The 72,089-nt window shown below is 45.8% G+C and overlaps 1 protein-coding gene across 1 annotated transcript; it reads right to left on the reverse strand.

Moving 5' to 3' along the window:
- Window positions 1–33,242: 33,242 nt before the first annotated feature.
- On the reverse strand, window positions 33,243–59,889 carry LOC311242130 (dual specificity tyrosine-phosphorylation-regulated kinase 2-like; the record flags this gene model as incomplete). Its single annotated transcript, XM_084331084.1, has 5 exons — window positions 33,243–33,973; window positions 43,573–43,663; window positions 45,403–45,792; window positions 59,450–59,613; window positions 59,880–59,889. 5 exons carry the CDS (start codon window positions 59,887–59,889, stop codon window positions 33,333–33,335), a joined length of 1,296 nt encoding a protein of 431 aa, XP_084187210.1. The 3' UTR covers window positions 33,243–33,332.
- Between the last annotated feature and the right edge of the window lie 12,200 nt (window positions 59,890–72,089).

Genomic DNA, 72,089 nt, shown 5'->3' on the forward strand with positions numbered 1-72,089 from the left:
TGTCTCTCTCTCAGCTAGAAGCATGTGTCTCTCTCTCAGCTAGAAGCATGTGTCTCTCTCTCAGCTAGCAGCATGTGTCTCTCTCTCAGCTAGCAGCATGTGTCTCTCTCTCAGCTAGAAGCATGTGTCTCTCTCTCAGCTAGCAGCACGTGTCTCTATCTCAGCTAGCAGCATGTGTCTCTCTCTCAGCTAGCAGCATGTGTCTCTCTCTCAGCTAGCAGCATGTGTCTCTCTCTCAGCTAGAAGCATGTGTCTCTCTCTCAGCTAGCAGCATGTGTCTCTCTCTCAGCTAGCAGCATGTGTCTCTCTCTCAGCTAGAAGCATGTGTCTCTCTCTCAGCTAGCAGCACGTGTCTCTCTCTCAGCTAGCAGCATGTGTCTCTCTCTCAGCTAGCAGCATGTGTCTCTCTCTCTCAGCTAGAAGCATGTGTCTCTCTCTCAGCTAGCAGCATGTGTCTCTCTCTCAGCTAGCAGCATGTGTCTCTCTCTCAGCTAGCAGCATGTGTCTCTCTCTCAGCTAGCAGCATGTGTCTCTCTCTCAGCTAGCAGCATGTGTCTCTCTCTCAGCTAGCAGCATGTGTCTCTCTCAGCTAGCAGCATGTGTCTCTATCTCAGCTAGCAGCATGTGTCTCTCTCTCAGCTAGCAGCATGTGTCTCTATCTCAGCTAGCAGCATGTCTCTCTCTCTCAGCTAGCAGCATGTGTCTCTCTCTCTCAGCTAGAAGCATGTGTCTCTCTCTCAGCTAGCAGCCGTTGTCTCTCTCTCTCAGCTAGCAGCATGTGTCTCTCTCTCAGCTAGCAGCATGTGTCTCTCTCTCAGCTAGCAGCATGTGTCTCTCTCTCAGCTAGCAGCATGTGTCTCTCTCTCAGCTAGCAGCATGTGTCTCTCTCAGCTAGCAGCATGTGTCTCTCTCAGCTAGCAGCATTTGTCTCTCTCCTACTGTATGTCTTTCTTCCTGTCTCTGTATCTGTCGTTCTCTCTCTGTATATCAGTGGAATGTTATCTAGCATCCATCTCTGTCTCAGTGGAATGTTATCTAGCATATCTCTGTCTCAGTGGAATGTTAGCTAGTATAACTAACTTTTCCTGCGTTGTGTAATTTTAATTAAAAGACAGACAAATCAGACTTGCGGGCGGCTGATTGGCACAGTGGGCAAGGCGCTCACCACTAACGCAGGAGACGCTGGGTTCGAGCCCAGCTCTCGGCGTTGCTACCGGCTGGCCGGTCGTTCATACTAACACAATTGGCAAGTGTTAGAGGGTGGGAAAGCCGGTGGGTAGGGATTGGACGTTGTGGACAGCGACTCCTACAGGTCGGTTTGGTGACACCGGTGCGGGGCAGCGTGAGCCTCCCACGCGTTACTCCTCGCCACTGAGAGTTCGAGCTGTTGCGGTGAAAAGATGCGACAGGCTGCCTCCTCGTGTACCGGAGGGGACACGTGATGCAAGGCTTCTGTCCTCACTACAGCCGACCAGTGGGAGGCATAGTCTAGCAACGTTCAAGACAGGGGAGGGAAGAATTGGATACTACGAAATTGGGATGGGAGAAAAATAGAAAAATGGGGAGAAAAAGTGGATCAAAAAAAATATATATATCAAATGCAGGGCGGCTAAGTGCCGCAGTGGGCAAGGCGCTCGCCACTAATGCAGGAGATGCTGGGTTCGAGCCCAGCTCTCTGTGTTGCTACCGGCTTGGCTGGTCGTTCATACTAACACAATTGGCAGTGTTAGGGGTGGGAAAGCCGGTGGGTGGCGATTGGACGTTGTGGACAGCGACTCCTACAGGTCGGTTGGTGCGCCTGTACAGCAGAATCAGGAAGCATCGGGGGCAGCGTGAGCCTCCCACGCGTTACTCCTCGCCACTGAGAGATTGCGCTGTTCAGGTGAAAAGATGCGACAGCTGCCTCCTCGTGTCCTGGAGGGGACACATGATGCAAGGCTTGGTCCTCACTGCAGCCGACCAGTGGGAGGCATAGTCTAGCAACGTTCGAGACAGGGGAGGGGAGAAATGAAGGGAGAATTGGCGGGGCGAAATTGGGATGGGAGAAAAATAGAAAAATAAGGAGAAAAAGTGGATAAAAAAAAATATATATATCAAATGCAAAGTAGATTTTTCTGGGGGGGATTATTACAGCCTAGCATATGTCAATGATTAGCAACAGCACTGATTTCGATTAATCTTTCTTTTTTTTGTGATGTCAGATTGAAAAAATACTCACTCTTACCATTAGGGAACTAATTGTCCTCTTCAAAAACGCCATACAAATATTATATGCTGAACATTTCTTGCACTTTTTCTTTCATACATCTTTTATTCTATTTTTTTTTATTGTACTGTTGTACAATTGTGAAGAACTTTGAACTGCAACTTCTGTATGCAAAGTGCTATACAAATAAAGTGTATTATTATTATTTAATATTCAACTTCAGCCCTGATCATAACCACCACATATATCCAGCCAGAACCTCCCCCTCTCACCTGTAATAACTAACCTGGGCATAAAAATGGACCCCCATCTGACCTTTGACTCCCACATTAAGCACCTGTGCAAAACCTCATTCTTCCACCTTAGAAACATAACAAGACTCCGTCCCACACTCACCCTGCCAGATGCGGAAAAGCTCGTTCACGCCTTTGTCTCCTCAAGGCTTGACTACTGCAACGCACTGATCATCGGGATCCCTAGCAAGAGCATCCAGAAGCTCCAACACATTCAGAACTGTGCTGCTAGGATCCTGATGAGAGTGCGGAAATATGATCACATCACATCACACCCATACTCCATTCCCTACACTGGCTCCCTGTCTCCTCCAGGTTTGAATACAAGGTCTCCCTCCTCACCCATCAGTGCATCCACAGCAACGCCCCCTCCTATCTAAAGGAGCTCATCGCTCCCCCGACCTCCACCCGCTCCCTCCGCTCTGGACACTCAAACACACTCCAACCCATACACAGGACACACCTCTGCACCATGGGTGACCGGGCCTTCTGCTCAGCTGCTCCTCGGCTGTGGAATGCCCTCCCCGACCATCTGAGAGCACCACAGTCCGTTGAGGTTTTTAAAAGGGGCCTAAAATTTTTTTTTTTTAACAAGGCATTTGCCTGAATTATTCTTTTGCTTTTATTTTTACTTCTATTCATTTTATTATTATTATTATTTTATTTTAAATTTTTATTTTCTTCCATTTCATTGGTTGTTTTATTCATTTTAATTGTTTTTATTCATTGAACTTTTTATCTTTATCTCTTGTAGCACTTTGAGATTTTCACAAATATAAAGTGCGGTACAAATTTAATTTATTATTATTATTATTATTATTATTATTATTATTATTATTATTATTATTATTATTATTATTATTATTATTATTATTATTATTATTATTATTATTATTATTATTATTATTATTATATATTCAATAATTATTTTTATTGTAACCCTTTAACACTAGCACAGCCGACAAGGGGTCAAATGACCCCTAGGCATTTTCAATAAATGTATCCTCGTCACTCGGTTGAGCTCCAGCTCTGTCACTCAATGACTTTTCCTAAAAGTACCCGTTTTATCTGGCACGGTTTCTGAAATTTCAAAATGACTTCAGGAAAATGTAATTAGATGGGCGGCTAAGTGGCGCAGTGGCGTGAGCCTCCCACGCGTTACTCCTCGCCACTGAGAGTTCGAGCTGTTGCGGTGAAAAGATGCGACAGGCTGCCTCCTCGTGTACCGGAGGGGACACGTGATGCAAGGCTTCTGTCCTCACTACAGCCGACCAGTGGGAGGCATAGTCTAGCAACGTTCAAGACAGGGGAGGGAAGAATTGGATACTACGAAATTGGGATGGGAGAAAAATAGAAAAATGGGGAGAAAAAGTGAATAAAAAAAAAAATATATATATCAAATGCAGGGCGGCTAAGTGCCGCAGTGGGCAAGGCGCTCGCCACTAATGCAGGAGATGCTTGGTTCGAGCCCAGCTCTCGGCATTGCTACCAGCTTGGCTGGTCGTTCATACTAATACAATTGGCAGTGTTAGGGGGTGGGAAGCTGGTGGGTGTGGATCGGACGTTGTGGACAGCGACTCCTACAGGTCGGTTGGTGCGCCTGCGCAGCAGAATCAGGAAGCAACGAGGGCGGCGTGTCCCTCCCACGCAGACCCTCGCCGCTGAGAGATCGCGCTGTACAGGTGAAAAGATGTGACGGCTGCCTCCTCGAGTACCGGAGGGGACACGTGATGCAAGGCTTGGTCCACATTGCAGCCGGCTTGTGGGAGGCATGGCCTAACAGCGTTCGAGACAGGGGAGGGTAGAATTGGACAATACGAAATTGGGATGGGAGACAAATAGACAATGGGAGGAAAAGTTGATAATCTTTTTTTTTAAATGTAATTAGAACGTTATTCCACATAATGGGACGTTGGAACAGACGAAAGTCACAGCACTTTGTGAGCATCTAGCGCAGGGGTGGCCAACCCATGGCTCGCGAGCTGCATGTGGCTCTTTGCCCGTCAATGTGTGGCTCTTCCATAAAAAAAAAAGAAGAACAAAAAGTATAATTTTTTTTTATATTAATTTTTTTTTTTTTTTTTATGTCACTCAAACCTACATTTCATTGTGGTAAACCTCATATTTTTATATTCAGAGGTAATTATATAGTTTACAGTGTTTATTTTTCTCATATTTCTCATATAAGCTGTCGGGTCATCTGACCCGTTCCCGGCGGGAATCAGTGACATTTTCTCCATGGCTGTGTTAGTGGTAAATGCCAGTGTGGCATCACAAATTATTGTTACATATTTTTTTTATATTTTCTATATATCAAATGCAAAGTAGATTTTTCTGGGGGGAATTATTACGGGATAGTATCAATGATTAGCAACAACACTGATTTTGATGGATTTTTTGTTTTTTGTAATGTCTGATTTAACAACTCTTTTCAGAAAAGTGGGAGTATTTCATTGTTAATCTGACATTACAAAAAACATAAAAATCTAAAAATAAAAATGGTTATGATCAGGGCTGAAGTTGAATAAAAGATGTATGACTGTTTAGACTGCCTTACAGTCACAGTGATCTCCTGGTTGTTCCCCACCTAGGTTATCTAACTATCGCGCCGCCGCAACTAGAAACACTGGAACACTGGTAAAATGTATAATTAAAAATATATATATATTTTATCTACAGGCCAGGCCACCAGGAAAACTCCCGGTGCTCCCGATGGCCAGTCCGGGCCTGCGCCCAGCTCTAGTGTAAACTGCTAATGAGTCGCAGTCAACCAGAACCTGCTAACGGGTCTGACCCTATGTGGCAGCCTGTGGTCCCAGGTTCAAATCCACGCTGTTAGATTGTTGACAGCATGGGATCTCACTGCCCTGTGAATCTGTATCCAGAATCACATAGCATTGGGGGTCGGATCTCAGTGCCTGAACCCTGGGAAAGTGCATGAAAGAACGTGCAAGGATGCACTTCTCGGGGAGAGGACGACTGTAAACTACTAATGAGTCGGTCGCAGTCAACCACCTGCTAACGGGTTTGACACTTTAGCTCAGCTGGTGCGGCCGCCTGTGGATCCACTCGGTTACACTTGTATGTCTCTCTCTATGTCTTAGTGGAATGTTAGCTAGTATCTCTCTCGCTGTCTAAGTGGAATGTTAGCTAGCATCTCTCTCTGTCTCAGTGGAATATTAATTAGCCTCTCTACTCTCAGTGGAATATTAGCTAGCATCTCTCTGTGTCTCATTGGAACGTTAGCTAGCATCTCTGTCTGTCTCAGTGGGATGTTAGCTAGTATCTCTGTCTCATTGGAATGTTAGCTAGCAGCTGTCTCATTGTACAGCTTGTTCTAGAAATACCAGCTCTGTTAGCACCATGTCACAGCATGTGTCTTTCTCTCTCCCGCTCTCTCTATGTAACTCAAGACTACTACAGTCCATCGCTCTCTGCAAAGTCAGTTCACTGCAGATAACTACAGCTAGCACTAGCACTCAACACTTTGATGAACATTGTTACTCAGCTGATAAGAGTTGTACCCTTCCTGCTGTCTTGTTGTACAAAACTTGTAAGTCACTTTGGATAAAAGTGTCAGCTAAATGACCAAATGTAAATGTACAGCGATTTCTATCATAGAACATAGTGTACTATTACCAGAGACTATCTATATAATGAAGATGGATCACTGTGGGAGTTTTACCAGAAACTGTCTATATTTGTCCGGATGGTGGCACGTGCGTGTCTGTCCTTAGCGGATCTCAAGAATCGCTCCTCCACATGTATTGGGACTGCCCACCAGTTAAGGCATTCTGGAAAGATGTGACCCATCAATTATCAAAACTCGTATCTTGGAATATACCAGTACACCCCTCTGTACTACTATTGAATGATGTTTTTGAGTTTGCAGTAAATCCACAGCTAAAGAGATTGGTTTTATCGGGTATCACAGTAGCTAAAAAACTGATCGCATCACGCTGGTTTCAACCGGAAAAAATGTGCCGGAAGGTTTGGTTTCTTACATATCTCGATGTGATTTATCAAGAAATATCTACAGCAAGAATTCTGGGTCTCAACGAATCCAAAATGTCAATGTGGTTAGAAGTGGTGGAGAGAATAAAAGCTAGCTTATAATGGTAGTGTCTGGTTAGGAGTGAGGGATAATGGAGGTACTATCCAAGGAGGGGTCCGGGAGGGGGGGGTTCGAGCTGGAGCATATGTGTGTAGGGTTTTAGATAATAGGTATTAGGGGTATATCCTGTATAAGACATTGGTATAATTGGTAATTTCGTTGGATATACACTGTATACGGTAAAATATTATTATATACTTTTTTTTGTTTTCTGTTTCTGTACTTGCATGTCATTTTAGCCACCTTAATTGTTATTCATTATGCATTGTGTGTTGAGTACTGACTGTTAATAATTTTGTTTTGCAATAATAAAAAAAAAAAAAAAAAAAAAAAAATCGCTCCTCCGATGGACTTCACACTTGGCAGGTGTACTGCCGAGGTCCCAGTGGAGTGCAGTGTCGAATGTGGTGCCATGTGACCAGATGGTGGTGCTATAGCACATGTCTGTCCTTCGGATATCTTGAGAACCATTCATCCGATCAGTTTCATTCTCAGCGGGTGTATTGCTGTGGACCAGATGGTGGTGCCATAACAATGAACTGTACGCATATTTCGAGAACCGGTCATTCAATCGACTTCTGCACTAGTAATACCAAATAAATGGAGAGTGATATGTATATTCTATTGTATATTGTTTGATGTACATAGTACTAAATGTATGGAGAATGAGTTTAGGGTATTTAAGGGTTAAAATAAACATGTGCAGGGGCGCCCTCGTGGCGCACCACGTTAGTGCATCGCACACCCACGCGGCCGTCCCGGGTTCGCTTCCCGCTCCCGGTGACATTTGTCGCATGTCTTCCCCACCTCTTCTCCCGTTCATCCTCTCCTCATCTGTCGGTCATGTCTGACCATGAAAAGCAATAAATGCTCAAAAATAAATCTTAAAAAAAAAAAAAAACATGTGCGAATCATGATCATCTGATTTGTGCAAATGTGTGCGACATTGTCATGAGATCTTGTGTTGCCGCTTCCTATTATGGTCGTCATGGAGCTGTCACATCCTCAGTGGCAGCGCTGCATGCATTAAAGGGGAACTATCTTATAAATGGCCTTTTTCAGTGTTTAGCATGGTTTCCTAGCTATGTGGACTTATATTAATAGGATCTATGTCTCTAATTCTCATATTGGCGCATTCTTCCAATTCTCCTCTCACAATATTCACCCTCACTGAACTGAGTCATCTGAAAATGTGCATATCTGTGATGTCAGAGGTTTTCTCTGGTCTGCATTCCCTTAACAATTGTGTGTATTGAGCCGTACTGTATTGTACCCATTCTGCAATCTGTTAAATAAAGTTTTCATTCATTCATTCTCAGCTGCATAATAATGTGGCAGTTGGCACCAGGCCACACAGTGGTTGGAGCCGATCTTGAGGTCGAAAAAAATGCTGTTTTTGAGTACTTGATTAGAAATACAAAACAATGAATTTTTGGGGGAAAAAACCTTACAGAGGTGTTCCATAGACTCACAGGAATTGTGTAAAAGTGCCCAAATAGTGAAAGAAATAGTAAAATAGTTACCCTTTAACCCTTTCACTGCCGCACTACCAAAACCGTTAACCCCTTCACAGCGACAATTCACAGGTTAACCCTATCACTGCCACACGACAGCCGGTTATGTGACCGTCGGTTGTGTGATAGTAAAGGGTTAACCTTCTGTCGTGTGGCAGTGAAAGGGTTAACAACCTAGCCTGTGTCCGAGATGTCTGGAAATGAAGAGTAGCTCCCATGGCTTGTACGTCACCAGCTCCAAACAGATCTGTAATGTTTAGGGTCGGATGCGATTTGACAGCAAGGGTATTTAGCTATAGCATCAAAATGAGACGATTTTGTATTTACAACATTGAAATAAATTTTTAAGCAGTGGATTGTGCCACATAATATGACAGTTTGGTGAATGACGTGGTGTTTAATTCTCAGGGAGGACGTTTGCCTGCCATTCATTTTCACAGCTGATTTCCCCTCTACATTCTAACCTCTTTGCCTGCGTTGTCATAGCAACTGGTGCTTACCCAGTTCTATTTCGTTATGGATCTCGCTCAGCATCATACTGCACTGTACTTCACTTCGTGCACGAGCACTGAATAAAAAATTCCACCATGTACCTTTACATCCCAACATTCGTCTGGCCACACCCCCATCCGCTTACCTTCATAAGCAGGTGTGTGGTCACCTACTCGCCTCCTTCTTCACTTTCACCACAAGGAAGTGCCTTCGGTAGATCCCCACTTGACGAGGTTGTTAGTAGAAGAAAGTTGGAAAACAAAAGAACGGGAAGATACGTTGACATCATATCTTTATTTTCTCTCTCACTATTTCGAGAAAATACGGCGATATTGTCTTCGTTACTGGAGTGTCTGGAAGATGATGATCATTCTGACCTTCAACGTTTTTTTCGTATTAGGAGCTCACGCCGCTGACATGCTCCCCAGCTACAGTCCTCCTTGCTGCGGCTGGATGGGGTTGCCCTCCGGCCACACAGCTGGACTGTGGGAAACACCGACTGTTGTGAGAAGCGGTTGTTTCCAGGATGGGGTACGTACTGTTTTGCTTGCAAGCTCTGGTTGTTGTTGATGCTGTGGGGGTTAGCTGACAATTTACGAAACGCCGACTCCAGGCTGGGGTCCTCTGCTCGGCTTAAACGGCGGTCGGAGGATCTTGGTCTGACGCCCATGATGGTCAATCTAGTGGGCCGCGACCAGGTCCTGATGAACCCAGGATTCTCGAGCGGATGCTTCTCTGTCCCGTGCAGGCCCCACCTTTCACATAAAAATGAAAGTACACCCTAACGAGGAAATGTGGGCATAGGATCTTCTTTATCGGGAGTTCCATGCTCAAAGTCGGCTGCAGCCCGAAATGGGAATTGTGCTGGCCCCGCTGTATGTCTGGATCACCGTTGAAAACTGTGTTTGACATTCTTTTTCTTTTCCCTCTTAGGGGAGGGACTTGGACTTGGCCTGTCTGAAGTGTGGCTTGTTATGTCGTTGTGTACAGTTCAGGTGATAGCTGCTTAGCTGGCGTGCTAGTTGTGGCCTACTGTGTTAGCCAGTCAGCTGTTAGCTGCGGCGCTAGCTCGCTGTGTTTACCAGGCTAGTAAACGTTAGCTTGTTGCTATCAGTCGGACGGCTGTTAGCTTAATGCTACACTGTTGAACGTTTTCTATGACTATAACATGCCTTAAACACTCTGACTACGACGTCATCTTTGACAGAAGATGTTAGTCGAACCTACACCGGGAGCCCTGCCAGCGAGGACTGCGTCAACATGGAGAAACGTAGCGGCTGGGTGGGGCAGCGACGTTACCCTCGTCGCCAACACAGGAGATGCTGTGTTCAACTTCGGTTTCCCGTTAGCCAGATTGCAGTTCTCTTGGCCTGCGCTCAGGGTAGGAAGGTCCCGACCGGACTTTAAACACTTCTTCTTTCCTTCCCTTCTAAATGTTTTGTAATAACGATGTTTTCCAAAACGTGTGTTGCTGCAATACATTGAGGATACGACGCGTGTTGTGTGTGAATTGTCTTGTCACTGTGTGTTCATGTAACGTGAACTCACAACTAAGGGGGTTAATTAACCTATGAAGCTATGCTTAGTGACATGTGATTGAGGAATGAATTCTTTTCTCAGCCTGTAATGACAATGAACAGTGTGTTCACATATTAACAGGGTTACCTGTTCAACTTGGTCGTATCAAGAGTAAGGAAGGAGGGGTGGTCCCCCCGGTTTCCCTGGGGCTTCCCCACCCTCCTCTCAGACATGTTGTTTACAATATATTGTGTCAGTGTTTGTGGGGATACGATGTAACCCTCTGCTTAATTGCTGGGGTTGTGCTTTCCGCTTGAGAAACAATTTTTTCCTAAAGAAAAGATTGTTTGGTCACTTATCATGTGTGCTTAGCAAGGCTGTGGCCAATACATAATCGAGGATTCTGTATTCTCTCGTTATCAAAAACGGCGTTCCTCTGTAGCAAGAGTGTACTTTTGCCATTTTTTGTTGTGATGAAGGGTTGTGTGTGTCTTGTGATCTACAACTGGGTTAGGTTTGGCCCACAGAAGCACATATGTAAGTCTGGTACCGGGGCTCTTAAAGGGGGCCCTCTCTGTTCTGTGTTTTTTCCTTAGTAAAAATCAGATAGCAGGTTAGCACATGAGCTATGTGAGGCTGTTCAATGCTTCATGTAGCGGGCTATGACTGTGTCATGCTCTACTTGTCATTACATCGTATCATGGGTGTGGGGTCGTAAGGGGTGAACTGGTAATCCTTTCCTCCCCTTTTTCTGATTGGTCAGGGGTTAAAACCTCCTGTCCTTCAAGGTTCCTGTCACGTTGCTGTTCGGCACGTTACAGGGTAAGAGGGGGGGGAGGGAGTTTCCTGGTCCCATGCCCTGGAAGATTGGGCGTGTGCACCGTGGAAATTCCCCCGCCATAGAGTACGTCACTGAGCGCGTCTCTGTTGGTAAGACTTCCGTGGGTTGTTCAGGTCCATGTTATGGATCTGTTTCAGGGAGTTGTCAGAGCTCCTCCTCACGAAGCTCCTCCTCGGGGAGAAGTGCCTTCTGTGAGTTCGGACTCTCCTTCCCTGTGAGGGAGCCTCCTCAGAGTTTCAGAGCCTCCTCCTTAGATAAGGTGAGTAGAACTTCAAAAAGGAGTTCTGCTCTATTGTGTGTGTATTCGATTCAATTCGATTGTTGAGTGTGTATTGGTTTAGTGCCTCCTCCTCGGAGAGCCCTAAACCAAGTGTTACATAGCTCAATGTTGCAATATATTCTTTTCAATCTATACAGCTCGCGTGGGAAGTCTCTCTGGGGATTTCCGTCTCCTCCCTGTGGCGAGGGTGGTGGGATGTAAAAATGTAAAAGAAAATTACCCTCAGCTGCGTCACGTGGGATTCATGTCAGTCTGTGTTTCTTTCTTTTTTGAATAAAAAGAGGAAGGAACATGAAGCACGACGGCTCCTTGTCGTTCTCCCAGGCGACTTGGAGGAACAATGTTTGGTGTCTTGCTAGACTATCCATTGATGTGTTTGGGTCTCGACGCGTATGTAAGTGCTGGCTCTGGGTGTTTCTGATGGGAATCACGCAGCGGCTAAGTGCGCCTTGGTTGCTTGTTATTAAAACAGCGTTTTTATAGGGCAACTGGGATGGAGTTTTGTCTCTTCCGAGCGCCAGTTTACTAGGTAGTCTCGATGAATTCTCGTTCATATCTGGGGGATGTTAACGGAATAGATCAGAACATAGGTAGAGGGGTCTCACGCCCTTGGGGTGGGCCACCGAGCACGGTTCAAACCGGCCCGTCTGGGTGGCGCCCTCTTTTCATGTTTTAGATCAACACGCATATCTGCCCCTTCTCCTGGAGTAGGCATGTCGGCGTGGTTAGGGCACGGGACTGGTTCTGGTCACGCTGGTCCAGGTCAGTTAACCCGTTGTCCGCCGGGGATGCTGATCTGCTGTTCTGGTACCCTGAGGGACTTGGGCTTTTTTCAGGGGGAAAAATGCCGGGTCGGCCCAGGTGTCACAGGGTTAAGCGTTATGGAGACCCTTGTTGGGTACTCTTTTGTACCTGGCACTATCATAAGGGGCTGGTTCTCCTTTCTTCGCTCCTCTCTCACGCATGGCGAAGAGGGGGCTGTTGGGGTGGTCTTCTGGACCTCCTCTGGTAACCCTGTGTGCTTCCCGAGCCGCCGGGCCCGGTCCGAAGTAAAGTTTCGTTGATACCGTAGGCCTGGGATAACCCTTTTTTCTTGAGGGGTTATAGGAACAACCACCGTCTGTACCGAGAGGGTAGTTGATTCCCTGGTATGTTGGAGCAGTGTCAACTCCTGGGTTGCCCGGTTGAGTGTGCCCCTGCACGTTCATGACGTCTGCCAATCATGTCAGCCTTCTCTGCCTCGACCCCTCTGGGCTTTGTCATGGTGATCAACAACGCCAGCATTTTGAGTGCTTACGGCCATGCTGACTGCCTGTTCTGCAGGGTCAGGGTGCCAGGCGGTGTGCTATTGGGGGGAAAGGGCCCGCTCTTGGAGGGGCCTTATCCGAATACGCTGGCGATGTGGGGGGCGGTGTCACTGGGTGACCGCCTGGTGGGGTCTTGATGCCTGGCGTCATTGACCTCTCTGGGCCTCCTTTTTTCCGGGGGATCCAGATCATCCAGTCCCATCGGTGGGTCTGGGTCTTCCTTCGCGCTCCGCTGTTACTGCCTTGCCACAGGGTTGGGTTTGCTCTTGACCCCGTGATTTTGGGGGCAGTAACAAGGTTGTTCCTTCCATTCGTTCCCTGGTGGCATGCGGGTTGTGCGTGTGTGTAGTCGTGGGGTCAAGCCACGGTCTGCTCACCCTGTGCGTTGGGTTGCTTGAGTTCCTCTTCGCACGGTCGGATCCATCTCCCTCCCGTAAGCCTCCAATAGGGGGGGTATCCTCCATTAGGGAGGGTCGGGGGGGCTCAGTCCTCCCCGGTCTGATGGTTGTGGGGGGCCTCAGCGGGGTACATTTGTCGGGCTATGGCTCTCGCTCAGCCTCCCTTGTGCAGTATGATGCTGAGCGAGATCCATAACGAAATAGAACGTAAGGTTATGTATATAACCAAGTTCTATGAGTTATGGTGACGCTCAGCATCAGACGCCGCTGCGGCCCTTGATCTCGCCTTGTGGTGAAAGTTTGGGAAGGAGGCGAGTAGGTGAACACACACCTGCTTATGTAGGTAAGCGGATAGGGGTGTGGCCAGACGAATGTTGGGATGTAAAGGTACATGGTGGAATTTTTTATTCAGTGCTCGTGCACGAAGTGAAGTATAGTGCAGTATGATGCTGAGCGTCACCATAACTCATAGAACTTGGTTATATACATAACCTTACGTTAGTCTGCCCTTCAAATCAAAGCAACATGTTACATAATTAATAATCAATAGATGCCAGAAGAATAACCAGACTGAATATCCTCACTTTTAAAGAAGAAACAATTCACTTGGAAGATGAACAATAAAACTGTTTTATTAATAATAATAATAATTATTATAATAATAATCATGTTTTGTCAGCCACAACAATAAAAGTTTAACAAATGATCACTAGAAAAGTTTTGAGTTCATGTTTTTCTCTGTACAGTACTGTGGGAGTAAAACTGGCCGAGGGTTCAATTCCCGCTATGACCGCCGTAGCCTGGCACAGCAGCAGATTTAACAACAAAGACAAAAATGTATTAAAACATTATTCAACAATATGTACAAGTAACATACACAAATAAACCTCAAACAGCAGGTCCAGTATGTACAGTTCCTCTCTGAAGTGAGACACTTGTGACACCCCAGAATAAAGTTAAAAGTCTAATTAATTAACTAACTAAGTCGCTAACTAAATAATAGCTAACAAACTTAACTAGCTAGCTAACTAGCTTCCATCAGCTGAGATAAACACTGAAACAGGAATACTGATCTAACACTTTGCAGGATAGATATCAGAAAGCAGGATTCAGTTCCGTCTGATAAGAATGTGTGTAATTCTAAGAGTTGAATATAATAATAATAAGTCAAATTGACCTTGGGTAATGGCAGAGGTGGGACCATGCCATTGTTTTGAAAGTCACAAGTAAGTCTCAAGTCTTTCCACTCAAGCCCTGAGTCAAGATAGGCAAGTCAACTTTGGGTTTAAGTCCTAAACATGTCCTAATGTGTTCTTTACAAATGCCATTTCAAAATGTTTAAGCCAACTGAGTAATAGTTAGTAGTCCCTTCTCTCTGCTCACGCAGCTTGATTGGCGGCTGGCGGATTGGTCCAAAGTGGAACTGTAATCAGGGAAATTAAGTTGATTAATTTACAACTTTTATGGCATCATTGACATTTTGGGCTTGGGGAGGGTAGCAAGTCTTTAAAGTCATACAGTCTGAGTGAAGTCACAAGTTATATTAGGATTTTAATCGAATCAGCGTTAAAGTTGATTTTTGAAAGTTGATTAAATTCCACGCCTCTGAGTAATTGTTGTTATTTTGTGGTCATGTTAAGAGTTCTCTGTCCCCAGAGCCTCATGTCTGTTTGTGTTCTCTGTTCAGCAGGTCTAGAACTAGAACACATAAGAGTTTAATGATCAGGTCTCCTGTTCCGGTGCAGACCCAGTCTGAGGCTTCCGTTTCTACAGCAGCAACAGGACAGATGACTGATGCTGGGAAGCTTCTGGGAGACAGGATGCGAGGAAGCTGCCATCACCACATTGTCCACCTCCCAGTTCATCCTCTCTTGACATCAGTCCTCTCCAACATTTTGACACCTCTTAGAGAGGTCTTCATCTGTAGAGAGGTCTGTCTGTCTGTAGGAGCAGAATCTCTCTCTCTCCTTTTTACTCTTTCCCTGGTGAGGCCAGGCTGTCTCTTTTTGTCCACTGTCTTTATTCTTCGCTTTCCTTCCGTCTGTCTGTGTGTCGATCTGATTGACCATAGGTAGCTTCTCGCCAGCCTTGTATATAAAGGAATGCACTTTGGTAGAACCAACCAAATACCCTGGGTTGATACAAACAATGATTAATAATAATAATAATAATAATAATAATAATAGTCAGCACAGTCTTGAGGTAATGTAGTAAATTCCCACAGACTTCCTACAATAATTTGAGGTTATTGTAGTACAATACAATGAGATTGATTATCTGGAAGGAGGAGGAAAGATTCATACTTGATAGAATGGTTGGTCTCCTCATCTGGCTTAATGCAGATGAAGAATAAAACGTGTACGCCAGACAAACCAGAATTGTAGTTCAACTCAGCTGATTTATTTGATCAGAGCCAGGAGTCCAAGGTGAATAGAAGGTTGACTTCTACATACAACAGATGATCAGAGAATATTTAACAGCTGTCTGTTGTACAGAAATATCACAATCAGGTTTGCATCTCAAACCTAAATACTGCACATCAAACAGTCACTTGGTTAACATAATTTGAACATACATGGTTTACTGTACACATTATACATGAGTAAATCTGGTTTACAGATCAGGGATCTGTACAACATTACTCTAATCTATAAACAACCATTTGGTGTTTCCCATGATTTTACTCACGTAAAATGCAATCAGCTCACAGTTGTTTCTGGGTGTTTTAGCGGTGGGGGAGCCCCCAGACCCCTGGTTGGTTCCGGCCTGAGAGCTCCCGAATTATCATTTAGGGCCCTCCTATATACTATAATTTCTAGCCAATAATAGATATGGCTGGTCCAATCCAGCGTCTTCTTGTGGGGGTTGTCCGGTGGGCGCTGGCAGCCCCTCCCTCTGGGTTTCTCTGGGGGGAGGCCGGCTGCCCCCCCCCTTTGATCTCCTGTGTGGATCTTGACTCAATACCCAGAGGGGGACGCTAGTGGCCCCCGTCAGTGTCTTCCTGATTGGGTCTGTCCCAACAGAAATCTCCTCTTAAATGAATAATATATAACTTTAACATTCCTTCTATATGGCTATAGATGTCTAATATCATCCAAGTACAGTCAGTGCTTTCTAAGACTGATACCAGACATCATATGATACCTTTTGATACTAAACAGTTGATTAATAGATTGCTTTGTTTGTGAGTTAGTGTCCATGCTTCAACAAGTCTAAACTGGTCTGCCCTGTGGTCAACCCAGCTGTCTCTGATCAGCATTTACATACAGTCAGTTCGAGAAGGTGTCGTTTGTTCTCTAATTTAGTCATTGCTTGAGTGGGGGTTGAAATAACTGTTGCAGCTGTTATCTGATGCAGCTGTCTCAACTGACAGTTGAGACTGTTTAGCCACTGAGTCCACTCTGCTATTGAAAGGTACATCTGGCTTTACATTTATGGTTCTCTAATTTATTCACACATATTAATTATGAAATTCAACGTCAATATTTACCACATTTCCCCACTTTGACAATTCTCATTGTCACATACTGTATATTGACTTGATTTTCTATACATACTAACCATACAATATAGTAATAAAAATCATTTTTTTTTTTTTTTTTTCAAATCTCTCAATTTTTTCTTTTTTCTCACATTTCTTTTTCCATTATTCTTTGGTACATATCATCAATTAGTTTCTTCTTGTCTTCTTCTTTTCTCCCCCACATTCCCCCGACTATGGCCCCCTCCCGGGGAATCCTGGTGACCCCTTCATCCAGATCCCCAATTAACCTATGCTGCCTTAATGAAACAGTGTTTACCACCTACTATCATCAGGCTTTGTTCCTCTGGGCTCACAGCCAGAGGCTTATTTGTTGAAAACAATTAAAACAATGTAATCTAAACATTACACATTAAAGTAAAACACAGTTTTTTTAAAATTATGGTATCCGTTGACATGATCTGTGGAGACACAGAGATTATTCTTCATTCTTTCATACATTTTGCTTCTCCTCTCCTGTTAATTCCTTTTCCAAGTCAGCCCAATCACATTTTGCATAATCAACCCAGTTGGTCTTCTCACCTCTCCCCCCTTTTATGAACATCCCTATGGACATAAACCTTACCACCTCTGCGCACAGACGGACAGGGAGGGAGGAGCATCACGCAAGGAAAAAAAAATTTTTTCACCATGTCGGCCATAACCTACACCTTACTTTTTACTCTACCTATGTGTATGTGTTTAGTTTAGTACTCTCGCGTTGTGTCATAATCTATATCAGTCGTTACCGTTCAGTCACTTCCCGTCTAACATACCAACCAATCACACAGAGGCCCTTGTTCAACGCTTTGGTTGCACAGTCTCCGACCGTTTTCGCCCCCCCCCCCTTCACCCCATGTCGGCCAGCCTCAGCTGAAGCCAACGTTTGTAGGCCTGGACCTCGTCATATTCTGTCCCATGACTGTATTTCCATGGATCTACAGACGAACGACTCCGTCAGTCTGGAGGTTTGTCTCAACCTCCGGCCTTCGTATTCGGGGCTATATTGAAGGAGGGGTAGAGTCCCAAGCGACCTCTCTTCATAATCCAACAATCTCCCACAGGAACTGACTGAACGGGTCACACCATCGTGTCATAATCTAATGAAATGTATTCCTACACATTTTCCCCATGATCCCCCCACTTGTGATGGTCCATCCTCCCTCTCCGACTGAACTGCAAGGGAACAAAAACACAGAACAAATTTTCCTTATACAATACGTCAAATATTTCTCAAGAGACGCCAAATGGTTAATCATTATGCAAAACGTAATGGGACCACTTAACTGTCATCGATCTGATCCAATGTATCCTCACGCTTCAACCGTCCTCTCACCAGATCATAGAGAAACAACAAACAAAACGCAAATAATCAAAAAAACATTCCAACAGATGTGAAAATCAAATGAAATTAACCAGCTCCAACCGCAGACCACCTTAATGGTTATTTAGAAAGAAAAGAAAAGAAATCAAAACTCTAAATTCAAAGATTAAAAAATAGAAAATAACTCTAAAAATCTAATCCAATTCCTCATCCAATTGATTACATAAACACAGATATATCACACTTAAACCCATTTTGTTATTCTTAAGACCAGTTTCACCTTAAGTGAAAGCTAAGTTGCGTGTGTGCATGCATGTGTGACCAAATTGTGTGAATGTGTGTCTGTGTGTGTCTGTGTGTGTGTGTGTGTGTGAATGGGTAGACAAAGCCTCCTTGCCCCCATCCCCCGCTCAATCATTCACTGAAGGACATCTCAATCTCACACATACATACAAAAATTAAATTTAAATAAAAAATACCATCTGTACCAGCTCAACCAAAATTACGAGCTCCAGTAATCATTCATATTATAAACATATATTTCTCTCATACACTCGTTAATCAACCACAGACCGACAATGGGTTAGTTCCCCTGCGCTCATCTCTTCTACTCTCTCATCTTGCTACACTCATCTCTGGCTAATACAACACACACTTTCTCACCATACAGTTCTCACTGTATCTTCTACTCCTCACATCCAGAGGAAGTCTGGGAACCCCCTCAGCGATAGACCCCAAAACATACCCAGTGTCCTGAGAGCCAAAGCTAATCCTTCTAATCAAACAGGTAGCCCCCCAATGTAATTAACCTCATCTGAGCTGGCTATCCTAATTCAATTACTGTGCTCACTCCTCCATCAGCTGTGTCCTGTATTAGCACGCTTCCTGTCTCAACATTTCCCCTGTCATAAAAATAACTGCCAACTGTTCTCTCACTCTACAACTGTCTCCTGCATCTTCACCTCTGACCTCTCTCTCCTGCTGCATCTAATCTCACTCCATCCTGTCATAAAAGAACAAACAGCCATTGTAAACAACCGCTGTATGCACGACCCCCCTTTGGCATATTGGCCCGCCTCAAAAGGATTCCTACCCCCCTGGGTAATATAACCTCCTCACTTCTGTCTCTCCATGCATACAGTCTCCCCTGAGCATAAAGGCTTTTGACACAAAGACCCTATCTCCTCACTTCATGAAATAACCTTCATCTGTAAATCATTAAACGGTTAATCACACTTCTCATCTTCCCAGAGGCAAGCGCCCCCAGGTTTTTGAATTAATCACACATTCCCAGGGAGAAGGCCAACCCCCTCCCCAGCGTATAAAATTATTAAGGATTAATAAAACACTCATGTCAAAATTTGTCATCTCCAGCAAGCCTCCATCAATAAATTATCCTACAAGTCGGAGGCTTGTGTCAACACTTTAACACTATATCAAAGATTTTAACAATCTAAAACAAGCATAAACACATGTCCTAACCATATCAACAGTGTATTAAAGATTTAGCAATCCAAAACAAGCATCAGTAAATTATCCTGCTTCACAACCGGGCTTGTATCAAATTTCACTATAAAAACATTTGGCAAATAATATAAACATTATCCTATTTAAATCAACAGTGTCATTAAAGCTATAACAAGTATCAACTATAGAACATTTTACATGTAAGCATGTTTCATCTCAGCATAACATTTATAGTGGTTAGTCCTAAATTGATTTTACTGCAAGCAACATGTAACTTTAGTGTAGAGCCATTTTCCAAATTCAGCCCATAGCTACTCTCAATTTCAACACGGGTGACTGAATTTGCAAATCTGGTATGTAGTTGTAGCAGTACTGACTGACTATCTGATGAATTGAAACTGGGGGACCCTGATGTAAACAAGACAAAAGTCTTCCTCTGGTCTGCATCCCCTCAACAATTGTGTGTATTGAGCTGTACATATTTCTAATCAATCCCTATACATGTTACACCTCTTCCCCTGCTTACACAAAAATACAATGCACAATATACAAACACCGCCATATTACATAATGCAGAATATCCTCTTACCCGTTTCTATCCCCTGAGCGAACTATTCCGAATGCACGAGACCCCATCCACGTTGTACCGCGCATGCGCAGTGGCAACCGAAGCGGCTGTTAACGTTGCTATGACAACCAAGGTCTGCCACGACAACATAATAACATGCCCCGATATTCATAATCTGCCACGACATTTATCACGTTTCTCTACCCCTTCCCCAACATCTTTCTCAAAACTCGAAACGTAACATATGCCGCCCCCCAAACGCCACAAAACAACGGCATGCAAGCTAACTAGCTTTAGCCAGCTCTAATGCGACGTTCAAGGCCCTCACGGGAGCCGTGCCTTTCAAGATCCGTTCATCCACGCAATTCGCTCAGTACCATCCAAAGCATAAACAATTCACACAAGCTTCAAATAGCCAACCACTCTAATAGAAAATAATTTTTAAAACATTTACACCAACCAACGCCGCACACATAGTTCAACACGAACCCTTTCTCCTACCTTCTCCGCCTCACTTCATAGCACCGCGAACGTTACATACTCTCCACAACACCATGACGTCACCAAGCAGCGAATCCTTAATATCATTTACCACGTTACCGCATTAATAATAACCCTCAAAACGGCCACAATTTTGCCACCCTGCGTCTCAACCGCCTCTTACTTGTAATCGCCGCCACAGTGTTTAATCAATTCTCTCATAACGCCTCGTAACGTCCCCAGCTTCACCGCGGACTTTTCCACAGAGCTAGCCAGCTAGCCCCAACCAACAGCAGGGACTCGCCTCAAACATAATATGTCCGTTGGTCATTAAAATATCATAACATAACCATTAAGTACTTATCAGTCAGTTCGACCGAATTGTTTTTGTATCACAGCGAACGTAATTAATCAACAGGCCGGTTTCGCTCAAGCTTAAAAAGGATACTATGCCTAAGGACGGCATGTATATCTACATTTAATTTGTGCTATAATCCTACCATAGAACGTACAACGCACCCTGAACACGCCGGCACCCTACATTTCCATTAATTACTACGTTTTAATCCTGCAATCGCACAGACCCCTGCGCTGATCATGCCAGGGCCTAACAATCTTTCACCATACTTGACTTTACATGTTCTGAAATAGTAACAGAACCCTTAGCCCGATGCATTTATGCCCATACTGACCCACTCACGGTCCCCGTCCCGCCTATTCTGTAGCTACAAGCAGGGACACAATGCACCTTGGACCCAGCTCCCCTTCCATTTCAGAACAGTCAAATCTCCTCGTCTTACCTGCGCCCTCTTCCTGAGAATAATTTTAGGGCAATTACATACTCAGAACGCGCCCCTGTCGTACACAACAGAATAACCGTGCTTCCTAGCAAGAAAAGCCTTTTACCTGCCGTCATGCGACGCTATCTTCCTTTACAACATGACCAGATAGTCTGTGCGCCACCACCCTTCTTGGCGCAACTCCCCCGTATAGTTCATAAAGCATATTCCATACGAGTTAACTAACCCCCGTGGCCCGCTGGGCCGAGACCGGCCTCCTGTGTCTGAATGAACACACAAACCCAAAAAGCCTACGTTTGCATGTTCACTGCACAACAAGCGCGATCGTCATACCTCCGGACACACAAGCTATGACACCGCAACCCCAACCCTGCATGCAGAAAGCCATATTCACTGTGGGCCCCAACAGTGGCGTACACAACCAACCTCCATCCTGCTCCTCTCCCTCCTCCATTCAGACAACAAGCCCATCGTTAATCACTTCAAACGCAGCAACACCCCAGCTCTTCGCCCCGTGTCCCCAACACACAGCAAGATCCAGATATGATACATATTACAAGACCCTACCGCACCTTTCCAGGGGGAGACACAAAGGGTAGGGCAGCACGGCACCATTTCTGTAGTAAATTCCCACAGACTTCCTACAATAATTTGAGGTTATTGTAGTACAATACAATGAGATTGATTATCTGGAAGGAGGAGGAAAGATTCATACTTGATAGAATGGTTGGTCTCCTCATCTGGCTTAATGCAGATGAAGAATAAAACGTGTACGCCAGACAAACCAGAATTGTAGTTCAACTCAGCTGATTTATTTGATCAGAGCCAGGAGTCCAAGGTGAATAGAAGGTTGACTTCTACATACAACAGATGATCAGAGAATATTTAACAGCTGTCTGTTGTACAGAAATATCACAATCAGGTTTGCATCTCAAACCTAAATACTGCACATCAAACAGTCACTTGGTTAACATAATTTGAACATACATGGTTTACTGTACACATTATACATGAGTAAATCTGGTTTACAGATCAGGGATCTGTACAACATTACTCTAATCTATAAACAACCATTTGGTGTTTCCCATGATTTTACTCACGTAAAATGCAATCAGCTCACAGTTGTTTCTGGGTGGTTCAGCGGTGGGGGAGCCCCCAGACCCCTGGTTGGGTGGGTCCGGCCTGAGAGCTCCCGAATTATCATTTAGGGCCCTCCTATATACTATAATTTCTAGCCAATAATAGATATGGCTGGTCCAATCCAGCGTCTTCTTGTGGGGGTTGTCCGGTGGGCGCTGGCAGCCCCTCCCTCTGGGTTTCTCTGGGGGGAGGCCGGCTGCCCCCCCCCTTTGATCTCCTGTGTGGATCTTGACTCAATACCCAGAGGGGGACGCTAGTGGCCCCCGTCAGTGTCTTCCTGATTGGGTCTGTCCCAACAGAAATCTCCTCTTAAATGAATAATATATAACTTTAACATTCCTTCTATATGGCTATAGATGTCTAATATCATCCAAGTACAGTCAGTGCTTTCTAAGACTGATACCAGACATCATATGATACCTTTTGATACTAAACAGTTGATTAATAGATTGCTTTGTTTGTGAGTTAGTGTCCATGCTTCAACAAGTCTAAACTGGTCTGCCCTGTGGTCAACCCAGCTGTCTCTGATCAGCATTTACATACAGTCAGTTCGAGAAGGTGTCGTTTGTTCTCTAATTTAGTCATTGCTTGAGTGGGGGTTGAAATAACTGTTGCAGCTGTTATCTGATGCAGCTGTCTCAACTGACAGTTGAGACTGTTTAGCCACTGAGTCCACTCTGCTATTGAAAGGTACATCTGGCTTTACATTTATGGTTCTCTAATTTATTCACACATATTAATTATGAAATTCAACGTCAATATTTACCACAGTAACAACATGAAAAACCCTGCTGACTTCAGGAGCATCAAAACCAATGCTTAATGCCAATGGCTAGTGTTAGCGTCACCATAGAGAGAACTCACTGTGGCTAGCTACATGCTAGCAGTTAGCGGCTAGTGTTTGCTCCATATAGGAACATCAGTGCAGCTAGCTGTACGCTAGCATTGGTGGGCTAGTGTTAGCTTAGCCCTGTTGGCAGGCTGGGTACTCGATGTGAGGGATTATCTCTAGGCACCACCTAGCAACACTCAGTCTCTCTAGGCAACGCCTAACAACACTCACAGTCTCTAGGTAACACCTAACAACACTCACAGTCTCTAGGTAACACCTAACAACACTCACAGTCTCTAGGCCTAGACCTGTAAGTCTCTAGGGATCATGTAGCAACAGTTGGACGATATGTCTGTATGTTGGGCAGCAACATGAGTCACACCCCCCACCCCAAACCCACACACGCACACACACACCCACCCACTCCTAAGTGGAATCTAAGTCTGGATACATGGAGACAAACCTGACTGAACCTCACAGATTCAGTGACTTCGGGACTAAATTGCACTTGTTTACTCTGCTACTTGGCATAAATACTGACTTTAACTAGTGTAGCACTGATGGCAAGTCGCTCTAGATAAGAGTGTAGCTAAATGACTTGATTTAAAAGTTAATTAGTTGAAGTTGATTGAGGATGTTGGTTGTCCAGTCTGTGTCGAGACCTCCTGCTGACTGGAGCCAGAGACAGACATCACGAATCTGACCATTAAACACTCCCCCTTCATTTTGAGTGACACTATTAGAAGAGTTAGCACTTGATGTGGGGCGGCGTGGCTCAGGGCGTTAGTGGGGCGGCGTGGCTCAGGGGTAGAGCGGGTCGTCCAATGATCGAAGGGTTGGTGGTTCGAATCCCGCTCAAGCCCATGTCCATCCCACTGCCGTTGTGTCCTTGGGCAAGACACTTAACCTACTTGCCTCGTATGAATGTGTATGCATGTGAATGAATGTTGGTGGTAATCAGAGGGGCCGTAGGCGATGATTATTCGCCACAATTTTGCAATTGTAGCTTACCACCACCGGTATGACTGTGTATGAACGAATAATGGACTCTGTAAGCGCTCTGGGGTGTCACGAAGAGCGCTATATAAATCCAATCCATTATTATTATTATTATTATTATCAGAAAGGGCCACTCATCTCCGTTTCTCAAATCAGATCTTTAACTGTCAGCGGTTATTTGTGTGTCCAGACATCACTTGTATGGGTTGCTGTGGTAACGTTAGCTACCATTAGTAGTTGACATCCATATATTGATAGCTAACTGTTAGCCAACACTATGTAACATTAGCTAACTTGCTACAGAGTTGGTCAAGTTAGGCAATGAGAGTGTATCGTTACATTAATGTAACTTTTTTTTGCTGTTAGACAAATTGATTAGCTAAGCTAACTAAATGGATTAGCTTAGCTAGCTATCACCTAATGTTGCCACTCTGATGCACTTCCGTCACTCTGGATTTGATGTTGTAAAAAAAAAAAAAAAAAAAAAGGCACAGAGTATTAGACATCACTACACCTCCTCAATTACAAAGAACTCACATAAAAAAAGACAATAGAAACTCAATAAAACAATAAATTCAGATTATTAAAAAACATTGATATAGACTCTATAGAGGATCCACCCCCTCCCTTCCTGTCCGGGGGGGTGGGATTTCCCCTGAGCTGGGTAGATCAGGTAGTGTTCCTGTGTGTGTGTGTTTTGTCATAGTTTTCTGTGTGTTACATAATCACCCTTGTGTTGGTGTACGCTACATCACACTGTGAAGAAATTATTAATAATTAGTAGATTAAAATCCATGTTGATCCTCCTGTCAGGCCCAGTGGGCTGGTCCATGCAGTCTCCATACCCTCGGACAGAACGCCTGGGTTTAGACACGGAAGCACAGCAGTCAAAATGTACATAAACTGGACACTTTTAAAATGTAACCCCTCCTATGTATAATAATGAGCTACAGAGCATTCATACCAGTCTAAGCCATATTTAAGAACATTATTGTGATGAGTTTGACAACATTTTCTTTTCCGTGACTAATTTATGGCTCAAATTTAAACATTTTAACTCCAGCGGACACCTCGCCATTAAACACCATTCCTCTCGCTCTAAGCCTACCCCAGAACCCTTTTAACTTCAGCGAACGCCTCCTCCTTCAACACGATTCCTCTTGCTCCCATCGGCTCCTTCCATTGACTTTAGCTTCACATTGACTCCGAGCTTCACATGGCGTTCTGTCTGGCGGTTAGAATCCTGATCCTACATCCAGCCATGTTTTACCTACATCTCTTCATCAGTCAGTAGTCCGTCAGTCAGTCATACATCCTCCACAATCCATCACCACATGTAATCCTCTCCAGGTTTTCCATTTGTCCCTCCTCCTCCAAAACAACATTAAATCCATCAAATACAGCATCCTGATGTCTCTTCATGTTGGGTCCAGCCCACCAAGGGGTCCCGTCTTGACACCTGGTAAGCCCAATCGTCTGTTTTCGAGAGGGATAGTGTGTGTGTGTGTGTGCACGTGTGTGTGTGTGTGTGTGTGTGTGTGTGTATGCGTGTGTTAAGGGCAGTAGTAGTAGCAGCAGTAGTAGTCCAGTCATGGTAGCAACAGGGAACAAGCCTTTATGGTCTATAGCTCTACTAATATTCTCTACATATTCTATATCTATATACGCATCTATATGGTTAGGGTCTGGATCAGAGCTTCTCAGACCTGTGCAGACGAGCCCTAATCAGACACCAGCTGGTTTACTCAGCCGAGCTCACTGCCACACTACGTACACAGGTCTGTACATGGCCTAAGCAGGGTTACCATGGTAACTAATTTGTTTAAGATGTGTTGCCATGGTAACTAATTTCCCAAAGCAGCACATGGAACTCCAGAACAGATTAATTGATAATAAATTGAAGAAACATAGGAACAGAGAACCTAATCTGTAAAGTCTATGTATCCCTTCTTCTATTTTACATAGATAACTTGTTTATTTTAGGAGCATATTTTTCTAGAATGTTCAACTGAAATGAGATGTAGAGAACCAATATTCTTCTTTTTTAAATATCCGAAGTAGCTTGTCTTATAGTCAATACTATATCAGAGATCACTGAATATTGATGTCAACATGGCCTGGCAGTGATTTCATTGGCTGTTGACTTTTACTGTTGAGAATTAACTGGCTGAATTCAAATGATATCACACAGTGTGGTGTCAGCCTCAGTGACTAAACCTAACCTAACCCATCATTAAGAACTAACAGCTGTTTCTCTGGTCCTTATCGTAACAACCAGACCATTGTGTTAACAACCAGACATTACCTTAACAATTACAAACTGTATCTTAACAACAACATACTCAACCAGACCTTATCTCAACAATTACACCTTATCTTAACAACCAGACCTTATCTTAACAATTACAAACCTTATCTTAACAACCAGACCTTATCTTAACAATTACAAACCTTATCTTAACAACCAGACCTTATCTTAACAACCACTGAACCAGACCAGTTGATGAAGTCTGAAGTTCTAGAAATAGTCTAGAAGCACCATTACCCCCCACTCCCCCGACCCAAGCTACACAAAAACTGCTACCCTGAATTTAGACACACACACACACACACTTTAAAGTTCAAGTATATAATGAGTAAATAACGTTAATATTAAATATGTGTAAATTAAATTATTTACATAATTCACTAAATAATGAACTTATATCAACTTCTCAGATTCAGATAAAAAGCACCATTATAAAGATTCAATAATATCCACAGCTGTTGTAAGTTATTACGGCACTAACCCTAACTCTACACACACACACACGCAAACAAACAAACAAACAAACAAACAAACAAACACACAAACACCTTGCCTGGTGACTGCTGTCCTATCCACCAAAATATCTTTGGTAAATATCTTAACGTAGGAAAACACATTTAAGATAGAGAGACAGAGAGATAGATAGAAAGAGAGATGGGGAGATATAGAGTGAGAGACAGATAGACAGGGAGATAGATAGATAGATAGATAGATAGATAGATAGATAGATAGATAGATAGATAGATAGATAGATAGATAGATAGATAGATAGATAGATAGATAGATAGATAGATAGATAGATAGATAGATAGATAGATAGATAGATAGATAGATAGATAGATAGATAGATAGATAGATAGATAGATAGATAGATAGATAGATAGATAGATAGATAGATAGATAGATAGATAGATAGATAGATAGATAGATAGATAGATAGATAGATAGATAGATAGATAGATAGATAGATAGATAGATAGATAGATAGATAGATAGATAGATAGATAGATAGATAGATGGATATCATTCTGACACAGAGAGAGCAAGAGACAATGGCAGTGTTGTCCTGTATGTCTTCCATAGGGAATGTATAAAGCTGATGTTTTAGGCACTGTGCGGTCATACTGTCACCTTAGGATAAAGCTACACTACAGGATTTCAAGCCAAATAAGCCTCAATATTACTTATCCAATCCTGACCAAACTGTTCATTATTATTATATTATATTAAAGCTTTAAAGACGACCATTAAACATGTTGACACTGTAAATGTGGGTGCTAGTGGCCTTAGTGGGGCTTCAAATGGCCTCAGTGGAGCAATAATCTGATGAAAGTCCTGTAGTGTGAAAGTAGCCTCAGCCTGACATAACCTGAGTGAAGACTTCTGCTTTACTTTGACTCCCTCTACAATTACACAGCCTTCACCGTCCAATCGGATGCCATTCTGTGTCCCTCCCAGAAACCTACACTTTCAGTCGGGCCTCTCTGGGCGCTTTAGGAACAGTTCTGTCCCTGAGAGCTCTCCTGAGAACTACATACCTTCAGGGCTTTTTTCTGTTTGCATTCAACTAATAGGAATGCTGAAGTGACTTTAGTGTTTACATTCAGCCAATAGGAACACTGAAGTGACGCAAAAGGAAAGTGGCGTGTAGCGAGAAAGCGTGGCTGCGTTCCAGTTTGGTCAAATAGTTACTTCACCTATAAACACAACAACACTGCTAAACTTATACAATCTTGTTGTAACTAAGAGCTCCGCTGAAAAAGGTAATTGTTTCCGTTCATAGATCACACTAACAACTAAGCATTTCCTGGTTGATAACAAGATGAGATGCTAAAATGGCCAACAGCGAACTTTAAATACTAAGCCTACAAATATGAGACTGTTCTGACAGCACAATATTGATGTAACTAAGAGATTTGCTGGGGGAAATGTTTTTAATGCATAGATATTTCAACTACAACATGAGGTTGACTAGGGCATTGGCATGTCTGTCTCTCCGGCCCCACGTCCAGCGGAGACCAGCTGAGCACACTTAGGTCTGAGACCATGAACTTGACGTCTGAACCCAATCACAGTACACTTACAGTACATCACTTGTGGTTCCTCTCTGCAGGGAATACCTATCCTGAAGTAGGAGCTCAAAAGTTCCTCAAAACAGCGTTCTAAGAACTATGATCGTTTTCAGTTCCTGCAGAACACCACAAAGGGGGTAGTTCCTCAGATAGTTATTAGAACTATGAAAAATGTCCCCTGGTCAGAAAATGCCTTCCGTCTCTGTTTCTTGATAAAGAACCACCATCACACATTCTATTCACACTTCTAGAAACCTTTAAAATCACCTTTAATACTCAAACTCTGATATGTTGTTATGAACATTATGTCACTGTGAGCCCTGTGCTTCATAAGGCTGGGCAATGAAGAGCTAGCAGGCCAATAGCCTTCAGTGAAGAGCGCTACAGCTAGCAGGCTAATAGCCTTCAGTAAGAGCTAGCTAGCAGGCTAATAGCCTTCAGTGGAGAGCTAGGCTACAGCTGATTGATTGATTTCTTTGTTTTTACTATGTCCCTAACTACTGTCAGCGACTTCGGGTCATTGAGAAGCGCTCTATAAATAAAATGAATTATTATTATTATTATTGATTGATTGAAAATTGTATTAACAGATTGCAGAATGGGTACAATACAGTACAGCTCAATACACACAATTGTTAAGGGGATGCAGACCAGAGAAAGACTTTCGTCTTGTTTACATCAGGCTCCCCCATTTTCAATTCAGGCCAATTAGCCTTCAGTAAGAGCTAGGCTACAGCTAGCAGGCTAATAGCCTTCAGTGAAGAACTAGGCTACAGCTAGCAGGCTAATAGCCTTCAGTGAAGAGCTAGGCTACAGCTAGCAGGCTAATAGCCTTCAGTGAAGAGCTAGGCTACAGCTAGCAGGCCAATAGCCTTCAGTAGGAGCTAGGCTACAGCTAGCAGGCTAATAGCCTTCAGTGAAGAGCTAGGCTACAGCTAGCAGGCGAATAGCCTTCAATGAAGAACTAGGCTACAGCTAGCAGGCTAATAGCCTTCAGTGAAACACTGGTACCATGCCATAGCAGGTCTGACAGCCCATTATTCAGAAAGCCCAATAGTCTTATTGAACCAAAAGCCTATAATTCTGACAGCCCATCATCCCGAAAACAAAACCCATTGCTCTTAAGTCCCTTTGCTCCAAATAGTTAGAAAGGAAGACCATTAGTCTGATTAGTCTTTACTGTGAAAATACACCTAGAGTTTTGTTTTTACTGTACCTCAGTTGGTGAGTGATGACTAGGGATGCCCCCCGGACCCCGGTTTTAAACGGGAACCGGTACTATATTAGAAAATACCGGAGTATTTATAAGCTCTGACGTCCTCGGTACTGCTATCGATACTCTAGAGAAATTATTATTATTATTATTATTATTATTTAAAAGTTGCGAACGATCCTCTCTCTGTCTCTGCACGAGAAGCGAGCCGCAGCCAGCGAGTCAATTATTACACACACTCCTCGCGAGTCGCTCGCTAGTGCTACACATAGACATACGGGTACTACATACGGGTACTCCTTAATGAAAGTGCTCCCCGACGCCCCGTGCTATAGCGCGCGGCACACAGACAGCAGCTCTGCATGCACTGAGTCGTGATCATGGCGGATAGAGCGAAGCGTTCTAAAGTATGGATATACTTTACAAGGGTCAATGCCGACAATGCACGTTGCCACAAGTGCAACAAAACATTTGCCAGTAAGGGTGGCAATACGAGCAAATCAATTTATCAAAACATCTGTTGGCAAAACATGATATTAGTGTGCAGAAATGCGCGTATTCGACTGCCTTGCGCGCAGTGTTCCATCTGCATACTGCAGCCGTAACCCAAGATACGGAGTTGCCTAGGCTAATAACGAATTATTACAAATAGGCTAATAAACAAAACAATTGTTTAGCTACAAATACTACAATCTAAACTTTTTATAGATCGTCAAGCTGAGGCGTCAGCCACTATGTCCCAGCCCAGTGAGCCCAGGGCCACCACACATCCTCCCTCTACCTCCCTCCACCACCCAAAGTCCTTTCTCCCTAGCAGCTAGAGGAAGGATGACAGAGGATAGGGTGAACGAGTGTCACAGTTCTGTTAGCCTTTTGCATTTGTTGTTTATTATAAAAAGTCTATAATTCAGAGTCAGACACATTTAAAACATTGTTGCTGCTGTTGCTGAAGAAATTATATTAATTTATTATATTTATTTATAAAGTTATATAAAAGAACATTGCTGCTGCTGTTGCTGAAGAAATTATATTTATTTATAATACTTATTTATAAAGTTGTATTTATAAATAATAAAGCAATGTTGATTCTGTTCTTAATTAATTGTCTTTTTTTCTTGCAAAAAAATAACCAAAAAGAACCGATAAGAGTATCGATAAAGTACCGAACCGTTAAGCAGTATCGATAAGAGTAGTAGTATCGATAAAATCCTAACGATACCCATCCCTAGTGATGACGATCAAAAGCTCAGTGGGAGGAGTTTGTCTTAACTTAATACAGTATTTTTGTCATCTTGGCTATGTTCTGTCTACATCCAACAGAGATGTTTTCAACTATGGAGGAGGAGAATATGGTTGAGGCGTGTTGTGGTCATATCATGTAGCCTCGGCCTACAGCTGCTCTCCATGGTGGATTTGACAAGACCACCACCCTTTTCTCCACTGCACCTCTATTGCTATGATGCAAGTCCTACTACTGATGTGCCACACCTCGCTTCCTGTCCTGTAAGTGTAGCCGGTTCAACACTGAACATGCCACTACTTCGACCATGCCTTGAGTGGGAGTCGAACCCCGGGCGCCCGCACCGCGGGCGACATCACAGACCACTGTGCCAAGAAAGGAATTCCTCCCTAAGCGCTCAGTCTGGATGCCTCTGGGGAGTGAGTTTTACTTCCTGGTACCGCTACCGCGCCTCAGCCACTTCTCAACTCACGACCGAAGTGCTTCGTGACTGGGCTTCGCGGTACCATCCGTTACATTCACCCCCCCTAAACTCACACCACTCAGGCATCCGGGTCACAGCACCACTGTAGCCGGTTCAACACTGAACCGGCCACTACTTCGACCATGCCTTGAGTGGGAGTCGAACCCCGGGCGTCCGCACCGTGGGCGACATCAGACCACTGTGCCAAGAAAGGAATTCCTCTCTAAGCGCTCAGTCTGGATGCCTCTGGGGAGTGAGTTTTACTTCCTGGTACCGCTACCGCGCCTCAGCCACTTCTCAACTCACGACCGAAGTGCTTCATGACTGGGCTTCGCGGTACCATCCGTTACATAAGTATCACGTTGAATATTGTATTTTAATTTCATTAATCTACTTTTAAAGCCCTGACATTTCTAGCCAATGGGCACACTTAAAAGCAAGCGTTTTGCAAACAGTATCTTCATGTTTGCACGTAAAAATACATATATTGCATCTTGTTAATTTAAATGTAATTAATCTATTGCATTTTTTGCCAATGGGCACACTTAAAAGCAAGCATTTTGCAAACAGTATCTTCATGTTTGCATGTCAAAATACATAGAGATATTAAGGGCAGAGAAATCCAGGGAGAGTGTGTATTTTCGGAGCAAAAGGCTGACAGACTAATGACCTTCCTAACTAGACTTTGGGATAACGGGCTGCCGGACTAATGGTCTTTCAGTCCAATGGGACATTTTTCGGAAAAATGGGCTGTTGAACCTATGGGCAGTCCCTGAAGAGACTAGGTAGCTAAAAGCTACCTTTTTACCAGATAATATTAGATGGCTCGTAGTTTATTTTATTGCAGCTAACCAGCAAACAACTTGACAGCTACAGTTAGTAGGTCAACAGCTTTTAAAGAGTTACCATGCTAACAGCTAGCAGGTCAAATCGTTTTTAAAGTATCTACCATGCTAACAGCTAGCAGGTCAAATCGTTTTTAAAGTATCTACCATGCTAACAGCTAGCAGGTCAATCGTTTTTAAAGTATCTACCATGCTAACAGCTAGCAGGTCAATAGTTTTTAAAGTATCTACCATGCTAACAGCTAGCAGGTCAATCGTATTAAAGAGTTACCATGCTAACAGCTAGCAGCTCAATAGCTTTTAAAATCAGCTAGCTTATCAGTCTGAGCTTAAAAGCATTGTTCCCTTCATCAGAACCATGTTTATCTGTAAGAGTCAGTGAACCTGTGTGTGTGTGTGTGTGTGTGTGTGTGTGTGTGTGTGTGTGTGTGTGTGTGTGTGTGTGTGTGTGTGTGTGTGTGTGTGTGTGTGTGTGTGTGTACTGTATGTGTGTGTGGAGGGGGGGAGGGTCCATCAGCCAGTTCTAAGGTCAGTCAGAAGCGGGGCTAGGAGCTGACCTCGGTACAGCTTCCGGTTCGTTTTGTTTGACCAGAGTCAGGTCGACTGCTGAGAGGTCAGTTCAGTTCCCGACTGGCCAGTGTAGGTTTTTCTTAACAACCTCAATGGGTTAAATTACACGTTCTACAGACCTCTGCTGTAGGTTTGCCCTATACCTTGGCTAACCAGTCCAGGTTGTCTGAACGCTGTGCCGAGGTCTGTTCAGTCTGTAGCTGGCCAGTCAGGTTGTCTGAACGTACCTCAAACAGATAGAAACCCACTTACAGTCGTCTGAATAAAACCCACAGCTGTTAAAAGTGAAAGGCCAGTTTGGGTCGTCTAAACTCGGCCCCTCATAGTTAAAAAATAAAACATTTCAGGGTTTCTTCAACCACAAACACACCCACACATTATCAAACCAGGTTGTTCCAGTCCCTGGGTTTTACCTAAAACACACCCTGAACCTTGTAAACCACTAATGGGTGTTCTCAGCCCCTGGCTAGCCAGTTAAGGTGTCTGAATGCAGCCCCAGTTTCCCCACAGCAGGGGATATATTCACGCTCAGCTGACCAGTTTGGGCAGAACCGTTCTGGGCTGTATGTTCCCGTTAGCGTCAGTGATAGCCGCTAGGTTAGTCCTGCTCTTGGAGGAGGAGGTGGAAGGGGGGGGTAACTTGGAGATGGAGGTGAGAGCTCCCTCGGTGGTGCTCCTCTTGGAAGCGGGGGAGGTCTTGTCGCCCCCCACGGAGGAGGAGCCGGTGGGCGGTTTAGGGAGACGTCTCCGGAGCCAGGGGTGTCTGAGGGCCTGGCTGGGGGTCATCCTGAGGGCCGGGTCCCACTCCAGACACTGCCTCAGGAAGTCCAGGAACAACGGGTCGTCGCAGCCCTTCAGCGCCGTGGTCCAGTCCTTACTAGCTGGCGTGCCGCGAACTTTACCGCGGCGCGACCGGCCGGCGTTCAGCACCGCCGACCCGTCGGGCAGTGTCGTCACCGTGCAGTAGCGAGGATATCCCTTGGATGAAACAAAATTCTTCGCTCTTTTAGAGGCATCCAGCAGCTTCTGACTGGGCATGCCTAGTAGCTCGATGATGCAGGCGAGCTGATCCGCCTCGTCTTCTCCCGGTAGCAGAGGATAGCCGGTCAACAGCTCCGCTAGGATACAACCTAACGACCACATGTCGATAGGCATACCATACCGAGAACCTAGAGAGGAGAGGAGAGAGAAAGAGGGAGGAGAGGAGATGGGGAGAGGAGAGAGGGAGAAGAGGATGGCAGAGAGGATGAGAGGAGAAGAGACAAGAAGAGAGGAGAGGAGAGAGAAAGAGGGAGGAGAGGAGATGGGGAGAGGAGAGAGGGAGAAGAGGATGGCAGAGAGGATGAGAGGAGAAGAGTGGGGAAGAGGAGACGAGAAGGAGAAGAGACAAGAAGAGAGAAGGAGAGAGGAGAGGAAGAGAAATGTTACAAATGTATTATTACAGTATGACTTTTTTGTATCTCTGTGATATCCATGTTCCCTAAATGGACCAGACTGATCCCAGATCTGATACGAACAGGTAATAAAGTGATAATACCGGCAGTGTCTTAACCCTAACTGATCCTTGACCCTTGAACAATCCTTCCACAGTTCCCTGGTGATTCATTGGTGATGATCCGTGAGCAACAATTTGAGGCAATTTCAATGTAGATGTATAATTATATAGTAGTGTAACCGGATTTGAACCCGGGACCATAGGATCCACAGGCAGCCGCACTAACCATCTGAGCTAAAGGGTCCGACGAGTCGACGACCCGTTAGCAGGTGCTGGTTGACTGAAACCGACGGATCATTTCATTCTTTCGTCCACGGATGCACTTTCCCGGGGTTAAGGCACTGAGATCCCACCCCCATTGCTACGTAAACCTGGATGTTTAGCATTTAGCATCTTAGCATCTAGAATGCTTAGATTATATATTAGATTAGATATAGACTATTGGATTATCAGATTATATATTGCATATATTTAGCATTTCGCATTATTATTTTTTTGATCCACTTTTTCTCCTCCTTTTCAATTTTTTCTCCCATCCCAATTACCCGCTGTGCCAATTCTCCCCTCCCCTGTCTTGAACGTTGCTCGCATATGCCCCCCACTGGTCGGTTCTAGGGAGGATAGAAGCCTTGCATCTCCTGTCCCCTCCGATACATGTGGAGGCAGCCTGTCACATCTTTTCACCTGCCAGCGCGGACTCTCATTGGCGAGGTGTAACGTGTGGGAGGCTCACACTACCCCCGCTACTTCCTGTCTCTGCTGTGCAGGCGTCCCCCAACCGACCTGTAGGAGTCGCTGTCCACAACGTCCAGATTACCACCCATCGACTTCCACCCGCTAACTCTGCCAATTGAGCCAGTATGACGTCCGGCGCAAGCCGGAGGCAACGCCGACACCGGTGTCTCTTGCGTTGGTGACGAGCGCAATGTCCGCTGCGGCACCCAGCCGCCCTGCATTTTAGCATTTTTTTTTATTATATATTAGATTAGATTTAGATGATTAGACTATATATTATAACCATATTTATTGTAGGGCAAAACAACTGAGGGCATACATACCCTCATCTCGCACCTTGTGGCCCATATGCGCATGTCCAGAGTTAACTATATTGCATATTGTTTACACTGCCTTTTTATTCTATTTTTGTTTTTACTTCTCCACTGTACTATAATTCTGTGACCTGTATGTCTTCTACTACCTGTACCTCCCCTCCCTCCCCCCTCCCCCATGCTGCCTGAATTTCCCCCAAGGGGACCAATAAAGGAATATTGTTGTGAAGGGCCAGATTAAACCGAATATATATATTTATTTATATATATATATTTAATTGTATTTGTATATTCTCTAATATTCCCTGATATCCCTTGTATATTCCTTGTACAATATGCATTGAATATCCATTCTAGCCTACTGAACATCCCATAATAGTCTCCATTCTACTATTGGTCGAGACCTTGGTGCCAGGCTGCCATACCCCTCAGACCCAGTTCAAACGTACCGCTCCACATGTACGAACAAGTCCTAGTTCCGCGTAGGAATCTGACTACCGCACCACTAATGGGACTATTTGTTCATAGTGCGTATATATACTGCGCTACTAAAGTAGGACTTTCTTTTTCAGTCCAGTTTCTTACCCTCCAATAGAGTCACAGACGTAAAGCCTCCCCGCGACGCCACGTGTGGGAGTAAGGCCAAGTTCGCCTACCATCGGTATTGAGACATTGTGTATATTAATATTTGAATAGTCATATTTGGCACTATATCGTCGAGTTGGACGTAGTCTATTAAGCTAATAATAGTCTGTTAATATATAGTGCTTTGTGCGGTAAGAATACTACCGTGGTCAGTACCCCATCGTTTCGGGCAGAGAACTGGCTGCTTATCCAGGGTGGTTGACCCCACGTGAAGCTGCACCCGAGGAGCCCCAGAGCCGACGAGCGAGTGGACCTGTATACCGGATTATTCTACCGACGACAGCCCGCCTTCCCAGGCACGGATTATGCTTTGTATACTTTGATTATTCCATGGATAAAGACCCCCGACACTGCCGTGTGTTGGAAACCCCCCCCCTGGAGAGGACGCAAGGTGAGGAGACGCTCTGCAAGACGAGGTCGCTTCACGTCTCTCCTCCGTGGACCGGAGGAAGCCGGCCCACAAAGAGTCCACCTGCTTTCATCTGTGGTCCAAGGATCGCCGGCGCATTGAACGGCACTACAGTGGGTTCACCTGGGATACCCTTGGCCGGATGAGGCAGACGGATTCTACCCCCCCCCCCTTCCTACTCCTGTCGGCTTACAAGCGACCGGATTAACCCCCCCTAGCGTATCCAGTATATAATCATTAAAGTATCATTGCTGTTATTCCTTAAACTATTCCAGGTCGTATATGTACCACCTGCGCCTTCAGAGATTGGACATTCTCTATTGATATACCGACGAGTACTCTTGCCATAAAAGTGCATACTAATTCCATTCATAAATGTGATTGATTTGATTAAGTGCTTGCTCTACACACCATCGCTGTGTAGAAATAAAGACCTATTTCTAATTCGTACATTTGTGTTGGATCCGTTTCATCTACGTGACAGTGTTCATCATAATATATTTATGCCGTGTACTGGGTGGCCGAATATTAAGTACAAAGGTAGTGGTAGTAAGTATCATATCTAGTAATACAGTCAGGGAATTGTACCCCTCAGTTACAATTGGTCCTTCGAGCCGGATGGTAATTAGTGTAATATTAATATAGTGTTATTAATATTGAAATGGCCTATGATGAACACTCCACGAAACGATCCTCCTAACCAACGCCCGCAGCGCGAACGACGGCTCCCTCAGTACTTAGAGGCCTACGCTGTCAGTCAACAACCTAGTCTTCTACTAACAGTAAACGCGGTAAAACTAGAAAGTAAAAGTATGTCTAACCCCAACGCCCAGACTACCCCGACCATAGAGGCCCCTACGGGCTCTAATGTAACTGACCAAGTTCACGGTGGGGACCAGTGGGAACCAGACATGACTTCACACCCCGCCAGTACTGAAGAAGTAGTCCCCGATGAGTCCCGGGAGGAATACAACGCTACCGAGAGAGAACTCGGCACGGAAGAAGACGGGGAGAGCACCGTGGAGATAGAGCTCCAAGGCTCCGCAAGGAGTACCCCGAGGGAAGGCTCCCCTATACAACCGCCTTCTCCCAGCGAGGCAGAGAGGACCCTACAGCAGGCCTTCCTCATCAGCCTGAACGCCGCTGCTGAACGCGACCGACTGCAGATCCAGCAGCGGAGCGAAGAAGAGCATATACGTCTAGAACTAAGACGCATTCAGAGAGAAGAGAATGTGGCCCGAGACCGAGCAGACAGCCAGCGAGCAGCTGCTGGTGCTCTACGGGACGCAGAGCGCGACAGACAGCAAGCGCAACTAATAGAACAGCTGATCAAACGGACAACACCCTCTCCCTCCGCCAGAGGCTCCAGGAACTCGTCTAGACACACCTCCAGGGCGGCATCCCCTAGCCGAGTAAACAACCCTGAACTTGACCAACAGACGAGGTCTATACCCCCCACAGACCACCTCCCCCCACCGGTCCAAGCGAGACCTAGCAACCGGGAAGGAGCAGCATATCCTGTGGAGAGGCTAAACCAGAGACTACAAGCACTGGATGACCTAACTGAAGACGAAGAGGAAGAGGAGGAGAACCACGCCCGACGACAGCACAGTACTCTACCGGACCAGGAGGTCCGGTACAGCCCAGGCTATACTCCCGCGGAGCTGCGCTACAGACCCCCGACTCTATACACGGGTGAGCACGACGCACGACCCGCACCGAGGAACAGCACCTGGACAAGCGGGCCATGATACACTGCCGGTACCAGCCCATACCAAGGAGCGGGAGGAGACTCGCCTAGGAGGCCTCTCCCCCAACGCTCGCCGATGTATCCACAGTCAGCGTCATACATTGGCCCGCCTATGGTACCCGACTTCACCCAAGAGAACCGGGCCCAGTATACGGAACTCCGCATGTGTCTGGAGACCATGTTGGTGGATGTATTGGATGAACGCCATAAATACGCCATCCTACTGAAGCACTTAAAGGTACCCCGCGCACATAATATAGCGCTCGCCTACGCGACTTCCACCACCCCATACACAGCAGCGCTGGTAGCATTGGACCAGAGGTATGGGCGCATATGGGATTACGTGATCCAGGAGATCCGACACATCGACCGCTTACCCCCAGCAATAGACAATCGAGCACTGGACGACCTGTCCATCAGAGTGCAGTCCCTGGTAGGGATGTTGGGAGCGCAGAGAGAGAAGGGGAGGCATGAACTTTACGCCAACTCAAATGTGGAAAGGATCTTGGAGAAGCTGCCGCCCGCTCGACAGGAGCGTTTTAGGCGACAGAGGGACCACCGAGACCCGAATGGCCCCGAACCGAACCTCCTCGATCTAGCAGACTTCCTGGCGAGAGAAGTCAGCAGCCTACGGCTAGATACATTCGGACGGAGCACCCCTGGCTCCAGAGAAGGAACCAGACGACTAAATGATGGAAGAAGATCGGTGACTGTGATGCACCAATCGGAGTCAGTACCGAGCAGCAGGAGCCACAGTACCCCCTCCAGAACAGAGAAGTGGAAGATAGTGTGCCCCTACTGTGAGAAAGAACACTGGCTAGCGCAATGTGACTCCTTCCCCAAGCTGAACGCGGAGGAAGCAAGTCAATGGATAAAGTCCAACAAGCGCTGTTTTCGCTGTGCGCGCTCACACATGGCAGCCGAATGCCGCTTAAAGAAAAGGTGCACCAAGTGCGATGGAGCCCATCTGGACATACTTCACGACAGTAACAGACGGCGCCCTTCACCCGCACCATCCAGCAGCAAAGCGAGCGTCATGTACATCGATCCCGCCAGCAGCAGTGGAGCCCGAGTACTCCTAAAAGTAGTGCGTGTGACACTAAGCTACCAGAATAAAGTCCTGGACACTTACGCCGTCTTCGATGACGGGTCAGAGAAGACCCTTCTGCTCGCCTCCGCTGCGGCCCAGCTAGGGCTGCGGGGAAGCGAAACCCAAATGACAATTCGGACAATAAGACGAGATTTGAAGACGATAAAGGGCGAGAATGTCTCATTCTCTATCGCAGCAAGCGGCCAGCCTGAGCGACGGTACCAGATTACAGACGCTTTCACCAGCCAAGAAATAGGACTGTCGCGGTACACATACCCCGTCGCCAAGCTGATGGAGAAATATGCACATCTGCGCAAGTTACCGATCCCGCTCATAGACAATGCTATGCCGACCCTGTTGATAGGCTCCGACCATGCAGACCTCATTGTCCCGATAGACCGGGTTCATACCGGACCCCGAGGCTGTCCTGCAGCAGTCGAGACCCGTTTGGGATGGACTCTCCAAGGCCCGCTCGCCAAATCTCTCAACCGAAGTACAGCCACTAGATGTCTCCACTCCCGAGTCACGGAGGGAGAAACCGCACTCCTGCAACACGTAGAGCGGCTATGGACCTTGGAACAAATGCCCTTTAAGAACGGAAAGAAAGACATTCGCTCTAAAGATGACATTTACGCCATTCACCTCCTCGAGACAGGGACCAAGAGAGTCCCGGTCAACGGCGTGTTGAGATACGCCACGCCACTCCTGCGGCGAGAAGGAATGCCTACTTTCCACGCCAAGACAGACGCCACAGAACGGTACCTGCTGAACACGGAGCGGCGCTTAGCCAAGAACCCCGCCCAAGAGAGTGTATACCGCGCTGAGATTGAGAAGCTCATCACAGCGGGACACGTCACAAAGATGGACATTAAAGAGGCTGACCAGACCACTGAATCGTGGTACGTGCCTCACCACAAGGTCCATCACAACGGTAAAGACCGCATAGTATTTAACTGCAGCTACCAGATCGGATCCCAAAATCTGAATAAAGAGTTACTGCCCGGTCCCACACTCGGCCCCTCCCTACTCGGCGTTCTACTCCGCTTCCGCCAGGAAAAGGTGGCCATCAGCGGGGACATTAAAGGAATGTTCCTGCAGGTGAGATTAGTAGAGGCGGACAAGCCCCTGTTACGGTTCCTATGGAGAGAGAAGCCAGGAGATGAGCACCCAGCCATCTACCAATGGGAAGTCCTCCCCTTCGGAACGACGTGCAGCCCCTGCTGTGCTACATTTGCACTACAGAAACATGTAGCAGAGGACCCAGCAGCGGACGAAGAGGTCCGACACAGCGTAAAGAACAGCTTCTACGTAGACAACTGTCTACAAAGCCTTTCAACCCAGGAAGAAGCCGAGGCTCTCCTGATTAAACTCCGCGCCTCATTGATCAAAGGCGGCTTTGATCTCAGGCAGTGGGCCAGCAGCGATCCGCAAGTACTGTGCAGCCTCTCCTCCGAGGACAAGGCAGCCAGCAGCGAGACCTGGATGGCTACAATCCCGGGAGAAGCCCAGGAGATGACCCTGGGATTGGTGTGGCGATTGCATCCACCTGGAGAGAGTGGGAGATGGAGCTCCACTCACTCCCAGGCGTTAATATGCGCCGAAGCTACTTCCCACCCACGGTGAGGCCAGAGACATGTAAAATGGACTTACACGTCTTCAGTGACGCCTCAGAGGTCGCATACGGATCAGTAGCCTACTTGCGGGCCCAAGAGAAGGGGGGAGAGATCTACACAGCATTTGTCCTCGCCCGCTCGAGAATAGCCCCACGCAAGCAACAATCTATCCCACGTCTAGAGCTCTGCGCAGCCCTAGCCGGAGCGCACCTAGCCACGCTCATCCAACGTGAGCTCACCATACCGGTGTCTAGAACAATCCTGTGGTCAGATTCCACGACGGTACTCGCCTGGATCAAATCGGACTCATGCAAGTACAAAGTTTTCGTGGGAGTCAGAGTCACCGAGATTCAAGACTTAACCGAAGAGTTAACCGGAGAAACAGAGTGGCGCTACGTTGATACAAAACAGAACCCAGCTGACGTCATCACCCGGGGGATGCCCCTGGATGACCTCACCCGTCGCAATGTCTACAGTGACGGCCCCGCATTCCTAAGACTCCCGGAAGGACAGTGGCCCATGCCTATCCCGAGGGAAGCAAGTCCAGCGGAGGTGGAAAATAAGAAGTCTGTGTTCTGTGGATTGAGCACCGTAGCCTCCACCGACCCTAACATAGACGATTGCACGTCCATAGAGAGTGCACAACAAAGAACATTCCTGCGGTACCACCCGGAGTGCAAGTCCCCCGCTGATATGTCAGCAGCTAACTACGAGGAAGCAGAATTGCTTCTACTGCAGCGAGCCCAGAGAGACAATTTGACAGAAGGAACAGTCGTCATGATTATTGATCAATCACTGCCCAGAGCTATGTGGCCGGCCGGCCGCGTAAGCAAAGTGATCACCGGTGCCGACGGCAAGGTCCGAGCAGCTGAAGTGCTCGTCCAGGGTCGCACTTACACCCGTCCCGTGGCGAGGCTCATAGAACTGCCCCGACTCCCAGACACAATCGATGATGACCATGACCCTATAACCCTATGACTTTGTGAAGTTGACTGACCCCTACAGCAAACCCTTATGTGTAAATAGACAACGCGATTAATCTGTCTCTGTTTAACTGATTAGGTCTGGGACCAATCAGGGGGTGGCTGTTGTGAAGGGCCAGATTAAACCGAATATATATATTTATTTATATATATATATTTAATTGTATTTGTATATTCTCTAATATTCCCTGATATCCCTTGTATATTCCTTGTACAATATGCATTGAATATCCATTCTAGCCTACTGAACATCCCATAATAGTCTCCATTCTACTATTGGTCGAGACCTTGGTGCCAGGCTGCCATACCCCTCAGACCCAGTTCAAACGTACCGCTCCACATGTACGAACAAGTCCTAGTTCCGCGTAGGAATCTGACTACCGCACGACTAATGGGACTATTTGTTCATAGTGCGTATATATACTGCGCTACTAAAGTAGGACTTTCTTTTTCAGTCCAGTTTCTTACCCTCCAATAGAGTCACAGACGTAAAGCCTCCCCGCGACGCCACGTGTGGGAGTAAGGCCAAGTTCGCCTACCATCGGTATTGAGACATCGTGTATATTAATATTTGAATAGTCATATTTGGCACTATATCGTCGAGTTGGACGTAGTCTATTAAGCTAATAATAGTCTGTTAATATATAGTGCTTCGTGCGGTGAGAATACTACCGTGGTCAGTACCCCATCGTTTCGGGCAGAGAACTGGCTGCTTATCCAGGGTGGTTGACCCCACGTGAAGCTGCACCCGAGGAGCCCCAGAGCCGACGAGCGAGTGGACCTGTATACCGGATTATTCTACCGACGACAGCCCGCCTTCCCAGGCACGGATTATGCTTTGTATACTTTGATTATTCCATGGATAAAGACCCCCGACACTGCCGTGTGTTGGAAACCCCCCCCCTGGAGAGGACGCAAGGTGAGGAGACGCTCTGCAAGACGAGGTCGCTTCACGTCTCTCCTCCGTGGACCGGAGGAAGCCGGCCCACAAAGAGTCCACCTGCTTTCATCTGTGGTCCAAGGATCGCCGGCGCATTGAACGGCACTACAGTGGGTTCACCTGGGATACCCTTGGCCGGATGAGGCAGACGGATTCTACCCCCCCCCCCTTCCTACTCCTGTCAACTTACAAGCGACCGGATTAACCCCCCCTAGCGTATCCAGTATATAATCATTAAAGTATCATTGCTGTTATTCCTTAAACTATTCCAGGTCGTATATGTACCACCTGCGCCTTCAGAGATTGGACATTCTCTATTGATATACCGACGAGTACTCTTGCCATAAAAGTGCATACTAATTCCATTCATAAATGTGATTGATTTGATTAAGTGCTTGCTCTACACACCATCGCTGTGTAGAAATAAAGACCTATTTCTAATTCGTACATTTGTGTTGGATCCGTTTCATCTACGTGACAGTGTTCATCATAATATATTTATGCCGTGTACTGGGTGGCCGAATATTAAGTACAAAGGTAGTGGTAGTAAGTATCATATCTAGTAATACAGTCAGGGAATTGTACCCCTCAGTTACAAATATCTTATCTTATTTTATCTTATACAGATTCACAGGGCAGTGAGATCCCACACGCTGTCACCAATGTAACCGAGTGGATTTGAACCTGGGACCATAGGAACCACAGGTGGCCGCACCGCGACCCATTAGCAGGTGCTGGTTGAGCGTTTACTTTACAGTTTTATCAGAGCAGCGTCCCTCCTGCTTTGTTCTTACCCAGGATGACCTCCGGCGCTCGGTAGAATCTGGACTGGATGTACGTGTAGACTCTCTGGTGCTCATAACAACTGGAGCCAAAATCGATCACCTAAAGAGAGAGACAGAGATAGTTAGGGGAGACCATCCGGCAACCAGGTTCTAACCGGCAACAAAAGCAATATGCCCTTGAGCAAGTCAATGAACCCCCTACCTGGTCCAGGGGCGCGGCAAATGTCTGACCCTGACCTCTGAATCCCCTGATGATGTCCACATGTATGTGTATCTCAGAGATATTAATGTCTACATGTATGTGTATCTCAGAGATATTAATGTCTACATGTATGTCTCAGAGAGAGTATATTGACTGAACATTCCTTTACTTACTTTTTACTTACTTCTTAATTAATTACTTTTTTTTTTTTACTGTATGTAGCACACTCTCAGGCCGGGGCTCATACAGAAACAAGCATTTCAACACAAAGTATTCTGTATTTTGTTGTGACAAATAATAAACAAACTTGAAACTTGAACTTGAGAGATAGTAATGTCTACGTGTGTCTCAGAGGGAGATAGTAATGTCTACATGTACGTGTGTCTCAGAGGGAGATAGTAATGTCTACATGTACGTGTGTCTCAGAGGGAGATAGTAATGTCTACATGTACGTGTGTCTCAGAGGGAGATAGTAATGTCTACATGTGTCTCAGAGGGAGATAGTAATGTCTACATGTACGTGTGTCTCAGAGGGAGATAGTAATGTCTACATGTACGTGTGTCTCAGAGGGAGATATTAATGTCTACATGTACGTGTGTCTCAGAGGGAGATAGTAATGTCTACATGTGTCTCAGAGGGAGATAGTAATGTCTACATGTACGTGTGTCTCAGAGGGAGATAGTAATGTCTACATGTACGTTTGTCTCAGAGGGAGATAGTAATGTCATTGTCTACATGTACGTGTGTCTCAGAGGGAGATAGTAATGTCTACATGTACGTGTGTCTCAGAGGGAGATAGTAATGTCTACATGTACGTGTGTCTCAGAGGGAGATACCGTAATTCCTCTAATAGTAACCCCGGCTTGTATTTGTTTCAACTGTAGCTGATACCAGGCTTGTATTAGGAGGAGGCATGTATAAGAGAGAGGCCTATATTTCTAATTTTCAAACAGATCATAATGAATAAATCAACATTTTGTGTCAGTTTGAACCCAGTAAAATGTACTGGGTTCATTTATTGAAACCAAGTACTGTATGAAATACGGTAGTAAACAGTGCAATTACAGGTGGTCAAAAAAAGTTAAATAAAGTAAAATAGTGCAATCACAATACTGGTATAATAATAATAATAATAATAATAATAATAATAATAATAATAATAATAATAATAATAATAATAATAATAATAATAATAATAATAATAATAATAATAATAATAATAATAATAATAATAATAATAATAATAATAATAATAATAATAATAATAATAATAATAATAATAATAATAATAATAATAATAATAATAATAATAATAATAATAATAATAATAATAATAATAATAACTTCGTTTTATACAATTCTGAGGTAGGCTTACTCTCTTGGTAAACATTAACACCATACCATTATATGGTATTTACTGCACAGCCAGGCCAGCATATACATGAAACTCGGCTTGTATTAGGAGGCCGGCTTATAATTGCTTAGCTCAACAGCGCACCCGTCATTAATAGAGACCTGGTTTTTAATTGAATACCGGTTACTATTAGAGGAATTACGGTAGTAATGTCTACATGTACGTGTGTCTCAGAGGGAGATATTAATGTGTCTCAGATAGGGGGGGATCCGAATCGTTTACCTTAATCCCACTGCGTCCTTGCTGTTTCAGCAGTATATTCTCAGGCTTCAGGTCACAGTGGATGATTCTGTTCTTGTGCAGGGAGTCCAGACACTGCAGGATGGAGTGAGAGAACTTCCTGACCAGCGGCAAACTGAAGCCCTGGAACTTGTTCTTCTTGATGAGCTCATACAGGTTCATACTGAGGAGTTCAAAGGTCATGCAGATGTGGTTCCGGAAGGTGAAGTTCTCCAGCATGTGGATGACGTTCATGGTGGCGTCGGTGTCCTGCTTCTTCAGATGCTCCAGGATACGGATCTCCTCGGCGGCCTGCCGGTGGAACCTCTTCTCGTTCCTCACCATCTTCAGAGCCACGTGGCCGTGGGCTTTATGGTCGTAGGCCTTCACCACCTGGTAACGAGAAGGTACACGTCAGACTGGTGTAGGCGAAGGCCTTCAACGCGCAGAGGACAAACTACATGTCAGACTGCTCTGATAAAACTGTAATGTAAAAGTGTTATAATCACCAGTCTGACGCTTCTCTGTAATGTAAAGTGTTATAATCACCTATAAAAGAAAGGTTGAGATCCAAGGCAGCTCTACAATTTTTTTTAAAAAGCCTTTATTTATTGGCTTACATTATTGCAAGCCACAAAAACATGTCGGTTTTTTTAAAAAGATTTTTCAAAATAATGTAAGCCAATAAATAAAGGCTTTTTAAATTTTTTTTAGAGCTGCCTTGGATCTCAACCTTTCTTTTATAAGCGAATCCTACCCCGGATTTAATCCAAAGAGCACCTACCTGAAACAAAATAAGAACGCTGAAGCCCTCTCCATATCCTCTGTTTTGTTATAATCACCTGTTTAAAGCTTCTCTTTAATGTAAAGTGTTATAATCACCTGTTTAAAGCTTCTCTTTAATGTAAAGTGTTATAATCACCAGTCTGACGCTTCTCTGTAATGTAAAGTGTTATAATCACCTGTTTAAAGCTTCTCTTTAATGTAAAGTGTTATAATCACCAGTCTGACGCTTCTCTTTAATGTAAGTAAGGGATAATGTATAGCTACGAGGTCATTGTCGCAAAATAATTGACCGACACGGAGTTTAGAACACCGAGGCGCCTCACCGAGGTGTTTTAAACGTCAGTGAAGGGCAATTATTTTGCGACAATGACCGAGTATAGGCTATACATTATCCCGCTTATTACATGGCTAACTTACTAACAATATACCTAATTCATTTTACACCATCGACAAGACGAGATCAAATGCAGACGCAGTTGTTCTGTGGCTCTGTCAGCCCAAATAAAGTGATTATTATTATCGCCGGCAGCCGGCAGGTGTGTCTGATTGGCTGCACTGAAACAGTGTGTGTCAGTGGGCTTGATTACTCCAGCTGCGAAAAACAATAATCACCGGTTGTTGTGAAGGGCCAGATTAAACCGAATATATATATTTATTTATATATATATATTTAATTGTATTTGTATATTCTCTAATATTCCCTGATATCCCTTGTATATTCCTTGTACAATATGCATTGAATATCCATTCTAGCCTACTGAACATCCCATAATAGTCTCCATTCTACTATTGGTCGAGACCTTGGTGCCAGGCTGCCATACCCCTCAGACCCAGTTCAAACGTACCGCTCGACATGTACGAACAAGTCCTAGTTCCGCGTAGGAATTTGGCTACCGCACCACTAATGGGACTATTTGTTCATAGTGCGTATATATACTGCGCTACTAAAGTAGGACTTTCTTTTCAGTCCAGTTTCTTACCCTCCAATAGAGTCACAGACGTAAAGCCTCCCCGCGATGCCACGTGTGGGAGTAAGGCCAAGTTCGGCCTACCATCGGTATTGAGACATCGTGTATATTAATATTTGAATAGTCATATTTGGCACTATATCGTCGAGTTGGACGTAGTCTATTAAGCTAATAATAGTCTGTTAATATATAGTGCTTCGTGCGGTGAGAATACTACCGTAGTCAGTACCCCATCGTTTCGGGCAGAGAACTGGCTGCTTACCCAGGGTGGTTGACCCTATGTGAAGCTGCACCCGAGGAGCCCCAGAGCCGACGAGCGAGTGGACCTGTATACCGGATTATTCTACCGACGACAGCCCGCCTTCCCAGGCACGGATTATGCTTTGGATACTTTGATTATTCTATGGATAAAGACCCCCGACACTACCGTGTGTTGGAACCCCCCCCCCTGGAGAGGACGCAAGGTGAGGAGACGCTCTGCAAGACGAGGTCTCTCCACATCTCTCCCCCGTGGACCGGAGAGAGCCGGCCCACAAAGAGTCCACCTGCTTTCATCTGTGGTCCAAGGATCGCCGGCGCATTGAACGGCACTACAGTGGGTTCTCCTGGGATACCCTTGGCCGGACGAGGCAGCTGGATTCTACCCCCCCCCCCCTCCTACTCCTGTCGGCTTACAAGCGACCGGATTAACCCCCTCTAGTGTATCCAGCCTATAATCATTAAAGTATCATTGCTGTTATTCCTTAACTATTCCAGGTCGTATATTTACCACCTGCGCCTTCAGAGATTGGACATTATCTATTGATATACCGACGAATACTCCTTGCCATAAAAGTGCATACTATTTCAATTCATAAATGTAATTAAGTGATTAAGTGCTTATTCTACACACCATCGCTGTGTAGGAAATAAAGACCTGTTTCTAATTCGTACATTTGTGTTGGATCCGTTTCATCTACGTGAGAGTGTTCATGATAATATATTTATGCCGTGTACTGGGTGGCCGAATATTAAGTACAAAGGTAGTGGTAGTAAGTATCATATCTAGTAATACAGTCAGGGAATTGTACCCCTCAGTTACAATTGGTCCTTCGAGCCGGAGGGTAATTAGTGTAATATTAATATAGTGTTATTAATATTGAAATGGCCTATGATGAACACTCCACGAAACGATCCTCCTAACCAACGCCCGCAGCGCGAACGACGGCTCCCTCAGTACTTAGAGGCTTACGCTGTCAGTCAACAACCTAGTCTTCTACTAACAGTAAACGCGGTAAAACTAGAAAGTAAAAGTATGTCTAACCCCAACGCCCAGACTACCCCGACCATAGAGGCCCCTACGTGACGAAGGCCGGGAGATTGCGACCCCCTCTGCGTGCCCCCCTGTCTTCGGAGGTCTCGTAGTGGTGACCGGAGTGCCGGATGTCCCGCAATGATGTCGGGGAGTTCGCGACCCTCTCTGCGCCACCCCCCTTCCCCCTGTCTCCGGCTGTCCCTGAGCAACGACCGGAGTGTTGAATGTCCCGTGACTAAGACGGGGAGGACGTGACCCTCTTGCGCCGCCCCTGTGCCTCAAATAGCTCCGCTATCAACTCTATCTTTAATCGTTCAAAATGTTCAGTTGCTATCGCTATTAGCTCTATCTTTAATTTTTCAAAATGTACAGTTGCTATTGCATGCACTCATCTGTGTTTCACCACACACATGAGTGCATGCTTACCAACTGTCCGTCTGCAACACTACTATCACCGACATCTAAGAAGGGAGATCCCCCCTTGAACGGCCCTTCTAAGGTTTCTCTCCTCCACATTGCCTGTGGAGCTTTTTTTCCCTATTGTTAGGTTTTAGTGAGTTTTTCCTTACCTTCGCGTGGGGTATGTCTGGGAGTGCTTGCATTCTTTCATTTATTTGCATTCATCTAAAAAATGTTTGGACCCTATGGTGTTCTTGTTCTGTTCTTGACTTATTGTTATGTTGTCTTCTTGACTTGTTTAAAGAAGACCTGTACGGCCCATGGGGACATTAACGTGTGTTGTCGGGCCCTATAAATAAATTTGATTTGATTTGATTTGATTTACGAGCTCTAATGTAACTGACCAAGTTCACGGTGGGGACCAGTGGGAACCAGACATGACTTCACACCCCGCCAGTACTGAAGAAGTAGTCCCCGATGAGTCCCGGGAGGAATACAACGCTACCGAGAGAGAACTCGGCACGGAAGAAGACGGGGAGAGCACCGTGGAGATAGATCTCCAAGGCTCCGCAAGGAGTACCCCGAGGGAAGGCTCCCCTATACAACCGCCTTCTCCCAGCGAGGCAGAGAGGACCCTACAGCAGGCATTCCTCGTCAGCCTGAAAGCCTCTACTGAACGCGATAGACTCCAGGGTGAACGCGATCGATTGCAGATACAGCAACGGAGCGAAGAAGAGCACATACGCCTGGAAATAAGACGCATTCAGATGGAAGAGAATGTGGCCCGAGACCGAGCAGACAGCCAGCGAGCAGCTGCTGGTGCTCTACGGGACGCAGAGCGCGACAGACAGCAAGCGCAACTAATAGAACAGCTGATCAGACGGACAACACCCTCTCCCTCCGCCAGAGGCTCCAGGAACTCGTCTAGACACACCTCCAGGGCGGCATCCCCTAGCCGAGTAAACAACCCTGAACTTGACCAACAGACGAGGTCTATACCCCCCACAGACCACCTCCCCCCACCGGTCCAAGCGAGACCTAGCAACCGGGAAGGAGCAGCATATCCTGTGGAGAGGCTAAACCAGAGACTACAAGCACTGGATGACCTAACTGAAGACGAAGAGGACGAGGAGGAGAACCACGCCCGAAGACAGCACAGTACTCTACCGGACCAGGAGGTCCGGTACAGCCCAGGCTATACTCCCGCGGAGCTGCGCTACAGACCCCCGACTCTATACACGGGTGAGCACGACGCACGACCCGCACCGAGGAACAGCACCTGGACAAGCGGGCCATGGTACACTGCCGGTACCAGCCCATACCAAGGAGCGGGAGGAGACTCGCCTAGGAGGCCTCCCCCCCAACGCTCGCCGATGTATCCACAGTCAGCGTCATACATTGGCACGCCTATGGTACCCGACTTCACCCAAGAGAACCGGGCCCAGTATACAGAACTCTGCATGTGTCTGGAGACCATGTTGGTGGATGTATTGGATGAACGCCACAAATACGCCATCCTACTGCAGCACTTAAAGGTGCCCCGCGCACATAATATAGCGCTCGCCTACGCGACTTCCACCACCCCATACACAGCAGCGCTGGTAGCATTGGACCAGAGGTATGGGCGCATATGGGATTACGTGATCCAGGAGATCCGACACATCGACCGCTTACCCCCAGCAATAGACAATCGAGCACTGGACGACCTGTCCATCAGAGTGCAGTCCCTGGTAGGGATGTTGGGAGCGCAAAGAGAGAAGGGGAAGTATGAACTTTACGCCAACTCAAATGTGGAAAGGATTCTGGAGAAGCTGCCGCCCGCTCGTCAGGAGCGCTTTAGGCGGCAGAGGGACCACAGAGACCCGAATGGCCCCGAACCGAATCTCCTCGATCTAGCAGACTTCCTGGCGAGAGAAGTCAGCAGCCTACGGCTAGATACATTCGGACGGAGCACCCCTGGCTCCAGAGAAGGAACCAGACGACTAAATGATGGAAGAAGATCGGTGACTGTGATGCACCAATCGGAGTCAGTACCGAGCAGCAGGAGCCACAGTACCCCCTCCAGAACGGAGAAGTGGAAGATAGTGTGCCCCTACTGTGAGAAAGAACACTGGCTAGCGCAATGTGACTCCTTCCCCAAGCTGAACGCGGAGGAGGCAGGTCAATGGATAAAGTCCAACAAGCGCTGTTTTCGCTGTGCGCGCTCACACATGGCAGCCGAATGCCGCTTAAAGAAAAGGTGCACCAAGTGCGATGGAGCCCATCTGGACATACTTCACGACAGTAACAGACGGCGCCCTTCACCTGCACCATCCAGCCGCAAAGCGAGCGTCATGTACATCGATCCCGCCAGCAGCAGTGGAGCCCGAGTACTCCTAAAAGTAGTGCGTGTGACACTAAGCTACCAGAATAAAGTCCTGGACACTTACGCCGTCCTCGATGACGGGTCAGAGAAGACCCTGCTGCTCGCCTCCGCTGCGGCCCAGCTAGGGCTGCGGGGAAGCGAAACCCAAATGACAATTCGGACAATAAGACGAGATTTGAAGACGATAAAGGGCGAGAATGTCTCATTCTCTATCGCAGCAAGCGGCCAGCCTGAGCGACGGTACCAGATTGCAGACGCTTTCACCAGCCAAGAAATAGGACTGTCGCGGTACACATACCCCGTCGCCAAGCTGATGGAGAAATATGCACATCTGCGCAAGTTACCGATCCCGCTCATAGACAATGCTGTGCCGACCCTGTTGATAGGCTCCGACCATGCAGACCTCATTGTCCCGATGGACCGGGTTCATACCGGACCCCGAGGCTGTCCTGCAGCAGTCGAGACCCGTTTGGGATGGACTCTCCAAGGCCCGCTCGCCAAATCTCTCAACCGAAGTACAGCCACTAGATGTCTCCACTCCCGAGTCACAGAGGGAGAAACCGCACTCCTGCAACACGTAGAGCGGCTATGGAGCTTGGAACAAATGCCCTTTAAGAATGGAAAGAAAGACATTCGCTCTAAAGATGACATTTACGCAATTCACCTCCTCGAGACAGGGACCAAGAGAGTCCCGGTCAACGGCGTGTTGAGATACGCCACGCCACTCCTGCGGCGAGAAGGAATGCCTACTTTCCACGCCAAGACAGACGCCATAGAACGGTACCTGCTGAACACGGAGCGGCGCTTAGCCAAGAACCCCGCCCAAGAGAGTGTATACCGCGCTGAGATTGAGAAGCTCATCACAGCGGGACACGCCACAAAGATGGACATTAAAGAGGCTGACCAGACCACTGAATCGTGGTACGTGCCCCACCACAAGGTCCATCACAACGGTAAAGACTGCATAGTATTTAACTGCAGCTACCAGATCGGATCCCAAAATCTGAATAAAGAGTTACTGCCCGGTCCCACACTCGGCCCCTCCCTACTCGGCGTTCTACTCCGCTTCCGCCAGGAAAAGGTGGCCATCAGCGGGGACATTAAAGGAATGTTCCTGCAGGTGAGATTAGTAGAGGCGGACAAGCCCCTGTTACGGTTCCTATGGAGAGAGAAGCCAGGAGATGAGCACCCAGCCATCTACCAATGGGAAGTCCTCCCCTTCGGAACGACGTGCAGCCCCTGCTGTGCGACATTTGCACTACAGAAACATGTAGCAGAGGACCCAGCAGCGGACGAAGAGGTCCGACACAGCGTAAAGAACAGCTTCTACGTAGACAACTGTCTACAAAGCCTTTCAACCCAGGAAGAAGCCGAGGCTCTCCTGATTAAACTCCGCGCCTCATTGATCAAAGGCGGCTTTGATCTCAGGCAGTGGGCCGGCAGCGATCCGCAAGTACTGCGCAGCCTCTCCTCCGAGGACAAGGCAGCCAGCAGCGAGACCTGGATGGCTACAATCCCGGGAGAAGCCCAGGAGATGACCCTGGGATTGGTGTGGCGATTCAAAACAGATTCGCTTCACTACAGACACAAGCCCCTGACTACGGAGCAGGGAAGGCCGGCGGCCGCGCCGACCACCAGACGGAGTGTGTACACAACACTCGCCCGACAATATGACCCGCTAGGATGTATTCTACCGTACACCACCAGGGCAAAAATGATTGTACGAGCATTGTGGGACAAGGACCAGGGCTGGGACGACCCCATTCCCGCACACCTTGCATCCACCTGGAGAGAGTGGGAGATGGAGCTCCACTCACTCCCAGGCGTTAATATGCGCCGAAGCTACTTCCCACCCACGGTGAGGCCAGAGACATGTAAAATGGACTTACACGTCTTCAGTGACGCCTCAGAGGTCGCATACGGATCAGTAGCCTACTTGCGGGCCCAAGACCAGGGGGGAGAGATCTACACAGCATTTGTCCTCGCCCGCTCGAGAATAGCCCCACGCAAGCAACAATCTATCCCACGTCTAGAGCTCTGCGCAGCCCTAGCCGGAGCGCACCTAGCCACGCTCATCCAACGTGAGCTCACCATACCGGTGTCTAGAACAATCCTGTGGTCAGATTCCACGACGGTACTCGCCTGGATCAAATCGGACTCATGCAAGTACAAAGTCTTCGTGGGAGTCAGAGTCACCGAGATTCAAGACTTAACCGAAGAGTTAACCAGAGAAACAGAGTGGCGCTACGTTGATACAAAACAGAACCCAGCTGACGTCATCACCCGGGGGATGCCCCTGGATGACCTCACCCGTCGCAATGTCTACAGTGACGGCCCCGCATTCCTAAGACTCCCGGAAGGACAGTGGCCCATGCCTATCCCGAGGGAAGCAAGTCCAGAGGAGGTGGAAATTAAGAAGTCTGTGTTCTGTGGATTGAGCACCGTAGCCTCCACCGACCCTAACATAAACGATTGCACGTCCATAGAGAGTGCACAACAAAGAACATTCCTGCGGTACCACCCGGAGTGCAAGTCCCCCGCTGATATGTCAGCAGCTAACTACGAGGAAGCAGAATTGCTTCTACTGCAGCGAGCCCAGAGAGACTCGTTCCCCGATGAATTGGCCTGTCTACAGGGAGGAAAGCCCGTCCCATCCGACAGCAGATTAATTCACCTGGCCCCCGAGAGCGACGCTCATACCCTCATCAGAGTGGGTGGTCGCCTACGCAGAGCCCCCAATCTACCGAATGACATTAAATACCCGATAGTATTGAACAGCCGACACAAGGTCACAGAGCTGATTATAAAGAAATACGATGAGGATGTACATCACGCAGGAGCAGAAAGAGTCTTCGCGGAAATCAGACGTCGTTACTGGATCCTACAAGGAAGAGAGGCGGTACGACGCTTCCAACGAACATGTCTAGACTGCCGCAAGTGGCGCGCGCAGCCCAGCATACCAAGGATGGCTGACCTTCCTCCATGTCGCCTCCGAATCGGTGACAAGCCATTCCACTCAACGGGTATGGACTGCTTTGGCCCGCTGCACATAAAGAAAGGAAGAGGAACCGAGAAGCGGTGGGGTATTGTATTCAAATGCATGACCACCAGAGCGATACACATCGAGCTTCTCCCGACCATGAGCGCAGACTCATTCCTTATGGCCTTCCGTAGATTCATATCACGGAAAGGAAGACCGTCTACCCTATTGTCCGATCATGGGACAAACTTTAAAGGCGGCGAAAGAGAGCTGAGAGAGAGCTTCCAAGCTATGGGCCCAGAACTTAAGACCCACCTCGCTCCAGCACAGGTTGATTTCCAATTCAACCCCCCAAACGCACCCCACTTCGGTGGCACTTGGGAACGAGAAGTGCGCTCCATAAAGACAGCCCTGTACGCAGTACTTGGGGCCCAGACTGTGGCGGAAGAAGTCCTAATGACAGTCCTCACGGAGATTGAGGGAGTACTTAACTCGAAGCCCCTCGGATATGTCTCCAGTGATGTGGCGGATATCGACCCAGTTACCCCCAACACACTCCTGATGGGGCGGCTAGATCCTGCATTACCACAGACAATGTACCGGCCTGAAGAAGCGAACGGCCGACGAATGTGGAGGTACAGCCAAGTATTAGCCGACAAGTTTTGGAACAGTTTCCTACTGCACTACCTACCGTCTCTACAGACCCGCCAGAAGTGGGTAAAGGAGAGAGACAATTTGACAGAAGGAACAGTCGTCATGATTATTGATCAATCACTGCCCAGAGCTATGTGGCCGGCCGGCCGCGTAAGCAAAGTGATCACCGGTGCCGACGGCAAGGTCCGAGCAGCTGAAGTGCTCGTCCAGGGTCGCACTTACACCCGTCCCGTGGCAAGGCTCATAGAACTGCCTCGACTCCCAGACACAATCGATGATGACCATGACCCTACAACCCTATGACTTTGTGAAGTTGACTGACCCCTACAGCAAACCCTTATGTGTAAATAGACAACGCGATTAATCTGTCTCTGTTTAACTGATTAGGTCCGGGACCTATTCAGGGGGTGGCTGTTGTGAAGGGCCAGATTAAACCGAATATATATATTTATTTATATATATATATTTAATTGTATTTGTATATTCTCTAATATTCCCTGATATCCCTTGTATATTCCTTGTACAATATGCATTGAATATCCATTCTAGCCTACTGAACATCCCATAATAGTCTCCATTCTACTATTGGTCGAGACCTTGGTGCCAGGCTGCCATACCCCTCAGACCCAGTTCAAACGTACCGCTCGACATGTACAAACAAGTCCTAGTTCCGCGTAGGAATTTGGCTACCGCACCACTAATGGGACTATTTGTTCATAGTGCGTATATATACTGCGCTACTAAAGTAGGACTTTCTTTTCAGTCCAGTTTCTTACCCTCCAATAGAGTCACAGACGTAAAGCCTCCCCGCGATGCCACGTGTGGGAGTAAGGCCAAGTTCGGCCTACCATCGGTATTGAGACATCGTGTATATTAATATTTGAATAGTCATATTTGGCACTATATCGTCGAGTTGGACGTAGTCTATTAAGCTAATAATAGTCTGTTAATATATAGTGCTTCGTGCGGTGAGAATACTACCGTAGTCAGTACCCCATCGTTTCGGGCAGAGAACTGGCTGCTTACCCAGGGTGGTTGACCCTATGTGAAGCTGCACCCGAGGAGCCCCAGAGCCGACGAGCGAGTGGACCTGTATACCGGATTATTCTACCGACGACAGCCCGCCTTCCCAGGCACGGATTATGCTTTGGATACTTTGATTATTCTATGGATAAAGACCCCCGACACTACCGTGTGTTGGAACCCCCCCCCCCTGGAGAGGACGCAAGGTGAGGAGACGCTCTGCAAGACGAGGTCTCTCCACATCTCTCCCCCGTGGACCGGAGAGAGCCGGCCCACAAAGAGTCCACCTGCTTTCATCTGTGGTCCAAGGATCGCCGGCGCATTGAACGGCACTACAGTGGGTTCTCCTGGGATACCCTTGGCCGGACGAGGCAGCTGGATTCTACCCCCCCCCCCCTCCTACTCCTGTCGGCTTACAAGCGACCGGATTAACCCCCTCTAGTGTATCCAGCCTATAATCATTAAAGTATCATTGCTGTTATTCCTTAACTATTCCAGGTCGTATATTTACCACCTGCGCCTTCAGAGATTGGACATTATCTATTGATATACCGACGAATACTCCTTGCCATAAAAGTGCATACTATTTCAATTCATAAATGTAATTAAGTGATTAAGTGCTTATTCTACACACCATCGCTGTGTAGGAAATAAAGACCTGTTTCTAATTCGTACATTTGTGTTGGATCCGTTTCATCTACGTGAGAGTGTTCATGATAATATATTTATGCCGTGTACTGGGTGGCCGAATATTAAGTACAAAGGTAGTGGTAGTAAGTATCATATCTAGTAATACAGTCAGGGAATTGTACCCCTCAGTTACACCGGTGGTTATCGAAAAATAATTCACCGCTGTCAGGGGCTATTGACCAATCACAATCAAGCATTTCGGCGAATGTTAAAACGCCATGTAATAAAGTATTATAATCACCAGTCTGACGCTTTTCTTTAATGTAAAGTGTTATAATCACCTGTCTAAAGCTTGTCTGTAATGTAAAGTGTTATAATCACCTGTCTAAAGCTCCTCTGTAATGTAAAGTGTTATAATCACCTGTCTAAAGCTCCTCTGTAATGTAAAGTGTTATAATCACCTGTCTAAAGCTCCGCTGTAATGTAAAGTGTTATAATCACCTGTCTAAAGCTCCTCTGTAATGTAAAGTGTTATAATCACCTGTCTAAAGCTCCTCTGTAATGTAAAGTGTTATAATCACCTGTCTAAAGCTCCTCTGTAATGTAAAGTGTTATAATCACCTGTCTAAAGCTCCTCTGTAATGTAAAGTGTTATAATCACCTGTCTAAAGCTCCTCTTTAATGTAAAGTGTTATAATCACCTGTCTAAAGCTCCTCTGTAATGTAAAGTGTTATAATCACCTGTCTAAAGCTCCTCTGTAATGTAAAGTGTTATAATCACCTGTCTAAAGCTCCTCTGTAATGTAAAGTGTTATAATCACCAGTCTGACGCTTCTCTTTAATGTAAAGTGTTATAATCACCTGTCTAAAGCTCCTCTGTAATGTAAACCTGTCTAAAGCGTCTTTAATCCTCTTTTTCTCCACCTGATTTTCTATGCTTTTCCTCCCATCCCAATTGAGTCGTTATGCCAATTCCCCCCTCCCCTACCTGGTCGTTGTGCGCATGTGCCCCCTACTGGTCGGTTCAAGAGAACCCTGAGGTCTACCACATGCTTCCTCCGACACATGCGGAGACAGCTAGCGGCTCTCTTTTTACCTGGCAGCGAGGACTCTCATTGGTGAAGTGTAACGCGTGGGAGGTCACGCTGCCTTCACCACTTCCTGTCTTTCGCTGAGCAGGCACCCAGACCTGACATGTAGGCGTCGCTGTCCACAATGCCAGATTACCACCCTCGACTTCCCTCCCGCTAACTCAGCCAAATGAGTTAGTATGACGATCGGCCCAAGCCGCAGGCAATGCTGACTCCGGGAGTCGAGACCGCAGCCTCTTGCATTGGTGATGAGCGCGATCTCCGCTACGCCATCCGGCCGCCTAAAGCTTCTCTTTAATGTAAAGTGTTATAATCACCTGTCTGAAGCTTGTCTGTAATGTAAAGTGTTTTATTACATGGCGTTTTAACATTCGCTGAAATGCTTGATTGTGATTGGTCAATAGCCCCTGACAGCGGTGAATTATTTTTCGATAACCACCGGTGATTATTGTTTTTCGCAGCTGGAGTAATCAAGCCCACTGACACACACTGTTTCAGTGCAATCAGACACACCTGCCGGCTGCCGGTGATAATAATAATCACTTTATTTGGGCTGACAGAGCCCCAGAACAACTGCGTCTGCATTTGATCTCGTCTTGTCGATGGTGTAAAATGAATTAGGTATATTGTTAGTAAGTTAACCATGTAATAAGCGGGATAATGTATAGCCTATACTCGGTCATTGTCGCAAAATAATTGACCTTCACTGACGTTTAAAACACCTCGGTGAGGCGCCTCTGTGTTCTAAACTCCGTGTCGGTCAATTATTTTGCAACAATGACCTCGTAGCTATACATTATCCCTTACATAATCACCTGTCTAAAGCTTCGCTTTAATGTAAAGCATTATTCTCACATGTGTGATGCTTCCCTTTAACACATTCGTGGCCAACCACGTATATATATACGTGTTTCGGATCCAACGCTTGAGGGCCAACCACGTATATATACGTGGTAAGGTTGTTTTGGCTTTTATTCCATTGTAATATCCTACTCAATGTCACCGAGCGCCACTGCAGATTTACCCTACTCTTGGGATTCGGAAAAGTGCATTACCGGCCAGATCCTCGTAGGGGCGCTGTCTCGATAATGCAGTGTTCCCTGTTACAGACCGGTGTTTTGTTTTTTTCATCATGGGTGGACTTTTTTGTTAGCCTGAAGCTATACCTTTAGCATGTAGCCTGGAATACTTTTTGGGACGCTGAATTCAGTATACAGTAAAGGAATATAGCATCAGCCAATGGACATATTGATCTACCAGATGGCGATCGATAACTGGGAAATCCTGTTTGGGATCCAACCGGCCCACGGTAAGAGCTTTTTCACGTAAATTACAGCCCGATCGGGCCTTGCTTTTATAGCCGACCAGCCAATGAGCGTATGAGGCTAATGAGGCTAATGCCGTTATTGGTAATCAATAATCAGAAACGACGTCCCCCGCCCCCCCCCCCCTTTCATGCATTCATGGTGGACCATGATACCGATAATATGCATTTTGAGTTTTAGCTCTAGCTTGTGTATAGCCGAAACGCCATTCGATTTAACGTTATTAGCTTAGCGTCCTATATCCCGCCTTCCAGGAAATACCCCAGAACATTGCGGTATATAGTTCATATTCGCGACGGTATAAAATGGGAACGTATTGATGAAAATATTATTTATTTAAGGCATATTGAAGGGACGGTTTATAGTGTCAATTGACAATGACAATGGACAGATAGCAATAATATAAAGTATAGATTTAGCTCTACCAAACAGCCTCACGCACAATGAAAGGTTGTTATGATAAGCTGGCCTTATGGAGTGAGATTAGACGGATCCCAGTGGCCCCGAAAGTGTTAATGTAAAGTGTTATAATCACCTGTCCGAAGCTTCCCTTCCCAATGACCTTCAGGACCTCGTAGCGATAGGCGATGTGGTCATGTGGGACGTGAATGTATGACCCCTGGTCGTCGTCAAAGCCACTGTTATTGGCCCCGCCCATCACGCCAGTGCGCTTCTTAGCGTTGGGGCCGATGAAGTAGACTGCACACACACACAGAAACACACACAACCACACAAAATATTGTATTTGTAATGGAACATAAGTGAGGCAGCGTTTGAATAGACAGACTGAAATGGGATAGAACCCAGAGAGCAACTTTAAAGGTAGAACCTGCCTGTAATGATGTCAAACAGCGACCTCTAGGCATGTTTTGATTATCTTCACTAACTACTAGGTTATCATATCTGAAAAGAGACATTGCTTTTGAGTTTTTCCAATGTCTTTTTTGTTTTTTTGAGCCACAAACCCAGTGCCATTCAGCTCCATTGTATTGGAGTGATGGCAGACATCTCTACAGCATAAAACAATATCCAAAACTAGGAGAATCACAATTAAACTACCTGGATGATAAACAACACTCTGGGTAAGAGGAGAAATGTGACCAGGCACAGACTTTAGGTCTTGTTGAGCAATTTTTTTTTAATTCATCACTTCAAATCGAGCGGATACTTTTCAATCTATGTCTTATTAACCAAGATTATAACACACTAGCTAGTTTTGAGCAACAGAGCTTCAACGGCTTGGAGCTGTTTCTCTTAACGATATGTAGAGCTACTTTTCCCATGGGTTTATGCATAACACCTTCTCCAGGTGAGCTACAGGGAGCAGACATGGCTTTGTTATTATGATGTAGTGTTGTCAAAAATATCGAAGTATCGATACATATCTAGGGATGGGAATTGATAGGATTTTATCGATACGATTCCATTATCGATTCTGCTTATCGATTCGATTCTTTATCGATTCCCTTATCGATACCTGATCAATTTATAATTTAAATAAATAAATTGGAAATGCAACAGAACTACATTTAGTCATTTAGCTGACGCTTTTATCCAAAGCGACTAACAAGTTCTGTACGACAAGCCATCAGGAAGGGCACAACTCTATCAGCTGAGCAACAATGTTCATCAAAGTGTTGAGTGCTACAGTGTAGGTTAGTTTATTAGGACAAGTGCATGACAGTACGGTTAGTTAGGGTTAGATATTTTTTTTTTTATTCAGATAATGGTTGAAGAAGTGCGTCTTTATTCGACGGCGAAAGATTGGACGTGATTCGGCTGTCCTAACTGGGGTGGGTAGTTCATTCCACCATTGTGGGGCAAGGACTGAGAATAGGCGACTTCTCTTTGATGACCCTCCCGGAGCTCGGATAGGAGTAGGTCTGAGGCGGCCAGAAGATGCAGAGCGTCGGGGTCTAAGCTGGTTAGAATAACAACATGCAACTTGACATTTCTGATTGTCATTTATTGTTGAGCCCCCATGTCAGAAAAATACAAAAACTGTAAAAAATAAAACATTAACTATAGCCTACACTTAAATAAAATAATATATTTGAGATTCTCTTAAAATGTATTTATTTTTTTATTCTTAAACTAATTTAATCTATTGAATAACAGGTCGTTATTCCTCTGACTTCTGTCTCTCTCTCTCTCTCACACACACACACACACACACACACACACACACACACACACACACACACACACACACACACACACACACACACACACACACACACACACACACACACACACACACACACACACACACACACACACACACACACACACACACACACACACACACACACACACACACAGGGGAGGAAACTAACTTTTTGGCTTACCAGCCAACTGGCGAGTATCTGATTTTTTTTACCAGCCAAACAGATTTTTTACCAGACAAAAAAAAAACGCTAATTGTGATAATTACTTCTTTGTATGTCAAGCCGCGTCAATGTTGTGTATGCATCTGGGTAGGCACACTGTGCCTTTAAGACAGCACGGTGGTCTTACGACAGTGCTGTGAAGTACCGTCAAGTGTTGTGGTAACGTCAGTTGGGTTGGTGTGCTGTTGTGCACAGTGCACTGGTTGAGCTAGCCCCTTTCGTGACTGCGATGTGCAAGCCAGGGGCTTTTGAGCATGAAATAAAACGTCTAACCTTACGTCGTAGTCCGGTGCTTTTTTGGAAACATTATAGTCATAACAGATACACCTAGCTGGCTGCTTTGAGCACACGGGGCTAACGTTAGCTAGCAAGCAGCTATAGCTAAAACGCTAACTAGAAGCTAACCACTGTATACAGTTCCAGTAGACTAACATTACACCTCTGTGATTTAAATGTGTCCTTAGTAACTTATACTCGAGGGTTGTACTAGGGTTGGATGCAGTTCCCTGTTGGTCAGTCTGTCTGTTTTCCATCTTCTGCTGTGTTTAACGTTATCTGTTTGCGAGTGCTCCTGATGGCTAGCCTAGTACCGCGGGACTTTTATTATTATATGTCCGCGGGTTGGCCAGTACTGCGCAAACGTTTATTAAACATTATATGTCCGCGGGTGGTCTTGTGCAGTGCTCTCGTGGCACTGTCAACTAAAGCGAACACTCAGAAGACGCGCACCGTTTGCCAGTGCAGTGATTGCAGAATGTTTTATTTTTTTGTATACTCGCCAGCAGGGGAGGAAACTAACTTTTTGGCTTACCAGCCAACTGGCGGGTATCTGATTTTTTTTACCAGCCAAACGTAAAAAATACTAGCATTTGGCCAGTAAAGTGGCCTAATTTCCTCCCCTGCACACACACACACACACACACACACACACACACACAGCTCCCTCCCCGGGCCCCTGTCCTATAAGGTATTGGCTTGTGTTGCTACACGGACACATTTGTATGATGCACCACTGTACTTCCTGGCTTACAGACTTGTAAACAAAGACTCTGTCTGTCATTATATGTGAACTAAAGAGTACAAGGTTTACACAACAGCCCCCACCTGCTGTTTTATTGTATTTGTACCTGTACTATCCGCTGTCAGCTGTTTATCTCTCTTTGTGAGCTTGATTAAATAGCATTAGCTCACGTTAGCTAGCGTTAGCTCCGCGGATAATTTTAGCTCACCCTGATCTAAATCAATGACTAGGTTCTAAAGCATTCAAGTAGTTTTCACTGCACATAGAAGTAGCCAAACAGCGGGAGCATTTCGGGAGCATATTACCAAAACCCAGGCAATTTCGAGCCCTTAAGGAATCAAATAGAGTCTGCCATGGCTACATGCTAACGCTAACATTATTGCGCAACTAGGAAAAACCTGGCAGCGATAAGGGAATCGAAAGTCACGGGAGCCACACGGTTCCAGGCATCGGTTTTCGATTCCCATCCCTGTACATATCGATACTGAATATTTAAAACGGCTTCGATACTTATTTCCCGAAATACCGATACTTTCTGCAGTATCGGTACCAGCTGGCGAGTGTTCTACAGCAAGTTGTTGACACGCTGTTCAGAGCGTGCTTGCCCCTCCGCCTGCTCCAGCCCTCCCCCTCACAGAGTCACAGAGCCGTCTTCTTCAGTTTGTAAATAAACATTTTAGCAGTGCCAGCGCGGATCTCCATAAAGAAATTAAAGAGGTTCGTGACAGCTGCTCTTTCAACGTCACTGTGACTGAAGCATTAAACCATTAACTCTAGTTTAATACATGATACGTTGTCTACTGATGGCGCATAATATCAACAGCTGATTCGTTGTAACGTTACAGCTACCAGCTAACGTTAGCTACTGCTAGCAGTTAGCTCCGTTAGCTTAGCTGGCCACCGTTATAATTACTGCATGGAAACGGAGTAACGTTAACGTTTAAACGTTATGTCGAGGTCATACAATACTACAGTCGACATAAGGTTAACGTTACCCCGTTTCCATCAAGTGTTTAAATGGCAGCAATCTTGTTGAAAATGTAACGTTACTAAAATGCTCCGAGCATAGCCAGCCAGCCTCTCTCTCTCTCTCTCTCTCTCTCTCTCTCTCTCTCTCTCTCTCTCTCTCTCTCTAAATAAAAATCGAAACTGTTACTAACTGTAATACAAACAGTTCAGTTTGTCAGGTACATGCAACACAGATTACAGTGTTTACATCTGTCTGCTTGAGAAAATACCATGTTCTGCATTTGCAATAAAAATTATTGAAGTGAGATGAACAGTTATTTTTAAATGTGTGATCTAAAGATAAACAAAGGGTTTTAAAAGTGTTATATTTATCTTCTCTTATAGTACCAGAGAGAAGCTGAGGAGAATCAACCAGCAACAAAAGCTAAATTTGTTAAAAAAAAAAAAAAAAAAAAATCCAGTATCGTGACAACACTATTATGATGTGAGAGACAGTTTACAGTCTTACAGTTTAACCCCCACACAGGGTTTCCATTAAAGGAGGGAGAGGAACAGAGGCTTTTGTTTCACAGAAAACCCCAATTAATTTAACTCGCACTGTAAAAACATACAACAAAGAGCTGACAATGACAAAAGAGGTGATTATTCTGTTAGAGGAAAAAGTGATCACAGCGGAACATTAAATCAAAAACACTAGACTGAACCTATAAGTTTTAACTATAAAAACTCTCTCACACAAACACTTACAGAGAGGGAGAGAGAGAATGAATACATTTTGGACCAATATCTCCCTGCAATTTACCCTCCCCCCTCCACACACACAAAGGCCCCTCCATCAATCCTCTATTCTCCGTTATGCGCCTCTCTATTATACTCCGTTATGTGCGAGCAGCGTGAGCCTGTCTGATTTGCGGAGCGCACTGGAGTAGATAGAGAAACTATAGGAAATATAGGAATGGATAGTTTGTTAGAGAAATTCAATAATCTAACAGTTATGCCTTTATTATATGCCTTAAGCGCACTGCCAGCCAGCCTTTATGTGACGGAGAGATACACTATCAATTTTGACGGAGAGAAGATAATATCCCAATTCAGATACAATTGAACACAAACGGTTCCAAAGATATTAATGTATCTCGAATTCTCGACCTATTTTCACACCGCCAATAAAGTACTGGGTTCATGTGGATTTGGTAACTGTCATTACTGTGCGTCTCTGTCTCCGACACTTGACACCGAAAGTACTTAGCCACTCCTCTCCGACAGAACTGTAGTTCTTTACACAGCATTGGAAATAATACAGCCGCACTATCTAACAATAATTGACATATTTACAAGTCGTATTAAGTTTAGCAAATAAGGCGACAGATAGAGAACAATTCAAAGCACTCAAACTTGCCAATATCTCAATTTCAACCTATTTCTGAATTGTGCAACATTTCGGGATTTTCTGAAGAATCGTGAGCTCCTTAACGCTTTGGATGCCATGGACGACATAACACATGTTATCAGCCCACCCCCTGAATGCCCACGACGACAAATATCGTTTTATTAGCGATCTGAATTCATATTTCATCAACCGAGTCTACCGTTGGGAAACCAGCCCCATCAGGAGCTCAGATGTGAAAAAAGCGCCTCATATCGTCTCCCAGATGGTAATGCACCCTTTTGGAATGGACTCAATGAAAATGGATGAGAAAAAAAAATCCGGAATCCACATTTTACTTCTCACGCATGTACCCCGAGCCGATCGGATTCATTGTGGACCATCAGAACAGCGTGGAATATGTGTTTACAGTATGTAGCATTGGATCAATAAAAGGATCGATTTTTGGAATGGCGATCAGGAATTGGAATAATCTTTTTGGATACCATCTGATCTCAGGTAAGGAATCTATTTTACCAGTCTTAGGATAATCAGACCTGTTTTCACGGAGATATAAGCTTTTCCCATATATGTGATATGGCTGTTTGGCTGTGCTCTGAGAGTATCAGGAAATATATCAGATCAGATATCAGATCGCCTATATAGCGTGCATACGTACGTACACATATACTATCGATAATCTAGCGTTTATTTGAAAACGATTCATAAATAGGCCGAAAGATTTGAACGTTTTTTGTGTATTCTAGAATATTCCGTTTATTATGGAATATTTTTATTTTCCTTGAAAACGAGGGCTTTTCAAGATGCTATAAAACGGAAATGAACCGATAAAAAAACAATCCGCTTGGACAATGTTGACTGGAAAATGAGTCATTGATAAGCGATAACGCTAACATTGAAGTGGATGGTGGGCATTCAAGCACTAAATCGTGCGCCCCCTGCTGGGCACTGAAAGTGTTAAGGTTAGAGTTTGTCTTAGAGCGTGACGGCAAGTTCTTTCGACGGTTAAGCTTAGGCACTCTTTCGAAGTTGGTTAAGGTTAGAGTTTGTCTTAAGAGCATGGCGATAGAACGCCAGGTAGTTTGCAGGCTGTTCAACGCGGAAATGGGCAAAGACACAGCTCGTCACGCTATTGGGTGCAAATGTCACATGACCAGAAACGTCAGTGGCCAATCAGATTCGCAAATCGCACAAATGCGTTGGTATTAGCATATACGCGTCCCCGAAGCCTGTTTTTGGGATTCAAACTTTGTCAGGGTTCTTCGAACGGACATTCGAACCTTCATTTTTTAAGCTAAATGTTTTTAAAACACAAAGGACACCTCTTTCCTATCGTAGTAAGGTAGACAATGAGCTACAACCTTGTTTTCACCTAAACGAGCCGTCCTCGGAGCTGTACATTTAATAATATTGATCTCTATGTGCAGTCGGCTGTGAGGCAAGTGCGCAGCCAGGGACCGTCTAAAAAGTGCAACACCGAAAAGAGACACTACAAAAAGATTCAATAACTTCACTGTCATACAATATGGTCTGATATTAACATTCAGTATTCAATATTGTCTGATTCAATATTAACATTCAGTATTCAAGTAGAACAGCTAGCTAGCTGTTGTGGACACTCACCGTTCTACAGCAAAACGGTAGGCAAGGCACCTTGGTTGACAAATGCAGGTTTCAGTCTATCTATCTTGTCGCAAGATGCACAATGAGATCTTCTTCTTCTTCTTCTTCTTCTTCTTCTTCTTCTTCTTCTTTTGAATTTCCGGCAGAGTAGACGCATCGTGGCGTATTACTGCCCTCCACACTTCTTTTGATGATCTCTTCTTCTTCTTCTTCTTCTTCTTCTTCTTCTTCTTCTTTCTTGGCGTATTTCTTCCCTCCTCATTTCTTATACTACACTAGTGGTGTTCCATCTTTAGGCCTTTTCAACTCACACTTTCTCCTTCTTCTCTGCTCCTCTTGCCTGTCTAATACTAATACATACCCTAACGCTATATCCTCTGGTACAACTCTGAAGCATGCAGAAATGTCAGCACTGCCTCTGTGATCAACTGGTGGTTCTCATTATCCATGCCAAAGAATGATTTAAGAGAGAAGGAAGAGACTCCCAGCTCTTCCAGACTTTTATAAAAGATTTCCCTCTCTTTCCTATACCTTTCACATTTTAGGAAGACATGCCCGACAGTTTCAGTCTCTCCACATTCACACACCCCATCTGGATGTTTGCCCACAATGCACAAGCTACTGTTCAACCCACAGTGCCCCAGCCTCAGTCTACACATCTTCAGCCCATCACTCCTTGACCCATATCCCTCCACCTTGATCTTGACCCGAGGCTGCAGAGAGAAATAGTGCCTTCCCTTGGTCCCCCTTTCCCACTCATCCTGCCACTCAGCCTCAACTCCTTTCTTTATCTTATCTCTGAGTTCTACTCTTCCCATTGAAATGCCTATCTCTTCCTCCCTTCCCAGGCTCTGTTTGGCAAGGGAGTCAGCCATCTCATTCCCCGCAATACCAGCGTGCCCCGGGACCCAACAAAACTCCACTGACCAGCCTGCCTTCGCAATCCTTCTTCTTCTTCTTCTTCTTATTTGAATTTAATAACCACATCACAGAGCCTTCCCTCCAGACGCAGCTCATTAAGGATTGTACAGGACATTGTTTCCTTTTCCATGTGGGGATTTTAAATTGTATCTACAAAATATATTCAAGCTTACAGACAACTAGCCGGAAACAACAAGTGAGATCTTCACTTGTCTTCTGAGATCTGATATCTTCTTCTTCTTCTTCTTATTTGAATTTCCGGCAGAGTAGACGCATCGAGGCGTATTACTGCCCTCCGCAATTCTTTTTATGGGCTCTTCTTCTCCTTCTTCTCCTTCTTCACCTTCTTTTCTTCTTCTACTGGACCCCGTCATCAACTACATTGTCCATTGGAGTGCCTCTACTGCTGCTACTTCCTGTCTGAGCCCCCCTCCGCGGGACCCTCCTTGCCCCCTGCTATCTTATCCTGGGCCGCTTTGTCCCTCGCAGCCCTGTCCCTCGCAGCCCCCTCAGCCAACTCTTCACACACCTCCCTCCAGTCCAGACCTTCCAATCCCAGATGTTGAACCGCTATCCTAACAATCATCTTCACCATCTCTGTTCTACCCGTAACCTCTGCCATACCAGTAACTACCCCTGCCACGAAGGCCACAATACCTAATTTCTCCTCCCTTCCCCTGTCTCTTTCCACCTGCTCTACCCTCACTGCCAAATGCCCTCCTTCAACCCCCTGCACCCTTTCTTGGCTCCCCTGTCCTGCCCTGCTAACCGCCCCAGCATACGTCAACTTACCCTCCCTTCTCTCTCTCCGATCCGCGACCTGCTTCATCATCACCTCGCACCCCCGAAACGCTACACTGTGCTCCCCACCACAACTACAGCACCTCGGCTTCACTCCCTCTCCACATTTCCCATATTCATGTTCCCCGCCACACCTAGCGCACCTCATCCCCTTCATACACGTGGTAGCTATATGGCCAAACCCCTGGCACCTATAGCACCTAAGAGGATTATGAACAAATTCCCTAACCTGAGAGAATTGTTGAATATATATAGAACACAAATGTTCTACAATGTTCTATTATGACAGCTACTGTGACATCACACTGTAAAACCGAATAAGTTTCCAGAACTTAAAAAAATTGACGTAATCCCATGCCTCAATTTTTTTAAGTTGATAAACTCAAATGTTTTCAGTTGGCTAAGACTTACAATTCTCAGTTAAGGCAACTCAAATATGGTCTGTTACTGTGACTTAAGGTTCTCAGTTAAGTCAAATCAAATATGGTCAGTTACTCTGACTTACAGTTCTCAAGTGGAGTCAACTCAAATATGTTCAGTTACTGTGACTTACAGTTCTCAGTTAAGGCAGTTCAAATATGTTCAGTTACTGTGACTTAAGGTTCTCAAGTGGAGGCAACTCAAATATGTTCAGTTACTGTGACTTACAGTTCTCAGCTAAGGCAATTCAAATATGTTCAGTTACTGTGACTTAAGGTTCTCTAGTGGAGTCACCTCAAATATGTTCAGTTACTGTGACTTACAGTTCTCAGTTAAGGCAATTCAAATATGTTCAGTTACTGTGACTTAAGGTTCTCAAGTGGTGTCAACTCAAATATGTTCAGTTACTGTGACTTACAGTTCTCAGTTAAGGCAGTTCAAATATGTTCAGTTACTGTGACTTAAGGTTCTCTAGTGGAGGCAACTCAAATATATTCAGTTACTGTGACTTACAGTTCTCAGTTAAGGCAGTTCAAATATGTTCAGTTACTGTGACTTAAGGTTCTCTAGTGGAGTCACCTCAAATATGTTCAGTTACTGTGACTTACAGTTCTCAGTTAAGGCAATTCAAATATATTCAGTTACTGTGACTTAAGGTTCTCAAGTGGAGGCAACTCAAATATGTTCAGTTACTGTGACTTAAGGTTCAACCTTAAATCCATGTGATTAAGTTAACAGAACTCAAAGACATTGAGGCAATCTAATGCCTCATTTCTTTTAAGTTAATCAACTCAAATTTTTAAGTTAATCAACTCAAATATTTGCAGTTACTATAACTTAAGGTTCAGTTTTAAAATCCATGTGAATAAGTTAACAGAAAAATAACTACACAAGCACATTATATCAACTTCAAACAACTCTTTTATTTTTTTCTATTCAAAGAGTATACATATATAATCTGTATGTTAGCAATGTACAATAACACTGTAAACACTGTATACACTGTTTTTGGACTATATTACACGTATGTTAACAATACCGACCAGGTATTAGTGCCTCGCAAAGTGCAGATATGAAGTTTTCCCCTTTTTTTGTATGCATTTAGGAGGTTTTGTTCTTCATCGAAACTATTTATCTTACAAAAACATTGTGTTACAACTTCAAACTCTTTATATTTATTTCTATTCAAAGAGTATACATCTATTTATCTTACAAAAACATTGTGTTGCCCTCTCCAACATTATGGCAATGTTAAAATTGAAAATATATATATAGAAAATATATATAGAAAATAAATACATGCATGTTATAACATGTACATACAATGTAATGTATATTACACATTTAATCCCACTGGTCACAATAGTGTAATAATGTTTGTTATAAGGCTCTGAAAATGTTACTGAATGATGTATCAATGTATTTCCAGCAAATATTGAAATAACTAGACAATTCCGCGCGGGGGACATTGTGAAAGTGTGGGTGACGCCTGTGCACCGCCGGCCAACGGGGGAGAGGGTCTCTCGCGATTCTCTATGACAAACGGTTCAAAGGATACAAAAAGGGGGCGCGGCCTAAGGATCGGGGGAGTGGTCAACATAGACCAATCAAAGAGGATATCCCTACTGAGTGTAATGACACAACCCGCAAGTCGCATTCTCCCGGGCTTCTCCCGGGATTGTAGCCATCCAGGTCTCGCTGCTGGCTGCCTTGTCCTCGGAGGAGAGGCTGCGCAGTACTTGCGGATCGCTGCTGGCCCACTGCCTGAGATCAAAGCCGCCTTTGATCAATGAGGCGCGGAGTTTAATCAGGAGAGCCTCGGCTTCTTCCTGGGTTGAAAGGCTTTGTAGACAGTTGTCTACGTAGAAGCTGTTCTTTACGCTGTGTCGGACCTCTTCGTCCGCTGCTGGGTCCTCTGCTACATGTTTCTGTAGTGCAAATGTAGCACAGCAGGGGCTGCACGTCGTTCCGAAGGGGAGGACTTCCCATTGGTAGATGGCTGGGTGCTCATCTCCTGGCTTCTCTCTCCATAGGAACCGTAACAGGGGCTTGTCTCGGTGGTCTCTCTGCCGCCTAAAACGCTCCTGTCGAGCGGGCGGCAGCTTCTCCAAGATCCTTTCCACATTTGAGTTGGCGTAAAGTTCATGCCTCCCCTTCTCTCTCTGCGCTCCCAACATCCCTACCAGGGACTGCACTCTGATGGACAGGTCGTCCAGTGCTCGATTGTCTATTGCTGGGGGTAAGCGGTCGATGTGTCGGATCTCCTGGATCACGTAATCCCATATGCGCCCATACCTCTGGTCCAATGCTACCAGCGCTGCTGTGTATGGGGTGGTGGAAGTCGCGTAGGCGAGCGCTATATTATGTGCGCGGGGTACCTTTAAGTGCTTCAGTAGGATGGCGTATTTATGGCGTTCATCCAATACATCCACCAACATGGTCTCCAGACACATGCGGAGTTCTGTATACTGGGCCCGGTTCTCTTGGGTGAAGTCGGGTACCATAGGCGTGCCAATGTATGACGCTGACTGTGGATACATCGGCGAGCGTTGGGGGAGAGGCCTCCTAGGCGAGTCTCCTCCCGCTCCTTGGTATGGGCTGGTACCGGCAGTGTACCATGGCCCGCTTGTCCAGGTGCTGTTCCTCGGTGCGGGTCGTGCGTCGTGCTCACCCGTGTATAGAGTCGGGGGTCTGTAGCGCAGCTCCGCGGGAGTATAGCCTGGGCTGTACCGGACCTCCTGGTCCGGTAGAGTACTGTGCTGTCGTCGGGCGTGGTTCTCCTCCTCTTCCTCTTCGTCTTCAGTTAGGTCATCCAGTGCTTGTAGTCTCTGGTTTAGCCTCTCCACAGGATATGCTGCTCCTTCCCGGTTGCTAGGTCTCGCTTGGACCGGTGGGGGGAGGTGGTCTGTGGGGGGTATAGACCTCGTCTGTTGGTCAAGTTCAGGGTTGTTTACTCGGCTAGGGGATGCCGCCCTGGAGGTGTGTCTAGACGAGTTCCTGGAGCCTCTGGCGGAGGGAGAGGGTGTTGTCCGTCTGATCAGCTGTTCTATTAGTTGCGCTTGCTGTCTGTCGCGCTCTGCGTCCCGTAGAGCACCAGCAGCTGCTCGCTGGCTGTCTGCTCGGTCTCGGGCCACATTCTCTTCCCTCTGAATGCGTCTTATTTCTAGACGTATATGCTCTTCTTCGCTCCGCTGCTGGATCTGCAGTCGGTCGCGTTCAGCAGCGGCGTTCAGGCTGATGAGGAAGGCCTGCTGTAGGGTCCTCTCTGCCTCGCTGGGAGAAGGCGGTTGTATAGGGGAGCCTTCCCTCGGGGTACTCCTTGCGGAGCCTTGGAGCTCTATCTCCACGGTGCTCTCCCCGTCTTCTTCCGTGCCGAGTTCTCTCTCGGTAGTGTTGTATTCCTCCCGGGACTCATCGGGGACTACTTCTTCAGTACTGGCGGGGTGTGAAGTCATGTCTGGTTCCCACTGGTCCCCACCGTGAACTTGGTCAGTTACATTAGAACCCGTAGGGGCCTCTATGGTCGGGGTAGTCTGGGCGTTGGGGTTAGACATACTTTTACTTTCTAGTTTTACCGCGTTTACTGTTAGTAGAAGACTAGGTTGTTGACTGACAGCGTAAGCCTCTAAGTACTGAGGGAGCC

This window comes from Notolepis coatsorum (genome assembly GCF_963971535.1).
Source record: "Notolepis coatsorum genome assembly, chromosome: 15".
NCBI lineage: Eukaryota > Metazoa > Chordata > Actinopteri > Aulopiformes > Paralepididae > Notolepis > Notolepis coatsorum.